A 72,089-nucleotide genomic window follows, 5' to 3' on the forward strand; every position below is an offset into this window, starting at 1 on the left:
CCGGAAAAGGATCAGTTGGGGCCAAACTCCATTCTGGATCAAAAATGACTCGGAATAGAGTTAGATTTTACACAGAAAAGGTCAGATCTGACCCAGAAATGGTCATATTTATTATACCTTATTCTGTGTCATTTTTACCCGAAATGGAGTTTGGCCCCAACTGATCGTTTTCCGGGTCATTCTTACACGGAATTTTTAAGAGTGTACTACTACCACCACCCCACCACCAGAATCAAATCATTAGATCCTCAGATAATGAAAACCGTAAATGGAGAAGCGGCCATGTAATGTAAAGCACCGATTTTGAAATCCAAAGTGGCGGTCCATAGGTAAAAATATGCAATGTATTTTTTATCATTAGAATCTTTGTCCCCCAAAACATACATTTGGACACCAGAATCGAGTCAATAAAAGCATTTGACTTAGAGATAATCACACATGTTGATTTCAAGTGGCGGCCATCTTGAAATCCAATATGGCAGCAATGCAGATTGCTACCATTGGATTCCTTGCCCCCCAAAACATACATTTAGATACCAGAGTCGAGTCAATAGCAGCATTAGACCCAAAGATAATCGAAAATGTAGATTTCAAATGGCGGCCATTTTGAATTCCAATATGGCGGACATGAAGAGATAATTCCGAGGGGCTCAATATCTGAAAATGTTCGCCATATGTCAATGTACATTTGTGCCAAATTTGGTGCTTGTATAAAAGAATACACAATAGGTTAGCTATGCTGCCCCACTAGAATGTTAGAAGTCCATTCAGGGATACCAGAATCCTATGTTTTAATTGTAATATCTGGGGACACAAAGCACAAGACTATTTTTATGGAATTATTTGTAGAAATTGCAAATATGAGGGTCGTGATGAGTATCAATGTAGAAACCCACCATTCTGTATCACCAAAGAATAGGCCATTAATGTAGAAATTTTCGCATGCACCAGGAAACAAGAGGAAAACCCCCAGACACAGAATAAATCAATATGCTAGAACTCCCCACATATATACCAATAGACGGTGCTGTGTTAAAGATAAGAGTGAGAGAAGGGTGAAAGAAACCTCTAACATCAAAGATAAACTGATAATCACTATTGGAAGAACTTTTGTAGGACCTCTCATTGCTGGTAGAGCGTTCAATAAGCCTATTCAAATATTCATTGATACAGGATCTGTATCAGTAAAGTTCAATAAGCCTATTCAAATATTTATTGATACAGGATCTGTATCAGTAAAGTTCAATAAGCCTATTCAAATATTTATTGATACAGGATCTGTATCAATAAAGTTTTAAACCAGTTAAAACCAGGTGTGAAAATGTTGGAACCAATCCATTACTCATTGCAAGGAGTAACTGGAAATCAGTTAAAAACATTAGGTAAGGTTGAGCTAGAAGTTATCTTACATACAAATGAACATTTTCACATTCCAGTGAAAGCTGTAGAAGAATCTGTATTTCCAGGAGATTTATTTATAGGATTTGCAACTATGAGAAAAGAGAAGATGGTCATATGTCCTGCTGACTTAGGGATCTTAGTGAAATCACAGTCAATCCCATTTTCAAATCAACCAGTGACAGGAATCAATGAATCCCTAGACAAGATAACAATTTTACTTTAGATAACGAGGCCGAGCGGTCCAGACCAACAGAAAATAAAGCAACATGTAGTGAACCCAACTCAGATGTTCAGGAAATCCCAGAAATTACTAATTCATCAACTACCAATGAAGCCTTGCAAATTGTGGATGGTGGTGTAATAAAGTCGACGTTATTATACTCCAGAGCAATTAACAGAGTGTATGTGCAGTTGAAAGGAATCTCTGTAAACTCCGAAATAATCACAATCCCAGAATCAATTAGATTAAAATGTTTGAAGTTGAACTCAGGGATTTATAAGTCAAATAAGAACATAGTAGAAATATTAATAATTAACACTATGAATAAAGATATAGTTTTAAGGAAAGGTACACAAATAGGATGTTTTCAGGTGTGTACAAAACCCATTAAGATTTTAAATGAGAGTAGTGAGGAGGTGGAATTACCAATTTCATCAATCTGTTCAGTTCAAGAAGGAATAGAATTAAGAAAGAAATACAAGAGTCAATTAGATTCTACAAATTGCCCTGAGTTGGATGAAAGTTTAGTTGCTTTGCTTGTGAAGCACAATAAAGCAATTGCTTTGCCGGGGGACGCCTTAGGCAAAACAACTGTTTTAAAACATCAGATTAAATTAAAACCAGGAACACAACCTATTTACATACCCGCCTACAGAGTTCCTCACTCTAAATTAGCGGTAGTAGATAAACTGGTCACTGAAATGTTATCGCAGGATATTATTGAACATAGTAAAAGTGAGTGGAACTTTCCTTTGATTTTGGTGCCAAAATCAGATGGTACTATGCGCCCAGTTATTGATTATAGGGAATTGAATAAGCACACCATTCGTGACAGGTTACCATTACCAGTAATCGGTGACATTTTAAGAAGTTTGGGAACTGAGAATAGGTATTTTAGCACAATAGATATCAAATCTGCTTTTTGGCAAATAGAGTTGCATGAAGACTCAAGAGAGTTCACAGCATTTTCTACTCCAACGGGACATTATGAGTTCAAGCGAATGCCATTTGGGTTATGTAATAGTCCATTAACTTACATGAGATTAATGAATACAATTCTAGATGGATTGTTAGGAAACACTGCCAGTGTATTTCTAGATGACATTTTAATAGTTTCTCAGACAGCAGTTGAGCACTTTAAGAAATTAGATTTGATATTCTCAAGACTAGTTGAAGCAGGATTAAAAGTGAAACTTGAAAAATGTAAGTTCTTGCAAGACAGTGTTATTTATTTGGGACATAAGATAGACAGATATGGACTTAGTACAGTGAATTCAAAGGTTGAAGCAGTCAAGAATTTTCCTGTTTCAACCAATGTAGACAAGGTTAGGAGCTTTTTGGGATTGACAGGATATTATAGAAAATTTATTCAACGATATGCTGACATTGCTAATCCATTAAATTCTTTGTTGAGGGAGGACTCAAAGTTCATATGGGGACCTGCACAGCAGCAAGCTTTTGACAAGTTGAAAGATAAACTCACGAGTTCACCTATCTTAATATTTCCTGACTATGAAAAAAAAAAAACATTCTTTGCACCGATGCATCTGGCATAGGATTAGGAGGCATACTGATGCAAGAGAGAAATGGAACTTTGAAACCAATAGCTTACACTTCAAGACTTTGTAATAATACAGAGAGAAACTACTCTATAACAGAAAGAGAAACTTTAGCAGTAATCTATTCTTTAGAAAGTTTTAGAGATATGATACTTGGATATCCAATCAGAGTTTGGACTGATCATACAGCTATTCAGAACTTATTTAAGCATAAGAATCTTAGGGGCAGACTTGCTAGATGGTTTGCGATACTTCAGTGCTATGAAGTTCAATTTGAATATATTCCGGGTAGAAAGAATGTTGCGGCAGATGCACTTTCTAGAAACATTAGTCAACCAATGACTGGGTTGATTAATTTTGTTTGTAGTATAGAGGAGTTAGTAACTTTAGATGAGGAAATGCTAATAAGAGAACAGAGGGATGATAAGACATGTGATTCATTAGTCAAGTATTTGATGAACCCAAGAGGAAATCCTCCAAAACTACCAAAGGATAGAGGAATTTCATTTGACTAATGGACTTTTGCATAGAAAATCAGTTGTAAGCAGGAAGGATATTTCTAGAGGTCCAGTAAATCAGTTGGTAATACCACAAACTCTTGTAAAAGAGATATTGAAGTTACTTCATGATAGTGATTGTAGCTCACATCCAGGAAAGGATAAAACTTATAGACAAGCACAACTTAAATATTTTTGGCCAGGTATGAAGAAGGATATATATAATTATATTGAAAATTGTTTGAAATGTGTTAAGGTGAAAGGAAATACTCCAAAACCTGCTCCTATACTTACCTATCCCATTCCACAGAAACCTTGGGAAAGAGTTCACATTGATACATGGGAGTTACCTATGTCTGAGAGTGGATATATATATATGTATTTGTTGCCATTGATTATTTTTCAAGATTTTGTATTTTACAACCCATTCCAAATAAGAAAGATGAAACTATTGCTTCAGTAATCCATGATCAGATAATCTGTAATTTCACTACACCTAAGATCTTAGTTTCAGATAATGGAACTGAATTTAATAACAAAATCTTGGAAAATTTATGTAGTTTATTTAAGATCAAGAAAGCCAATATCTTAGTGAATCATCCACAAAGTAATGGAATTGTATAAAGGTTAAATAAAAAAAAATATTACATGTCTTAGAAGTATGATAAGTCCTCATAGTATAACTTTGGCTACTTGGATTCCTTGTGTTAAATGTACTCTGAACAACCAAATTAATGTAGCAACAGGGGAAACACCTCATTTTATAATTTTTGGGGAAGACAAAACTCTCCCATATGAAATTTTGACTGCAGACAAGAAACCTATGTATAATATATATGATTATATCTCAAATAGAATAAATACTTTTCAAAGTATTCACCAAAGAGTTAGGCAACATATGCAGGAGTATTCACAAGAGATGAAAAAGCAACAACACAAAATAGCACATAAACTAGAATTGAAAATAGGAGATTTAGTCATGGTCAAACTACATTCAGCCTATAATAAACTTTCAACAAGGTACTCAGGTCCATATAGGGTAATTGATTCTGCAAGTGGAAATCAATATAAACTCATACAATTAGAATCAAGGAAAGAATTGATAGGCCATTTAGATTATATGAAGAAAGTTAGGTTGCAGATCTATGAAGATGATTGCTGTGATACCCTATGTATAAATTTTAATGAACAAGAAGAGTTTTTGAAAAATTGTGTTGAAAAAAAAATAATAATTGGAATGCAGGAGGAGACAATATCTTCTAATTCTAGAGTAGTGAGTTTTGCAAATATGTTTGCAAATTATTTCATATTGCTATCATCTTTGAAAATATGAGGAAACCATTTTCCGGTGAATTCTAATGTTCTTTGAATTATAATTTTATTTGTTTTAGGATATGCTTTATCATTTGCCATTATTATGCCTGAATTATTATTATGCATTTTAGAGGGCTGCTCATTTCTTTGATATATATGTTTGATATGTTTTACTCTACCATTTTACCAGTTTATTAGTAGATTAGCTTCTTATGATGAATTCCAAGTATATACTAGCAAGCCCTGTAAGAGGGTAATAAAAATCATTGGTCGGAACGACCTATGGTAGCTGCCGAGCCCTGTAAGAGGCCGGTAGATAGAGGTAGACATTTGAGTAGATAGAGGGGTAGGTGGAGACGAATGTATATTTTATGACTAAAGGTTTAAAAACAACGGCCGACAGAAATGGCTTAGTCATACTCGCGCTCGCTCGCGCCTTGTATATTGTAAACAATGCTGATGTGGCAAAATTGTAAACGCATAAGCCATTTCCATTACGACATAATGCTTACGTAAATAATTTGGAAGTGGGTAGGAGCAACTTCGCCAACCGTGAAGTAAAGGAATGTAGTTCATTTCGAAGCTTTAAGATTCGTTTAGACAAACACCTAATCAAGATGCTGTAATGACTGCCATTTATTTTATATAATTTGTTTATTTGTTTGTTATTATCTGTCTGTCTATTATTATTTGCTTGATTTTTATTTATTATCAGATATCTGTCAATTTATTATTACTGACTATTCACCAGTGTGTTTATTATTTACCTATACCTATGCATTTATTTATTTGATTTATTATGATTTACATTATTACAATTTTTATTTATTTTTTCATTCATATACATGAAGTTTTTACATGAAGTATATTTTCATATACATGAAGTGTAGATAATGAAAAGAACACATAGTTCGAAATAACAATTACAATTGCCGTATAGAAGCGGTGAACGTTGCAGCCTTGCTGCTCTTTGATCTAAGAATGTGCTTTTACACCTTATTTTTTACAAACCTTTTAAACGAGCGCCATTCCTGCTCTATTGCAGCGTGTGGAACGTTGTGCATGTTAGTGTATGTCATAAGAGTGTTTTTGAACCTTCTCTGTCGGCCTGATTGTATCGTATCCGGTTTTCAGTGGGGATAAAGAAAGGTAAGGTGTAGATGCGAAGGATCAGGGTGGGGGCTCTGGATGAGATAGTATAGTTGAGCGTGGTCAGATTCAGCTTAGTCCTATCGGTTGAGCTGTCTCGTGGTATGGGCACACGGCACAAGAGACCAAAACTTAACTCCTTATATATACAGCCGGCGTACGCTAAAGTAGCAAAGAACCCAGCCTCACTGAAACAGGGCTCGGCAGGGCCTAGGTTGTGCTTTCATGAGGATACAAATGTTTGTAGTACAGGCGTAATATGGACTTAATCTACACAATAGTAATATAAGGCCAAAGGCCAGCTGTTTCTACACAACATAGAAATTCCTTGCCCATCCCATTTCTGCGAAGCTTGGAATCATGATGTCCAAGTAGGGAAGCGGCCGTGAGTGACGTCAGTGGAAGCGATAACCTCCTCGTAGGGGTGACGTTAGTGGTGCGTAGGGCGCAGCAGCTGGTCGTCATTGTCGGTCGTAGCGTGTCGAATAACCAGATCAGAAGCGGCTGGGTGCATTCGATCAAAACTCTCGGGGTCACCAATGTAACATTACGTGAGAGTTACTTGGATTATGGTGACGAGGGAGTGAATGAAGCTCAATTGAGATTCTTGGCTTTATTATGGTTAGTGCGAGTGTCGACCTAGGCTGGGTCGGCGGTTAGGCCCCGAGGAGGACGCCCGACCGCGAGGTCGACCGCGGGCCTTGGGACGAGCACCGCTGAGTTAGAAGTGCTGTAGAGAACTGCCTCCAGAGACCAAAACTTGGCTCCTTATATATACAGCCGGCGTTCGCTAAAGTAGCAAAGAACCCAGCCTCACTGAAACATGGCTCGGCAGGGCCTAGGTTGTGCTTTCATGAGGATACAAATGTTTGTAGTACAGGCGTAATATGGACTTAATCTACACAATAGTATTATAAGGCCGAAGGCCAGCTGTTTCTACACAACATAGAAATTCCTTGCCCATTCCATTTCTGCAGAGATGATACTATAAGCCAAAATGTCGCGTAGACGCACATGTGGTGGACTCTGTACACCACAGGGGAGACCCAGATGTGTGATTGTTGCCGAGAGCACCTCCTGCACCTGATGTTTCTCTTAGACATGAATATTGCTGAGTAAACAATGCTCAAAGCAAGCACATGGGCACTCCTTGCCTAATCGCATCTTGCGTCTCCAGATGGGCACTGGGGAGTACCGGCTGATTTCCCTCCAGGGTTTTGCCGATGCATGTAGAGGGGGGCAACTGATCCTTAAGAGATCGTTTGGGCTTCGATCTTTAAGTCCGTGGCTCCTTGGGAGCACATAAAGGATAGTGACATATAGAAATGAGATGTTTTTAAATTCTAATGTATATAGGAAATCCATTTCTATTCTTCTCATCATTACAGGACAAAGATTTCAATGTTATCACCTATGTTCTTTAGAGCGTATAGAATTTGTAGTCAGGACCATTTAGAGGCTGAATTCTCATTCTCAAGAATATTTGACATACTAGCTTTAATTTTGAAATATCCTAAGTACCTCATAGATAGTTATCTAAAAATGGCTAGAAAGTCTTACTACGAGAAAAAAAAACCCGTAAAAGTTTTAATAATAATAAAAAATACTCGTTCTTCCTTTCCAAAAGATTTTCGTCAGACTACCCCTGAAAATAAGAAAGGGTTCGTATATTCAATTCCATGTAAAGAATGTGTCAAATGCTATATTGGTTAGAATAAACATATATATAGCGTCAGAAGTGAACAAATACCCAACGCGTTATTTGTTCACCTGAGGGATTTCAGCCATTGAGAATGTGCTAGAGAAATTATTAGAAATAAGTCACACTAGAATAGAAATATAATAGAATCCAGTCTGGTCAAGGGTACATTTGTCAACAACTTAAATGCTAATGATTATTCAAACTAGATCTGATCATTAAGATAGTGATGGCCCAGGAACTGAAACTGCACCTCATAAGGAGAGATTTCCCAACGAACTTTCCCGAGTTATTTCACATTTTCATCCCGCCATTGCATATATACAGTACTCTTGTTTCTTTTGTCAATGTATCTTTAAGGTGTCTGAATAGACGAAAGCGCTTGGTACTCAGTCTATTAATTTCCTTTGTAGTTTTCCGTGTACTTAGAATCACGAGTCTATGTGATTTCTCCTGTATGTATATGTGTGTGTGTGTGTGTGTGTGTGTTTACCTAGTTGTATTTTACGGGAAGGGGAGCTACGCTCGTGGTGTCCCGCATTTGTATCTCGCAGTGTCTATTTTGCTCTTAAATTTATCAATTGTTTTTGCACACACTATTTTTTTGTCCAGTTTGTTCCAAGTGTCCACCACTCTATGTGGAAAACTGTTCTTCTTCAGATCTCTTCTATAACTATGTTTTTTGAGTTTCTTGTCCCAATATAACAAGTCCTCTCTATCGAGTAGTTCTGTGCCCTTCATGATTCTATAGATGGTCAGTAAGTCGCCTATCTCTCTTCTTTGCTCCAGAGTCAGTAATTCCAATTTAGCCAGTCTCTCCTCTTATGACAAGTTTGAAAGTGCAGGAGTAATTTTTGTGGCTGCTTTCTGGATTCTTTCGATTTTCTTTATATTCTTTTTGGTACAGGGTGACCACAATGTCGCCGCATACTCTAGTCTAGGCCTTATCAGTGTGACTGATATTTTTTCTAATAATTTCTTCGTCCAAATATGTAAATTCCATTTTTATTGTTCTTAGCAATTTAATGGATTCTCCGACAATTTTGTTTATTTGTTTATCATAGGACAAGTCATTTGAGATAATTACTCACAAATCTTTTTCAGATCCCACTTTCTTTACCTCCTTAGTTCCAATATTATATTGTCCCAATATTCTATTTTTACTTTTTCCAAACTCCATTATGCTACACTTCCCATTTCTGAGTCCACTTCCAAACCTTATTCAGGTCTTCCTGTAGTGATTCGCAATCCGTTTCGGTTTTTACTTTCCTTAACAATTTAGCGTCGTCTGCAAAGAAGCTCATGTAACATTGCACATCACCATCCATGTCATTTACATAAATAGCAAACATTATTGGAACCAATACAGATCCTTGCAAAACTCCACTAATCACCTCCTTTCAACCTGAATATTTTTCTCTGAGTACTACTCTCATCTTTCTACCAATCAGGAGGCCCTCCATCCATGTTAGTATGTTCCCTTGTATCCCTCCTAAATGTTCCATTTTTTTTTAAATAATTTTTATATGGTACCTTGTCGAAAGATTTTTGTAAGTCCAAGAAAGCACAATCAGCCCATCCATTCCTTTCTTGCACTATGTCTATTAGTCTTGAGTAAAAACATATTAAGTTTGTGGTACATGATCTTCCTTATCTGAACCCAAATTGTCTTAGGTTTATTATATTATTTTCTTCCAGGTGTTTTTACCCATCTATGTGTGTGTGTGTGTGTTTGTGTATAATAGAGCATGTGTGTGGTTATGTGCGCGTGTGATTCATCACGATCTTGAATCGGGTGTTAGATTTGTGTTCGACAGTTATTACATTCCCAGATGAGAACTCAGAGATCATATATGGCCCGATGTATGGGCAATGCATACAATGCATTTCTCCTCCGTGTCTCAATTTACCTTTAAAAACCTGTAAAACAGTTTTGGTTCATCCTTGCATTTATCTACTATACCTCTTTCAAAATTGCTTTCTTCCTCCCCTCGAACTCTTGTATAGCCATTCATAGTTTGTTTATAAGATTCTTTTGTTTTATTACTTCTTCTCTTCCTCTATTTCTCCCAAGCCACGTTCCTAGCCTTTATTACAATCTCACACTTTTTGTTAAACCAGTCCTTTGTCTTCTTCTTTCTTTCTATATTCTTTGGGACATGTTTGTTCACTCCTAGGTTGTAAATGTCAAGAGAGATTTCAAATTTCCTCCTTATTCCTGTCTTATTAATGAATTCCTCTCAGTTTGTTTCTTCAAAGTAATCTGTTTTCCTATAATTGAGTCTCCCTTGCCTATGTGATTCATTACTTGGCTGTATTTGCTCATCCTCCAACTGTAACAAATCTAATCTTGTGGGAGTGTCATCTCCTCTTGCCCGTGTCATTTCTTTCACCCACCAGGTCATTGTGTTCTCCATTACAAAGGATTACAAAGGCGGAGGAGCATGCCGACAGGAGACCTTTTGGTCCATAACTAGGTTGGATGCGAAAAATTGTAATAATGATAAAAAATATATATATAATAATATAAATAATAATAAATAAAATAACTAAATAAATGTATAGGTATAGTTCAATAATAAACAAACAGGTGAATAGTCAATGATAATAAATTGACATATAACTGATAATAAATGTGAATCAAGCAAATAATAATAAACAAACAGACAAATGATAACAAAACATATAAACAAACAATATAAAATAAATTACAGTCATTACAGCATCTTGCTTGGGTATCTATCTAAATGATTCTTAAAGCTTCGAACTGAACTACATGCACTGCCTCTGCAGGAAGTTTATTCCATTCATTAACTACATTTCCAAATTAAATCTATTTCCTGACAGTTTGAGACCATTATTTCTTGTCGGATTCTCATTCAGTGTGAAAAATTTGTCACTTTTGATGTCAATTCCCTTTAGAATCTTAAAAATCTGTATCAATTCACCTCTGAGTCTACGCTTTTTTAGGGAAAACATATTCATTACTATACTCACCAGGGTATTTCCTCAGGAGTCTGCTTTGCCAATTTCTTCCCATTCCTCCCAGTTAACCTCACCGCAATTAAAATCCCCAACAAGGACTATGTTGCTACTTTGTTCAATAGTTCTCTTTAGGAAAAGAGCTGTATGTAATACAATTCATTGATATTCAGCTTCATTCCAAGCTCTTGTCTTGGGGGAGGGGTACATATGCCACCATGAAGTCTTTTATTGTGCCCATTAGTACTAATCTTTACGTGAATTGCTTTGTGTGTGTGTGTGTGTGTGTGTGTGTGTGTGTGTGTGCGTGTGTATTCATAAAGTGACATGTGCCTTGTTCGTATATTCACCACAGAATTATCTTACCACCGTAGAATCAATGAAATAGACTAGCATATATTTTCACACACCATCCAAAGTTTTTCATATTCTTTTCAGGTTAGTTGTCTTATGGTAATTAAATTTCTTATAGGTGGAATCGCAAATAATGAAACAAAAACTGGATATCGTGTTAGTATAATTGAGTTTAGGATCAGCAACAAGATTTTGGGGAATAACTAAATTTTTCTGTCGCATTTTGTGGATTTATGTTCTTGGCAAAATCAGATGATTATTTACCCGTGGGTAGTATTGTTTTTCTTTCGTTTCCCACTGAATACAAATTGGATTTTTTTGACGCTAGGGAGAAAATTATCCATAGCCAGGAGACTGACGTGAAGATCTAACTTTCACTAGGAGCTATCAATAGAAAGTCACTGCTGAATGCAGTAGAGGCGCAGCACCTCAAGGATGACTACAACCAGATCTTAGCATCTTCTTCAGTGATGAGACCTGCGTCGAGGGCTTTCCGGACGAAGTCACGTGTAGCAAGTTCAGTGGCACCCGCCGAAGAGTCCACCAGGGGTGCTGTAGGGGAAAAATACGTAGAGTCGTGAATTCATGGTAAGGCAAAGGACAAACTTCCAAGTCTGGTAGGGGAAGAAGGAATAGAAGAGGTATAGTAATGGTCATAGACACAGGAAAAATTATTCTTAGAGTAAGGACACTGATAACTGAATGAAACCCTTTAGCAGGAAAAGTATTAGTATTTCTCTGACGATAATTATGACTTATATCCTTGGGAACTATACCGTGCCGAAGAGGTGGAGTCATTAAAGTGGTAAAGGTGAGATTTAAAGAGGGATACTAGAAAACAAATTGATTAGCATTATTTTCTGCTTGGAAATTAGCGCAGTGTTCTCTATTACGCCATTTGAGTATCTACTGTATAATACGCAATGGAATTGGAAGAACGAAAAAAAAAATCATCATATCACGTTCTCGGGACGCGATTATATATATAACACCATGAGTTTAACTTTAAATGATATAATATTGCTTTAACTTCAATTTTATCTATAAAAAAACTTACGTAAACGATCACGCCATTTTTGCTTACACTGAAAACTACTCCTAACTCAGTTTCGTACCTTTCTTACCTCTGACCTAGCTTCGTACAATTTCTTCCTGTAGTTTGTCCAATCACAGAAGAAGGAAACGTAATTCTGTGATGTGTCACAGTGCTTTCCGAGAATTTCTACTTAATTCTTATTACTATAATATCATCGTATGTGGGGCCGTTCGTGTAATTATTATCATTCTCTTGCAGTCTCATTCATTCTGGTTTGATATCCAACCACAAATAGGCAGGTCTAAGCAAAACATTCATCAAGGTTGCAATGGTTATCAAAGGAGTACTTTAGTTAGACATATGCAATCTGTCGGCCACAAAAATGCAAATGAAATACTTCATGGAAGAGAATGTTTTAAAAAGGTAGTGAATACCCAACAGAAAAAATGTGAAGACAGACTTCTAGCGCAATTCAACACAGCATATTTTATTGTAAAAAAAAAAAAAAAAAAAAAACGCCACAGAATTGCTTTCCTGATTTGAAGACTTTTTATGAAAAATTGAACGATGAAATGGGGACTTCAAAATTTTTCCAGGGGACGTAATTTTTTTTTACATATTTAGTCCTTGGGACTCAAGAATGTAAAAAAACACCGAGAACACTATTAACGTGATTGATCCGTAGGAGTATCACTAGATTCACCAAAACATTGACTGCATAAAAGTTGTCCACTCAGTAACCAATGCGAGGTTTAGCAGGAGACACAAAATGGGTGTTTAGTTCTCTGGTAAGAGAGAAAATAAATAAATAAATAAATAAAACGAAGCTGCGAGTACGGCGATGAACGCAAGGGAAAGATATTTCTCAGGCCAAAAGACATGCTTGCAGCTATAAAGAACCGTCTGGCTTGGCTTTTTTTGAGTTGAAGGGTTGTTGTGGATATTTAACGCTGTCACTGTTCTCCAGCTTGGGAAATAACCTTTATAGGCAGTTAAGTTGTCCTTTTCGTAGTAAGTAGATCTTGGTATGTCTTAATACTTTTCTCGCAGTGTTGTCTCGAGTTCGTTTCCTCCTATTAGGGTGGGTAGGGTGAAGTCTCGGGTGCCTAGGTCATAGTTTGGTTCGATGTGAATAGAATCTGGGGTAACAGAGGATAAAGTGCTCTATAGTTTCTTCAGTTATGCGGCATTGCAGAGAGAAGGGATCAGGAGCCAGCCGTAGTTTCTATAAATATGATCAAGTATTGTGTGGCCTATGCGGGTTACGGCAATGTATAAGGTCCTACGGGGGAACCGGGGCCATAGGTGTGAGGAAAAGTGTTCTGTATAGGCCATAGGGTGGTGTGGGAGAGCTCCCTTTGTAACGATGTGTTCTATTTAACTTTACAATTGTAAGACTTGCTAAATGGCATAGTAGTTCTGCTGGTAGTATGGAATGTCTTTTGGGTATTCGCCAGGCTCGGCATGGAGAGTACTCAGAATATTCTCTGTATATTACGACGGTGGAGGAAGGAGAGGTAATGTGAAAATCGTTGGTGTAAATTTGGAAGTGACTGTGATATTGTAGGGTGATAAGTCCCAACGTAGTTCAGAAAGCTATTGTGCGTTTTATTAAATGGGGGTGTGGAATGTAAGGTGTATCATCGAGAGGAGGTCATACCAAGGTAGGAGGGTTAGGGAAGGGGGTGAGTGAAGTATTGACAAGGGGTGCATGAGAGAAAAACTTGGTCGAGAGTGGATGGGCTAGTAGTGGGTGTGGGTCTTTTGTAACGAAAATGGTTAATGGGTAGCTTCAGAGGTATGTTATGATTCTGTGGAGGGTGGTAACATTGGTGTTAACATAACAAAAGAACATAAGAATGAAGGAGACTATATAAGGCACCTCCGTATCCATCACCACCTGTCATCCCCATCCATAAAGTTGTCTAATCGTTTCTTAAAACAACCTATGTTTCAGCGCTTATTAGATGGTTACTAAGTTTATTCCATTCGTCGACCGCCCTATTAGTAAACCAATTCTTTCCTATTTCCTTTTTAAATCTAAATTTGTCCAGTTTATAAACATTACTACGAATTCTGCCCTGTTATTTTAATATGATGACCTTGTTTGCATTACCCTTGTTAAAGCCTTTGATCCACTTGAACACCTCTATTAGATCACCCCGCACTCTGCGTCTTTCCAGACAGTGTAAGTTAAGGTGCCTAAGCCTCTCTTCGTAAGGTAAACTTCTGAGTCCATGTATCATTTTGGTCATTCTTCTCTGTACTGATTCTAGTGAATTGATGTCCATTCTGTAGGACGGAGACCAAAACTGTACCGCATAGTCAAGGATGGGTCTAACTATCGCTATTCGTTACCGTCCTAGCAGTGAAACCTAATGCTCTGTTAGCTTTATTCCTGGCGCTAATGCACTGCTTTCTGCTTTTAAGGTCCAGACTAACTAGAACTCCCCAAGTCTCTCTCGCACTCAGTTTTCTCTAAAAGCGTGCTATCTAAGCTGCATCTATTTCCGGGGTTGTGTAGCCCTACGTTTAAACACGCTACACTTAGAGATATTGAAGTTCTTTTTCCATTTCACCGGCCATGTGAACAATTTGTTAAGATCATCCTGCAGAATCTCTGTGTCCTATTTTAGTGTCGTTCGCAAACTTACTAACATCACTATTTATCCCGTCGTCTAAGTCGTTTATGTGCATAATGAACAACAAGGAACTCAAAATCGAGCTCTGGAGGACCCCACTAGTAACATTGCCCCACCTAGATTTTACTCCATTTATGGTGACCCGCTGTTTTCTGTTACTAATCCAAGCTCTAATCCATTCTAACACTTTTTCTCATATGTCATGGGCTTTGGTTTTATTTAGTCTCTGGTGTGGCACCTTGTCGAACGCTTTGCTAAAGTCAAGGTTAATAACATCGTAATTATCATTGTTATTTGACGCCTTATATACTTTAATGTAAAAGGATAGAAGATTAGTCACTCATGACTTATCCTTGGAGAAACCATGCTGTGAATCACGAATTAAATTATGTCCTTCGATGTGTTCTCTGAGTCTATTTACTATTATTGATTCAAGCATCTTTCCTATAACCGATGTCAAACTGATTGGCCTGTAGTTGCATATAGACGATCTATCTTCCTTCTTAAAAACAGGAACAACGTTTGCTTGCCTCCAAGCAGTAGGCACAAAACCAGTGTCTACTGATTTATTAAATATTTCAGTCGCAGATTTCAAATTTACACTCCTTTAGCATTCTCGGAAAAATTTCTTCTGGACCCGGGGATTTTGTAGCTTTAAGTCTTTCCATCTGTTTGACTACTTCTACTTTACTAATGCTGATATTAGATAGACTATTTTCTTCATCCCCTCTGAAAAACAGATCGTAGTCAGGTACCTTATCTAGCCTCTCATTAGTAAACACCGATAGAAAATAATTGTGAAACTCCTCACTAATTTTTTCCTCTAATTCTATCATTACATTTTCATTGTTTTTAATTTGTCCTATTCTTTCTTTATTTTTTTTTTGTTCTATATAGGTGAAAGAAACCCTTTGGGTTGGATCTTGCTTGACTAGCAACCTTAATTTCATAATTACGTTTCGCTGTACGTGTATTCTTTTTAACCAGCTTTGCGTGTGTTTCCCCGTTTTTTATTTTTACGTAAAGTCCTCTTTTCATTCCGATCTCATGTTTCAATCTGTCCGTCATCCATTTGGGAGTATTACTATTTTTCCGTATTGACTTCATGAGGATAAATATATTTTGTGCATTTATAATTAAATCAGTTAGATTGCTATACATTTCATCCAAATCGCTGATCTGTCTGTTGAGCCTTCTCCCCAAATGACCTGACCCAAGGTATGCATATTACCCACCGTGACCCGACCCCTGGTCATGACCCGACCCCCGGTCACGCACCGAGACTCGACAAGGTCCGAAACGTCCGCAACGTCCGCATGACATTTCATATTCAATTTCAAATAGGTTTTTTACATTGTCAAAGTTTGCTCTTCTGAAGTCTGGTACTTGGGCGTTATTCGTACTTTTTAATTCTTCCCAAGTAATATCAAATCTTATTTCTTGATGATCGCTAGAGCCTAGATTATCTCCCACTTTTACGTTACTCATTAGGTGCTCATTATTAGTTAAAACTAAGACCAGAGTATTTACTCCCCTCGTAGGATCGGTAATCACTTGTTTTAGGAAATTATACTGCACCACATCTAGGAATTTCTTTGTTTCTATAATTAAAATCTCCCATGATCACAACGTTTCTGTACTGGAACGCTCTGTGAATTTCATGAATTTGGGGATCAGTCTGCTCAATGCTGAGATTAGGAAGTCTGTACAAGACGTCAATAATAACTTTCTTATTCTTGCCTATAATCTTTACCCAAATGGATTCCGTACAGTCCTCTCCCTTGATCGAATTGTTGATAATACAGTTTATTGTATTTCTAACGAAAAGTGCTACACCTCCCCCACTCCTGCCAACCCTATCCTAGTGAAAAAAACTGATATCCTTCTATTTCGATTTCCGGAAGGAAATGTTTATCAGCCATGTTGATCCAGGACTCAGTAATATCTATAATATCGAAGTTCTCTACGCATGCTTTACCTCGCAGCAAATCAATTTTGCTAATTATGCTTCTGCTATTTGTATAGTAAAATTTAAGTTTATCTTCCCTCCACCTGCTTTGGGGATTCTTTTCACAGTCCCTCTCTAAGTTGTTTTCTATTACCTAAACTATATTCCGATACTTCCCCCCCCCTACTCCCACGTAATCTACACGAAAAAACCCTGTAGGATGCCTACTTCTCTCTCAAGGGATTCAACAAGGAGCCGAAATCCTCTGGGCGACAAGTGCACCCCGTCCCTTGTATATAGATGATTCCTACCGTAAAAGCTGTCCCAATTGTCGACAAATGCCCATCCATTGGCCTTATAATGCTTTGCCACCGTGCAATTCATTGCAATAGCCCTGGAATGCCACATGCCTCCAACTCTACGCCTCGGAAGGATTCCACATACAACAGGAACACCTCCCCTATTTCTAATCTTGTCTAGCGCATCCCTGAACCGCGCAAACAATTCCTCACTCCCTAACTTACCTATATAATTGCTCCCGGCACTTAAGCAAACTACAGGGTCCTTACCTTCCCCTACTAAACACTCTTCAATCCTATCTCTAACATCTCCTATCCCCGCGCCGGGGAAGCACACCTGCATCCTATGTTTCCCATCTTTATCGCGGAAAGCTCTGTCTAAGTACCTCACTTGACTGTCTCCTGCAACCAAAATCTTACCTGTGGGCAGGGATGAGGCGTCTGCCCTTCCCTTCTTCTCTTGAATTTCATTTGCTTCTTCCTACAGATTCGCTAGTGCTTGAAACGAGTTCTTGCAAGCGAGTGGGGCTAGTGAGGATTTTTTTTTCCACTATTCCGCATCTTGGTTTTCGTCGTTTTCCATCCAAGCTCATGGCTAGTTTTGTCTTCGTTATTTTGGGCCTTCGAGCGGAGAACTCAATTCTCCTCTTTAAGGCACTTTACAGCATCCTCCAAGGCTTCAATTCTACTAAGTAGAGATTGTACCTCATCGGTGCTGAACACGGTAACACAACCACTCGCCATATCGCTAATTAAAGCAGCTACCCGGATGACTTGACCTGAGTGACGACTACTGCCTGAATGAGTGACGACTACTGCCTGTGTTGTGTTAGGTCTTGGTACATAGGGATTCGGCTGATGATGAACAAAATGCTCCAAGTGCGATGTGTAAGGATGTCTTTTTGTATATTTTTCATTTTTTTGTAATATTGTTGTTTCTATGTTGTATGTTGTTGTTTCTATGTGGTATTTTGCTGAGGATGTAGGCTTAGTAGATTTTTATTATCATGTCTGCTCTCCAGCGGACGCCTGCTTGGCTTTTTATAATGTTTAGGCCTTTTAGGCGTGATATCCTCTTGCTAGTAATTAACCATTCAGCCGGAAGTTTAAGAATATGTACTAGAGCGGAGTAGGACAGGTATGTCCGAAGTTTGGATGATAGATAGTGCTTAAAGATGTCATGAAAAATAGGTATCTAGGGATGAACGCAAACAGAAAACTATATGAAAGGATGATTGTGCCTACTACACCGTATGGCTTTTTATAATGTTTAGGCCTTTTAGGCGTGATATCCTCTTACTAGTAATTAACCATTCAGCCGGAAGTTTAAGAATATGTACTAGAGCGGAGTAGGACAGGTATGTCCGAAGTTTGGATGATAGATAGTGCTTAAAGATGTCATGAAAAATAGGTATCTAGGGATCAACGCAAACAGAAAACTATATGAAAGGATGATTGTGCCTACTATATGAAAATTTAAGGAGGCAGAAAGGAGGAATTCAAATGTTTGAGATGAGGTGTTCAAGAAGTATGGTTGGGGTCACGAGGGGTGGAAAGGGAGCTGGCAGATAAGGTTGATCAAGAAATGCAGGGATGGTCTAGGCACATGTAAAGAATGAATAAGGAAAGGTCAGCAAAGAATGTGGGAGAAAAAGGTAGATGGAGTGAACTTGAGGAAAGACCAAAAATGAAATAGATGGACGGGGTAAAGGTGGGCTTAGGAAAAGGGGAATGTCTATTGAGTAGAGAAGGAGAGTGAAAGACGTGTGAGCGGAATGGTTGTGACTGGATGATAACTGACTTGCCCTGAAGGGATTTCTCCTTGTCTTTAATCAGGAGTGGACAAGGAGGGAGGGTCGCCATGCAACGAAGCGGTGGGGAGTAAATTATCTTTATCTGTCTGGCTTGATGTGGAAGTGCTAAGTCTTGCAGCATTATTTTTGACCCAAGTAGTGGTCAGGGAGTAGGGATGGGCCTTAATCCGCTAAGATAAAAAGGAAAACAAATGGATGTGGGATGTATGAAAGGTGAGGGTATGCCTTGTCTGGCTACCTCACTTGTATTGCTATATAGATAGGTAATGCTGGGATTTTTTTTCTGTGTTTTTTCAGTTATAGATTGATTGATTGATTGATTTTTTGTCTGTGTGCGTGTGTGGGCGTGGACATTTTTTAGACATTAATTGTAAAATCCTATGTGGTGAGCCATCAGTGTTTATGTTTATGTTTGTAGGTATTCTTGAGTTTTCTACATTGTGAGAGCTGTGCTTGTTTGCGCAGGTCATCTCTATACATTGGGAAGGATGTATTTGAGGAACGCGGTGGGTCTGATATTAGGATGCTGAACAGTGATCGGCTGAGGATTGATTTACTTATTTTTTTTTAATTCGGACAGTTTACATTGAAATGAAGAAAATACATCCTGTCAAATAGTTGCATACCCAGTATAGTGGGGTGTCTGTGATACCTATGGCTGATAGTTTGTATAATATGCCTTCGTGAGATCCAGAATCAAAACTTCCTTCTACCTCTATAAAGATAGTGAGCATAATCTCATGTCGTCGTTGTGCCATATATTTGGTGTTTCAGTGAGAAGTGTGCGTCAAGGATACGTCGGCCGTGATGAGATCCGCATTGTTTTTCCGGTAGGTCTTTTATGGATTGTCGCCACCAGTGGAGGTAGTTATGTACTTTGCGACTCATTAGGAAACTAATGATTGCCTACGGAGGTGGTTTAGTCTTTTCATTGTTTTGGGAATGGGATAAAGGTTAATTTTTTCCAAGATTTGCGGTAGATTCCTTTTCGCTAGCTGAGGATGTATATGTTCAGGAATGATCTTCGTATTGGTGTTGAGAGTGGGCAGAGGAATTCGTGTAGGACAAGGTCAAATCAGGTTGGTTTGCGCTGGGATAGAGCTGTTATGGCGATGGAGAGTTCGTGGTTCCTGAATGGGTGGGATGGTTTGAGTGGAGAGGGTATTGTTTTGCGTGTTGGGTTGTAATTACTAAGTTGTTCGTGTTTGGTAGGGGATGTGGATGCTGATTTTGGCTGTCTAGTATGAAGGGAGGAACTTGGTTGTTCTTGTCTTTGTTAAAAGTTTCACTCCATCTTTATGGAGTGGGTAAGGGAAGGATGAGGTGTGGTTTTTCTTAGCAGATAGGAATCTTAAGGTACGTAAGGTGATAGAAAAGGTTAATTGGGTGACGAATTTTGATCTTGATGTGCGTCGTACGGCTCTCAATATAGGCGCGCATTCCGCATTTAGGCATCGGTATTTGAGTATTGGTTAATATTAGGAATAGGACTATGAAGAGAATGTGAGGTATCGGGTTATCAGATGTCATGTGGGGAGAGGCCACTAAAGAAAGCTGTGACGGCTTGAATAATTGTTTTCAATTATTTCTGCAAGATATAAGGAGAAAGTATATTACTTTCTGTGGTTCGTGGTTTGACTGTGTGGGAGTGGGGGAGTGTTTCGTCTAGTGGTTTGAGGGATTGATTGGCGAGATGTGGTTTTGTATGTGCTAGGCGGGGGAGAGGGGGGGAGTGCTCTGGTCTCAAAGTTTGGGTCTGTGGGTTTCCAGTGTATTTGTGTGGGTCTAGTGTGAGTAAGGATGTGAGTTAACCGAGCAATGTGGGTGTTTGGGGGTCTTGGATGTTTCTGTATAGTATTAGGATGGAGGATGCTTAGGAGGTTACTGTCGTTCATTCTATTTACCATCATGTCCCTTTTCTTCTTCTTCTTCTTCTTCTTCTTCTTCTTCTTCTTCTTCTTCTTCTTCTTCTTCTTCTCGTCCTTATCAATGGAGGTTAAGGCTATGTAGCGGCTTGTGGTGGTGAACTGATTATGGTGGCTGTGGGTTTTTGGTTGAGTTAGAGGTATCGGTGTGTTGCATGTGTTAGGGTTGGGGTGTTCTTTGTGATTTATAGATTGTAATGGCTGAGGCCTTGGGTTCCCCATTGGGGCAAAGTAGTTCCCCTAAATACATGTTTGTCTCGTTAAGGAGGCGTTTAATTTTACGGACTGATCGATGTATCTCTTGGACTCTATGGTACAATAGCCAATTATGAAATACTACCCTATTGATTCCGTTTCACATATAACAGCATGGAGCTTTTGTTGCATTTTCCCTTTGTTTTGCATTTATGTTTTCTTACTGCACATTGAGATTTGTAGCTCGTTTTGGCAGGCGCTGGTCTTTTGGCAGGTGTTGGTATCTTGGTAGTAAGTGTAGCATCTTTGGAGTAGAAATGTGTGTTCTGTCAAGGGGTAAGATATGTTGTGAAAGCGAACTCGGGTTGGTAATAGTCTTCGGAATGTTATGCGGATTATCTTGGATGTTCTAGTATTTGTGGGCTTTCAATGAGGTCTTTGGGTGTTACAGGAAGGCCTACTGGGTTTCATAGTCCATATCATTCAGGTATCCTACGGTCGCGTGCTCGACAGCACTGTACTTTTCATTCACATAGTCTGTTAAGTTCTTCCACTGGTCAGTATGTGTATAGCATTTCTGTTTCTTGTATCAAAATTATTAAAGTTTTTCCGTTTTCCCATATATTCTACGTCACCAGTGTGGGATGAATATATATATATATATATATATATATATATATATATATATATATATATATATATATATATATATATATATATATATATATATATATACAAACTGTATCTTTCTCGCAGTAGGCTACAATGGGGGAGTTTTTAATGGATGTTGTGACTGTTGAGTTGTTGAATATTTTAGAATTCGTTGTGATTTTGTGTTTGGTAACTGAGGTTATTGACTAACCTGAGGAATTATGATTACCACTTGGTAATGATGGAGTACTAGTTGTCATCTTTGATACTTTTCCCATGCTGTTTTTTAGGTTTCCTGTTCGTGGCGGTTCCCTGGTACCCATTTGTCCAGTAGTCTTTATGGGACTTGGAACTATGTCGCCTGAGCCTGTTCCGGTATTTCTTAACATGGCTGTTCCGGTATTTCTTAACATGGCGGATGTTTCGTTGGTCTGATTCTGTGTGATTGCGAGGTAGAGAAGAAAGAGGTGTGTTCGTTCTCTCCGGCTTCGTTGACACGAGCGTCTGGCTTATCTACTGTATATAATCGGCTCAAATTGATCGCAGACAAATTTTCTCATTATGTGTGTTGTTTGAGAAAAGATTAACTCATTCAGTTTGGTGACCTGATTTATAGTTTCTATTCTGGTAATCATCAAAGAGTTATATTCACGTTTGGGAAGACTTAAGAAAAATAAGATTTCCAACCAATCGAGACACAACCATTGTTGCAAGCCTACCAGGACAAAATATGTTTGTCATGTCATAATGTTGGGGGGGGGGGGAGGGTTAATTTTTTTATTCAAAGACTTGAACTGAGTGAATCTAACGATAAAAAAGTAACCGTCCATTGTTCATTGAGGGTGGTGACGCCTCTACTGAATAAAATCTCGATGCGGCGACCTATATCGAGGCACATTGTCCAATCAAGACAATTTTTACATTTCAACAATAGAGTATCTCCCTTCATTGAATGAAATGGATAAAAAGGAAATCGATGTGATAGGGCTGACCATTCCCGGATGGGTTTCTTTTCAAATAAATCTTAACAAAAGATGAGCAAACTAATTGGCACAATAAAAAAGTAGGCTATAAAGTGAGGAAGTCCTTACATCCACCATCCACAAACACAAACACACACACACACACACACACACACACACACACACACACACACACACACACACACACACACACACACACACACACACACACACACACACACACACACACACACACACACACGGTGGCGCGGTTGGTAGAGCACTGGACTGTGAAGTACGGGGATGCTCGCAATACCTGGTTCGAATCCTGCCCAGGGCCAAAATTATTTCGGTATCGCTGCGCTTCGGGTCGTTACTCTGATTCTCGTGGGCGGGGAGTTGGGTGTATGTGTGTGCGTGTGAAAGGTCATAGCATTACCCATAGATCGGTCATATGAGCTCTGAGCTCTCTTCCGGGAGGGAAATAGCTGTCGATCACGAGTCCAACATGTGATCCAAAGACCAAAGACCAAGGTGAATACACACACACACACACACACACACACACACACACACACACACACACACACACACACACACACACACACACACACACACACACACACACACACACACAGAGAGACACACACACACAGAGAGACACACACAGACACACACACACACACACACACACACACACACACACACACACACACACACACACACACACACACACACACACACACACACACACACACACACACACACAGAGAGACACACACACACAGAGAGACACACACAGACACACACACACACACACACACACACACACACACACACACACACACACACACACACACACACACACACACACACACACACACACACACACACACACACACACACACACACACACACACACACACACACACACACACACACACACACACACACACACACACACACACCGACCACGAAACTGCGAACACTGTCGTCGCTGGGCCCCAAAGAAGAGGATAACGACGAAAAAGAAAACCTGGTTTGTATTGTAGGGGAGGGGAGAAATCGTGAGTGTCCGTAATGATATCTCCGCAGTGTTAGTTAATTGTATTAAGGAATAATTCGCAAAAATGAAGGAAAATAACGAAAAGTCCGACTCGAAAGGAAACTGCGAAGCAGAGCCATCTGGTAACGACATGACGAACCCCGATGTAAACAAACATTTCATCACGCCGACCACCACTAGGGAGTATCACAAAGATGCTTTTTCTGGATTTAATAAGTATGAAAGCAGGAGTCTAAGTCGTATCTTAGAGATAGAGAGGGAAATGAGCAAGAATAGGATACGGTGGGAGAATGAAATTATGGAATTAAGAAACGAAATTGTTGGATTAATGGACTGCCTAGCGCAAGCAAACGTTGATATCTCCGACCTGAGGAGAACTAACTTGGACCTGAGAAACGACATTAAGGAATTGAAAAAGGAAATAAGAGAGCTGAAGAGTGATAATGAAAAGAAGAGAATTAATGATACTACCAATAGCGAAAACTTAAAAACAGAGGTAAATAACAAAATACAGGAAATAACTGAAAAAATCGAAGAGAACTTAGGTGAGGAAAGTATCCAAAAGATTAAGAAATGGAAGGAAAACATTGAAAATAAAGAAATTGCTTTCAAAGAAATAATCCAACAACAAATGCAGGATAATGCAAAAGACACAATTATCCAAGTAATCAATGAAAAAGCAAATTAGGTCAGAGACAAGTAGATAGGAAAAAATGTATTGGGGCATATGGGCTAAAAGAAAAACATGGTTTCACGAGATTCATCTAAATAAAAAAAAATCAATCGCGCCACTAATTTCAGAATACGGCCAAAAGGGTTACAACCGTCGACCGTGAGCTGTAGGTGTTTTGGTGGCAAATCGGTAACACCGCCAACTACGGTGAAGAAGAAGAACTCGAAGAAGAAGAAGAACTCGAAGAAATCGAAGAAGAGGAAGAACTCGAAGAAGAAGAAGAAGAAGAAGAAGAAGAAGAACTCGAAGAAGAACTCGAAGAAGAGGAAGAAGAAGAACTCGAAGAAGAAGAAGAAGTAGAACTCGAAGAAGAAATCGAAAAACTCGAAGAAGAAGGACTCGAAGAACTCGAAGAACTCGAAAAAGAAGAACTCGAAGAACTCGAAAAAGAAGAACTCGAAGAACTCGAAAAAGAAGAACTCGAAGAACTCGAAAGAGAAGAACTCGAAGAAGAACTCGAAGAAGAAGAACTCGAAGAAGGAGAACTCGAAGAAGAACTCGAAGAACTCGAAGAAGAACTCGAAGAAGAACTGGAAGAAGAACTCGAAGAACTTGAAGAACTCGAAGAAGAAGAAGAACTCGAAGAAGAAGAACTCGAAGAAGAAGAACTCGAAGGACTTGCGAGAACAGCTAGATGTTGACAAGAAATAAAAAGCAATATGATTTTGATATTTTATTTTCCAAAAAAGGGGCGTAGCCCAGGGCGCGCAGCGCCCGCGCCTAAGGCGCAGCGCCGCAGGCCAAGGCCCCCGGCGTAGCCGGGCCGGCGCAACCGGTGGGCTTGTAAGAGAAAAAGAAGAAAAAGAGACGGCAATAGAAATATTAAAAGAAGTTCATGAGGGAGCCCAAGATGCAGGTAAAGACTTTGAAGAAGCATATAGGATCGGTCGCTATTCTAAGGATAGAAATCGACCCCAAAAGATAAAACTGAGATCACAAATGGTAGTAGAAGACATATTTGAAAAAAGTCGGTAACTTGGCAAGGAGTGAAAAATACAGTAAGATATGGATAAAAAAGGAAATGAGTACTGAGGAATTAGAAAAAGAAAAGACAGTAAGAGATGAAGTAAAAAAAAAAAAAAAAAAAAAAAACGCGAAAAGAACGGAGACAGAAAGCAAGGAATTCCATTGGAGAGTAGTCGACATGAGACTGAGGAAATGGTACATCAGAATGGGCGAACCAAAGACAGAAAAAAAAAAAAAAAAATAGAGACAGAAGAAAATTGAAAGTGGCCTATACCAACATCGACGGATTAGTTTCAGGACTAAACGAACTTAATGATTACCTGCTAGAAGAAAAGCCAGATATAATGAGAATTAAGGAGACTAAACTAAGGGGCGTAATACCATCCATCGATGTTGGAAATGGACTATATAATTACTGCAAAGACAAGAAACAGGGAGGAGGAATCATGTTCTTGGCCAAGAAAAACTTGAATGTGACAAAAATAGCGGAGGGTAAAGGTAATGTAGAACTGATCATGATAAAAGTTGAAGACAAGAACATGAAAAGTAGAAACTTTGTGTTGACTTATGTGCCCCCAAAAACGAACGCTTGGAAAAAGAACGAGCATACAAAAATGTTAGAAGATACAAGGCAATCATTAAACGAGATACTAATGGGCGGGGGTAATCTGGTAATTATGGGTGACTTCAATTTAAAAAAAAATTGTTGGGAAAACATGACAGTGCGAGGAGGAGACGACTTGTGGAGTAATGTACAACTAGATATGACCATGGAATACACAATGACTCAGTGGGTCAGTGAAAACACCAGATACAGAAACAACGAAGAGCCGTCGAAACTAGATTAATTTTTACAACAGAACCTGAAATTGTGGATAAAATCCAATATAAAACACCAATTGGAAAGAGTGACCAAATACTCATTGAAATTGAACTAAAGGAAGAAATATACATGGAGAGAAATGAGAAGCATAGGAAAGGAAGACTGATGTACAACAAAATGGACTTTGCAAAACTAAAGAAATTCTTCTAGAATAACTTGGAAAAAAATTACATGGAAGAGACAAAAATGGAAGAGAAATGGAATATCTTGATGGATGATTACAATGAAGGGGTAAATAAGCACGTACCAAGACAGAAGCGAGAGAGAGTGTACATTAAATGCTGGTTCAACAAAAGATGCAGTGAGGCAAAAGACAGAATGGACAGAGCTTGGAAAAGGTGGAGAAAAGATAATAAACCTGGAAAATGACAAGTCTATATAAACTATAGGAATAAGTATGTTAAAGTGAGAAGAGAGGAAAAAAGGAACCATGAAAAGGATATTATAGATAAATGCAAAGAGCAATCCAAACTTTTCTATCGATACGTGAATGGTAAACTTAAAAACAAGCAAGAACTGGTGAAACTACGCCAAGGAAATATAGAATACACAGAAGATTTAGAAATGGCCTAAATAATGAAAAATGAATTTAATTCTGTCTTCACTATAGAGAAAACACAATATTGGAACGAAGGTAATGAAAGGCGATCTCCCCCCATGAGCGACATAACAATAGCACAAAAAGAAATATTAGAACACCTATCAAATCTTGACGTGTGTGTGTGTGTGTGTGTGTGTGTGTGTGTATTGGCTCCAATAATGTTTGTTATTTATGTGAATGACATGGATGAGGATGTGAAATGTTACATGAGCTTCTTTGCTGACGACGCCAAACTGTTAATGAAAGTAAAAAATAAAGAGGTTTGCGAATCACTGCAGGAAGACCTGAATAAAGTATGGAACTGGAGTCAGAAATGGGAGGTGGACTTCAATATTTAGAAGTGTAACATAATGGAGTTTGGAAAAAGCAAAAACAGAATATCAGGACAATATAAAATTGGAACCAAGGAGGTAAAGAAAGAGAGATCCGAAAAATATTTATCTCAAACGACTTGTCCTATGGCAAACAGATAAACAAAATTGTTGGAGAATCCTACAACTTGCTTAGATCAATAAAAGTGGCATTTGCATATTTGGACGAAGAAATTATTTTAAAAAATATTGGTCACATTGATAAGGCCTAGACTAGAATATGCGGCGACATTGTGGTCACCCAGTACCAAAAAGAATATAAAGAAAATAGAAAGAATCCAGGAGAGATTGGCTAAACTAGATTTACCGATTCTGGAGCAAAGAAAAGAGAGTGGTGGCCCACTGACCATCTACAGGATCATGAAAGGCACAGAAATACTTGATAGAGAGGACTTGTTAAAGTGGGACAGGAGAAGCACAAGAGGACATGGAAAAAAAAAAAACATAGCTACAGAAGAGATCTGAAGAAAAACAGTTTTTCACATAGAATGGTGGACACTTGGAACAAAATGGACAAGGAAATAGTGTGCACAAAAACCATTCATGAGTTTAAAAGCAAACTAGACACTGCGAGATACAAAGGCGGGACACCACGAGCGTAGCCCCCCTTCCCGCAAAATACAACTAGGTAAGGTATACACACACACACACACACACACACACACACACACACACACACACACACACACACACACACACACACACACACACACACACACACACACACACACACACACACACACACACACACACACACACACACACACACACACACACACACACACACACACACACACACACACACACACACACACACACACACACACACACACATAAACACAACGATGCCCTGGGAGGCACACAGCACAGGTGGAAACATGTTGATAACTGCACGGTGGGGATCCCTGTGTCCAGCACTGACCTCAACTACGACCCACTGCAGGACACGCTGGGTAAGCTACACACATGGACAGTGCACATCAAAGTCTCCGACAAGAATTAACAATGTTGTATTACACACCTATTCCTTAGCTTACTGTTTTGTTTGTTTGTTTTGTTTTTTGATTGCTTGTAACAACATCTCTTCACTGTCATAGTTTTATAATGTTATAATCTTGTAGGATGTATATTTTCAGCAGTAATGCTGCTATAACCAATAAACCGATGATTATTATTATTATCAAAAGCACAGAAAAACACACACACACACACACACACACACACACACACACACACACACACACACACACACACACACACACACACGACTCGGTGGCGCAGTTGGTAGAACGATGAACTACTAGCATGGTGGTGCGCGTAGTGCTTGGTTCGAATCCTGCCCAGGGCCGAAATTATTTCGGTACAGCTGCGTTCCGGGTCGTTACTCTGACTCTCGTGGGCGGGGAGTTGTGTGTGTGTGTGTGTGTAAGGTCATAGCATTACCCATAGATCGGACCTACGAGCTCTGAGCTCTCTTCCAGGAGGGAAATAGCTGTCGATCACGAGTCCAACACGTGATCCAAAAGACCAAGTGAATACACACGCGCGCGCGCGCGCACCGCAAACACGACTCGTGCCGCAGTAGTAGAGTTCCCGGCTGCCACTATGGTGGTCCGGGTTCGAATTCCGCCCAGGACTAAAATATTTTCAGTATCGCTGCACTTCGGGTCGTTACTCCATCTCTCTTAGGCGGGGAGTTAGGGGTGAGCGTGCGTGTAAAGTCAAAACATTACCCATAGGTGGGTTATACGAGCTCTGAGCTCTCTTTCGGGAGGGAAATAGCTGTCGATCACGAGTCCAACACGTACTCCAAAAGACCGAGGTGAATCAGACACAAACATAAACACACACTTTCATACCCTTTTCTTGTGCGGCACTTTGTCAAATACCTTTTCCATATACAGATGTACATAACTCGCCCATCCCTCTCTCACGTGCACCCTGTCAACCACTCTTGAATAAAAATGTGTAGATTGGTTACTCAATACTTTCGTTTTCCAAGCCCAAATTTATTGCCAACCAAGATTACTTTCCCTCTGAGTGTTTCATACATTTAAGTCAAATTATTTTTTTCATATATTTTATCTATCATAATGGTCAAGGACACTGATGTACAATGTAGCGGTACGTCCTAGTTTTCTCCTTTGAATATTGGTACCACATTTGCAGATTTCTTCTCCAATGGTGCCTTTCTGTCTATCAAAGAACATGCCATCAGTTGATGTTGCTTTATTCACTACCAGTTATCAATTCACTTAGTTCTCTTTGAATTGTCTCTATTTTGTTTATAGTTTTCAAGTAGTGACCACATCACATTAGTATGCATAACCCAGCTTCGTATTGTGCGTGTGTGTGTGTGTGTGTGTGTGTGTGTGATTCACTTTGGTCTTTGGATCACGGGTTGGACTCATGATCGACAGCCATTTCCCTCCCGGAAGAGAGCTCGGAGCTCGTATGACCGATCTATGGGTGATGCTGTGACCTCACACGCACACACACACCCCAACTCCCCGTCCACGAGGGTTGGAGTAACGACTCGAAGCGCAGCGATACTGAAACTATTTCAGCCCTGGGCAGGATTCGAACCCAGACCGCCGTGTGTGTGTGTGTGTGTGTGTGTGTGTGTGTGTGTGTGTGTGTTTGCGTTTACCTAGTTGTATCTTACGAGAAAGGGAGCTATGCTCGTGATGTCCCGTCTCTATATCTCGCAATATCTAAATTGTTCTTAAATTCGTGTATGGTTTTTGCACACTATCATTTCGTCTAGTTTGTTCCACACATCCACCACTCTGTCGGGAAAGCAGTTCTTTTTCAGGTCTCTTCTATAACTGTCCTTTTTGAGTTTCTTTCTATGTCCTCTTGTATTTCTCGCACCCCTTTTATTAAGTCTTCTTTATCAAAGACTTCTGTACCTCTCATGATTCTATATGTGGTCAACAAGTCTCCTCTTTCTTTTCTCTTCTTTGTTCTAGGGTCGGTAACTCTAAAAGTGTTGGGGCCATCTTCGTAGTTGCTCTTTAGATTCTTTCAATTTTACTTAAATTCTTTTTGATACTGGTTGACCATAGTGTCGCTGCGTATTTCAGTCTTGATCATATCAGTGTGACTTTATTTTCCTCACCATTTCTTCGTCCAAGTAAGTAAATGCCACTTTTATTAGTCTTAGCAAGTTGTAGGTTTCTCCAACAATTTTGTTTATCTGTTTATCAGGGGACATGCCTTTTATGATGATTACTCCTAGGTCTTTTTCAAATCCCACTTTCTTTACATACTTTTCACCGATTTTATATTGTCCTGATATCCTGTTTTTATTTTTTTTCCAGACTCTATTATACAACATTTCTTGATGATGAAGTCCACTTCCCATTTCTTACTCCATTCCCAAATTTTGTTCGGATCTCTCTGCAGAGACTCAGTCTATTTCAGTACTCACTTTTTTTTTTTTTTTTCATAATCAGCAAAGAAGTCATTCACATATATATAGCAAACATTATTGGAGCCAGTACCGATCCCTGTGGAACTCCACTAATCACCTCTTCCTAAGTAGAACCTTTATCTCTGAGGACTACTCTCTTTTTTCTTCCATGCAGGGAATCCTCCATCCATTCCAATAGTTTACCTTGTACCCCTCCTATGGTATTCAGTTTTCCCAATAGTTTTCTATGTGACACTTTATCAAAAGCTTTTTGTAGATCTAGGAAAGCACAATCAGTTCATCCGCCCCTTTCCTGTGTTATATCTAATAGTCTTGAGGAAAAGCAGGTCAGATTTGTGCCACATGATCTTCCCTTTCCGAATCCAAACTGCCTCGGTTTTAGTATGTTGTTCTCTCCCAGATGTTTTGTCCATCTGTTTTTTATAATTTTTTCACAAATTCTGGCTACAGTACTTGTAAGGGAAACTGGTCTATGATTTGTTGGGTCTTCCTTGTTACCTCATTTATATATGGGTACGGTGATGGGCTCTTTTTAATCTTCTTTTATTTTTCCTTCCGCGAACAACATATTGTATTGCATATTTTGCCTACCAATTCTTTACACCTCTTTAGTATCCATTTTTCAATTTCATGAAAGCCGTGCTATTTTCTGGCTTGTTATTTGATCCTATTTCAGCTCGTGTTGCTATCATTTCTTCCGTAAGAGGGGATTTCAATTCTCGCCCTTCATCTCTAGTGAAAACCAATTTGAAATGTTTACTCATGACCTCAGCCATTTCTATATCTTCTTTGTATTCCATGTTCCACTGGCGCAGTTTCTTTATTTCATGCATGTTTTTTCAATTTACCATTCACATATCTATAGAATTGTTTTGGATTATTTTTACTTTTTCTGTTATGTCTTTTTCATATCTTCTTTTTTCTTCCCTGCGTATTTTTACATGTTAATTTCTTTCAATTGATATATATTTGCTTAAGTACTGTGTTAGCTATCATCAACTCTCTTTCTAGATATATCTCCACCATCAACTCTCCACTATGATTTTAATCTGGTATTCCAAACTTCCCAAACACTGTAGCTATCGATTAATTCCCTACTGTAGCACTGAGATATTCCAAGGCTACTACACTGATATTCCTCCCAAAACTCTCTAAGCATTTATTTGAATTTATCCAAAAAAGGCTCCCTTTCCTCTACACTCTTCTCACTACCAGGCCCACATGTGCTTACAAAAACCCACGTCCCCCATCCCACCACGCGCTTTCCTATCTCATCATTTACCAGCAGAGCCACCCCTTCCCATCGTTACTCCCGACACCCTCTCCACCACACTTCCAAACTCAAAATCACCCCCTCCCTTTCAATATAGATTCACTCACTGCTAATACATCCCATTTTTTTCTCACAAACATACTGCATATCTCTTCCCTTTAGCAATCATCTGTACTACACCCACGCAAGTTTAATGATCCAAATATAAAGATTTTTTCCAGACCCTTTTACAACATGATTTCTCGTAGGGAATGTTTACACCGAGCAGGATACCTAACCCCATCACTTAGTCACACTTTGCCGCATTTTACGACAAAGGGTTACAAAGGATTACAAAGGCGGAGCATGCCGACAGGAGACCTTTTGGTCCATATCTAGGTCGGATGCGAAAAAATCATAATAATAATAAAATAATAAATAAAAACTATAACAATAACAAACAAATAACAAACAAATAATAACAAATAAAATAAATAAATGCATATGTATAGTTAAATAATAAACAAACAGGTAAATAGTAAATAATCATAAATTGACATATAACTAATAATAAATGAAAATCAAAGACAAATGATAAAACAAAAACAAACAATATAAGATAAATTATAATCATTACAGCATCTTGCTTAGGTGTTTATCTAAATGATTCTTAGAGCTTCGAACTGAACTACATTGCACTACCTGTGCAGGAAGTTTATTCCATTCATTAACTACACGGTTGGCGAAGTCGTTTCTACCTACTTCCAAATTGAATCTATTTGCGGACAGTTTGAGACCATTGTTTCTTGTCTGATTCTCATTCAATGTGAAAATTTGGTCACTTCTGATGTCAATTCCCTTTAGAATTTTAAAGACCTGTATCAAGTCACCTCTGAGTCTACGCTTTTTTAGGGAAAACAGATTCATATGTTTTAGTCGATTTTCGTATGATTTATTTTTTATATTTGGAATCAGTATTGTGGCTCACCGTTGTACTTTTTCCAGTCTGTCAATGTCTTTAATGAGATTCGGTAACCATACGGAAACAGCATATTCCAAATGTGGGACGAACTAACGATTTATATAGCTTGTTAATGAGTGATGGACTTTTGAAATCAAAAGATCGCGCAATCAGTCCTAGAATCTCATTTGCTTTCTCAGAAGCTGAAATACACTGCTTGGATGATTTGAGGTCGTTACTGATAATTACGCCGAGATCTTTTTCACTATTCACTTTTGTTAACGAATTTCCAAATAACTTGTTATCGTACTTACTGTTATTTGTACCTATGTGCATTACCTTGTATTTACTTGTGTTAAATTTCATTAGCCACTTTTCAGACCATTGCTGTAATCTTTCTAAATCTTCTTGAATATCTAATTGGTTAAGTGATCATTTGCCACTCCGCACAGTTTTGTATCACCAGCAAATTTGGAAACAGTAGATTTTAGTCCATGGTCTATATCATTTATATATACCATGAATAGAAGTGGCCCAAGAACGGAACCCTGAGGAACTCCACTTGTAACATTTTTCCATCTAGACGTTTTTCCATTTAAAGCAACTGTCCGTTTTCGATCATTCAACCAATTACTAGTCCAACTTAATAGGCTACCATTTATTCCGTGTAAAACATGGTAACCGAATTTTACCACAGGCGATACAATGGAAAAGAAAATGTATATAAAAAAAAGTGGTACAGGATAGTTTTAAGAGGTAACAGGATAACGGAGTGATAGCCTCAGTACAAAAGTAACATAATTCCTCTAGGAGCAGATTTTTTACTATAACATAAACAAAATTATGTGTAGCTCTAGTCCGTAGGATTGCCCCAAAACGGTCAATAATGCATTGGCTACATGCTACTGTGATATTGATACTGCACTCAACATCTCAGCAAAAGGAGTCAATACCTCATTAGATAAGGAATAAAATCAAATGGAATGAAAGAATATAACATGAAATAAAACACACACACACACACACACACACACACACACACACACACACACACACACACACACACACACACACACACACACACACACACACACACACACACACACACACACACACAGACACACACATATATATATGTATATATATATATATATATATACACATATATATGTATATATATATATATATATATATATATATATATATATATAAGATAGAAGAAAATAAAATAAAATTGGATTAAATAAGATAGAAAATAAAATGAAGTAAAATAAAATAAAACAAAATAGATAAAAATAGATCAAATAAATAGACTATATATATATATATATATATATATATATATATATATATATATATATATATATATATATATATATAAAACGGAGTAGAATGTGTTGAAAGAAATGTCTGTATGGTTTTGTAATTGCCCTTGAATGTGATTTATTCATTCTATACTAGTGTGCATAAGTGTACGCACATGCATTAGCTACTCGACGTCAAATCCTGGTAGTGGTGGCAAGCATTCAACGGACAACCTATTCTGTGATGTGATCCTTGGTCAAATTGGCTTGACTTGAGAGTTCAACCGCCGAGACACCTGCATCTCAAACCGGCAGATTCAACCATACAATATTCCCATACGATAACAGTTAACATAATTCACATTTCTTGTATATAGACATGCATAGAGAGCTGAAATAGATAACGAGTATCCATATTCAGTTTCATAATGTAATAATTTGTAAGCAGACAGACGGAATATGCATATAACTGTAAAGTTTATTACATTATTGGCAACACCTCGACGTCAACCTTTGCAATGTTGATGGTGTACCATTCACGATCGTCGGTAATTTCTTCCTAGACATTAGCTTCAAAGATCAGTCCCCATCCATTCCAGTTACCACCTTCGTAACTGACGTTCATTTTCCTGTTGATATCCTCCTTGGTTTAAAACTGATGAAGCAACATAACATAGTCCTTTACCCTGCTAAAAATTGTATAATTTATGCAAACAATTTCCTTCCTGCATTGCCATCAGTAACTCCTCATAACGTAAATCACATTTATGTGGCCGAACAGGCACAGGCAGTTGCTTGTACTCACTCCTTTCAATTTCACTCCGCTTCATCACACGAGACTGCATCAGCTACTACTACAAACTGTTCCACAACGTTCATTTAAAAGAGTTACCAGTGCTTAACCACTCTAAACCCTCCCAAGGACTCTTCCACATTACTGACAGCTGTGAGCATGCAGTCAAAACGTAAAAGATGCACTAACTCCTCCCGCATGTCCAAATCAGCTAAACTCGGGACTAAACGCCCCTCATAGAGGCATTCAACATCACATCCACTCCAGTATCAGAAGTGTTGTCTACATTCAAACACACTCACGCAGTACTCATCAGCCCCAAAGACAATGTTTCCTCGTGAGTATATAAACATATACCTACGAGTTTTTCAAACCCCAGACACCGATGTAGTCTGTATGTAGAAACTTGCCATGTCAATGGCATTTCCATCCTTTCAGCCATCATCTCAAAATCCAAGAAAGGTCACATTTGTATTTTGATTGCCAATGACACTAACTCACCCCTCCATTTTACAGTTGGTACAGACATTTGCAATTTTGAAGTATATTCCTCACGCATCAAAATCATGGATGACCTACTTCTCAGGTTTGTACCACAACTTCCGGCGTGCCCATGGCACAGGAACCTATTGATTGCATTTCAACCCCATAGATTTCCCTGATGCACAAGCAATAAGTTCAAGCAAACTATTGCCACTGCAGGTGAACCCATCGGAGTTACTAACCTCATTCCGCACCACACACTCCTTTATGAGAACTCCAAACAGCGTTACATTCCCCGTACACAGAATGCCATAAAGTAAACGTATGAATGGGATTTCCCTCTCTTTGTTGTCCCTAAACACGATGTTTTCTTCCGCCCTGTAGTAGACTTCATGAAATTAAATAAACTAACTATACCACCCGATCTCTGTATTATAAGACCTCTTACACTCCGTCGGTGAAAACAACATATTGTTCACAACATTGGAGCTTATGTCGAGATATTTCCAGATTTCCCTTGTTCCAGAGTCTAGACCCCTGACAGCGTTTAGCACCTTACAGGACACTATCACTTCAAACGACTAACCATGGATCTTGTTTCAGCTCCTAAATTATTCACACGTCTTATGCACACAGGCCTTGCATGTCTCATAGGCCAATATACGTTTATGTACCTCGATGATGTAATCGTCGCTTCAAAATCGGTTAGCGAACACTTACACATTCTTAACACTGTTTTCTCACGACTAGCAATGGCAAGCCTCAAGCATAAAAAGTGCTCATTCCTTCAGAAAGGAATACACTTCTTAGGGCACGTCCTTAACTCACAGAGATTTTTAACCTCGTAGGACAAAATTAAGGCAGTCACTGATTTTCCACACCCTACTTCTGTTGACCACATACGTTCATTCATATGTCTATCAGGGTCTTACAGGCAATACATTCAAAGTTACGCTGATATAACAGCACCATTAACTTCACTACTTAAGAAAGACACTCCTTCAACTAGACACCTGACCAAGAGAAAGCCTTTAATGACTTTAAACGAGCCTTAACCACGGCACTTGTCCTTGTTTTTCCAAACCACAAACTCCACAGTCATCATGCAACAATACGACACAAAACACAGGCCAATTGCCTATGCTAGTCACACAATCAACAAACACAAACAAAATTACTCAGTCACAGACATAGAAGCATTAGCTGTAGTATACGCCCTCAAACACTTCAAAGAGATCATCCCTGGTTACGACATACACATCTACACGGACCATCGACCAGTCTTAACCTCTTCAAAGGAAATAATCTATCAGGAAAACTTACTCGCTGGTTCGTGCCCACCTTTCATTTTCTTCAGGGTAAAGTAAACTTAGTAGAAGACGCTCTCAGTTGCCATGTCGCGACCATTACTCAAAATCCGATTTCAGCAACTCTTACGCAAGCGCGCATAACTGCAGCGCAAATATCAGATCCTCTATGGAAACGTGTTATATACTTCCTCGAATCTGCAGACACAACTGATACGGGGAATTTCTCTCAGAATCTGAATTACACGTTAGTTGATGACATACTCTATCCCAAAACAACACTAACGAACAAACATAAACCCAACCGGTCAGTGTTTCAGCTCGTATTCCCTACAGACCTCATTCCTGAAATTCTTAAAGTCCAACATGACTTCCCGATTGCCGCACACACTGGTAAGGAGAAATGCGTATACACAAGTCAGATTGCAATACTTCTGGTTAACCATGAGAAACGATATACACTCCTTCATAGATGCTTGTCACTCTTTGGTGTTACACTAAAGGTCATATCAGCGGCCATGTTCCATCTTAACTTATCCTACCCCTTGCAAACCATTCAACACAGTAGCTATTGACCCACTTATACCCCGCGGAAACCAATACCTTTTTGTGTCCAAAACTCTATGTTCCCATGATTCAACCTTGCAATAATAGTACCATAAGCAGATCGATATCGATATCATCTTTGACTCGGACAAAAGACTTCCATATGACCTTTTTGTTTCAGAATTACCTCCCACCTACATTTCAGTGATTATGTTAATATCAGAGTAGCATATTTCATTTTTTTTTCTTTTTTTTTAAAGAATCCATAATACTCTCACTTTCGCCAAGGACGACATGTCACGCCTGTATAACAAATCAGCGAGAGATTGTACTTTTGAACTTGGAGACATTGTTTACACCCTCAACCACACCCCCACCTCAAAGCTCTCCCCTAAATTCTTTGGACCTTTTCGTATCATTGGACACGAATCAAATAATAAAGTCAAACCACTCAGGTTACATGATCTTACAGCGACCGTATTGTGCAAAGATGATATCAAAAGAGTTCCCCGTGGCCTCAACATAGAGAACATTCCATCATAATTTAGTACTACCCCTACTATAGAGGACCCTCACCAACCCTCTCAAATTCTCCCCTACTACTCTCCTTCGTAGTCGAGCCACTCCTTCATAAGGTTGCACCTTGCCTAGGTGAACGAAAATAATATCTACTTCCAGGACTCGCAGTAATGGTTATAGGATTCGCAGTAATGGTTGTAAGGACTCGCAGTAATGGTTATAAACTGGACAAATTTAGATTTAAAAAGGAAATAGGCAAGAATTGGTTTACTAATAGGGTGATCGACGAATGGAATAAACTTAGTAACCATGTAGTAAGCGTTGAAACTATCAGTTGTTTTAAGAAATTATTAGATAAATTTATGGATGGAGATGACAGATGGTGATGGATACGGAGCTGCCTAGTGTAGTCCTTATGGTCTCTTGCAGTCTCCTTCATTCTTATGTTCTTATGTTCTTAAGATTAAAGTAAATTTTATTTTAAACAGTAGTATTTTCCTGTAATGAAATTGTTCAAATCCATGTACATTTATCTTATATATCAAATTCTTATGTTTTTATTTTCTTTGGGCATTAACCTCGCTGAGGTCAGCGACTGGTAGCTGTGTCAAGCATCTGTTGCAAGAAATGCCTGTATGCCCTAGAGTGCAATTGATTCCTTCTATGTTAGTGTGCATACGCGCACGTGCATACATTAGCTATTCGAAGTCAGATCCTGGTAGTAGTGGCAAGCCTTCAACGGACAACCTATTCTGTGATGTGACCCTCGGTCAAAATTGGCTTGACTTGAGAATTGAACCGCCGAGACACCTGCATCTCAAACCGGTAGGTTCAACAGTTAACGTAATTCATCACTTCTTGTATATAGAGATGTATAGAGAGCTAAAATAAATACTGAGTATCCCTACTCAGTTCCATATTGTAATAATTTGTAAGTAGATAGACAGAATATGTATATAATTGTAAAGTGTATTATATTATTGGCAACCGCCACCATTTTTTCGTCACCCCTCTGGTGAAAACACCAGTGACGGAGGCGACGGAATAAAGAGAAGAACCCAAACAGAGTTTCTCTCCAACGCCTCCAACCAAAATAGAACGAAACACTTGTCTATAAATGAAATAAAATAGAAAAAGAAAAAGGCTGAGGAAATATAAAATGAAAAATGGTAAAGGTAAAGAAGGAAAAGTATTTAGGGAATTTAATCAGGAATGATCGATCGCGAGAAAGGAATAGAAGATAAATAAAAGGAGAGATTTATAATATGTTGAAAAATGTAACAGTGGCCGTTCATTATATGGCATAGTGAATAAAGTGAAAACCTGATTAGTCCCAGACCAGAATGTACAACAGTTGTGTGGTCACCTCAACTATAGTAAAACCTAACAAAAATAGAATACAAAGTGTGTCAGACAAGATGATCCCAAGTCAAAACAACAAGATATATGAGAAAGATTGAGAAAAATGGCTCATCCTAGATTGGAACAGGGGACAGAAACAAAACGATAATGCTATTCCAGGCCAACAGCATAAACAAATTTAAGGAAAATTTTGATTACTGGAGACAGATGGGATTCCATGACCACAGGTCCAATCCCGTATACTACACACACACACACACACACACACACACACACACACACACACACACACACACACACACACACACACACACACACACACACACACACACACACACACACACACACACTTTCGTCGGATGGATGGCGAAGATTGGAGTTCTGAAGAAAAAATGAAATTTTTGTGGATCTCAACGCAACGGAAGTACCTTATTGTATTTACAGGGAAGGGGAAAGCTCGTGGTATGGTGGGAAAGTGAGGAAAAAGGAGAAGGGGAGGGATTACTGAGGGAAATGGAAGAAAATGAGGAAGGGGAGGACTTGGTCCAGGGGGCCAGGCGTCTTGTAAACAAGAGAAGGACCGATGATTTTGGTGAAGGGATTAACAAAAATGTAAAGATTAGAAATATAGATAAGAGCAGCACAATGGAAGGTAAGGATAATAATTTCCAGGGATTTAATGAGGGGGGGGATACCAACCTCCCCCGATTAGCAAGACTAGAGGAAAAACTTGAACAAATGACCGAACATTGGGAGAATAGGTTCGGTAACATAGCAAAGATTGCGCAGAGAGTTGAAAAATTGGAAGAGCTAGAGAAGGTGAACAAAAACTTAACTAATGAAATAGAAGAATTAAAAAGACAGTTAAAAGAAGTAAAAGAGGAGAATGAAGAATTAAAGAGGAATAATAAAGACAACAAAGAGGCCATAGCAAAAGAAGCACAGGGTTGGGAAAAAAATCCAAGAAAACAGTAAAGTTGCATTGACTGACATAATTAAACAGCAAATGAAAGAACAAACTGAAGACTCAGTTATTAAAGTGATGAGACAAAAGGAGAATATAGTAAGAGACTTAGCAGATAAAAAGAAATGTATAATCATATTAGGAATGGAAAAGAAACATAACCTAAATAGAATCACAAGAATCAATGAGGAAAAAGAAAAAGTAATCAGTTTACTAGAATTAGTTCAGGAAGATGAACCTGTAATCATGAAACAAATTGAAGAGATGTATAGACTCGGAAAGTATAGTACAGATAACACCAGACCAATTAAGATTAAATTCATGTCACAAACGACGGCAGAAAATATCTTAGCAAAAACAGGGAAACTAGCAGCAAGTGAACAATATAAAAAGGTATGGATAAAAAGAGAAATGAATAAAGAGGAAAGAGAGGAGGAAAAAATGAAAAGACATGAAGCTTAGTGAAAAAAACGAGAACAGAACGGAGTCAGAAAAAAAAAAATTCTATTGGAGAGTAGTGAATATGAAAGTAAGGAAATACGACATACTAGAGAAAAACAAAAGGGAAACAGAGAATACAATGGAAATGGCAGAAAACTAAGAGTGTCTTACACAAATATAAATGGATTAATAACAGGATTGAATGAGCTGAATGATTATCTCAAGGAAAAAGAACCGGACATAATGGGATTTGTAGAAACGAAATTAAAAGGCCCACTACCACCCAACAGTGTAGGACATGATGCATATAATTATTGGATTAGAAAAAGAGAGACAAAACAAGGGGGTGGAGTTATGTTCCTGACTAAGAAGGATATAAACGTGAGGTGTGTCACATATGGAAAGAATACAGTAGAGATGATTATGATCGAAGTGGAAGACAGAGATAAGAAGAGCAGAAAGTTTGTGATAAATTATGTGCCTCCAAAAACATTCGTGGGAAGAGAGTGAACATAAAAGTATGAAGGAAGATGGAGGAAGAATAGTTATGATGGGCGACTTTAATTGCAAAGAAGTATGCTGGGAAGAGATGACAGTAAAGGGTAGAGATGGCTCATGGGGAAATGTTCTACTCGAGATGATTATTGGCCATACAATGACACAGTGGATGCAGGAGAACACTAGGTATAGAAATGAAGAAGAACCATCGAGATTAGACCTAATAATCATATCTGAACCTAGAATAGTGGAAAAGATTGAATATAAAACACCAATAAGTAAAAGTGACCACATATTGATTGAACTGGAAATAAATGAGGAAAAATACATGAAAAGAATGATATATGAAAAAACAAACTTTGATCAAATAAGAGAATTCTTTCAAAAAGAAAACTGGGAAGGAATATACAAAGAAGAAACAACAGTGGAAGAGAAATGGAATATTTTAACAAAAATTTATAAAAAAAAAAAAAAGGAGTGGAAAAGTATGTCCCAAGACAAAAACAAGAAAAAGAATATGTAAAGTGCTGATACAACAAAAGTTGTAGGGAGTTAAAAGACAAAAGAGATAAAGCTTGGACCAAATGGAAGAAAAATAAAAGACCTGAAAAATGGAAAATATATACTTGTTATAGAAATGAATATGTACAAGCGTGCAGAGAGGAAAAGAGAAAATATGAAAAAGATGTCATAGAAAAATGTAAAGATCAACCAGAATTATTTTACAGATTTGTAAACAACAAACTGGAAAACAAAACAAGATTTGGAGAAATTAAGACAAGGAGGAGTTGAATCCAAAGAGGAAATAGAAATGGCGGAAATTATGAACAAGCATTTTAAATCAGTGTTTACAAGGGAGAACATACAACCTGAAGAGATCGAATGGAAAGAGAAAGTCCCTCCTATGAAAGAAATAAAAGTAACAAAGAATGAAATAATGAAATACTTGAGTAATCTTGATATCAGAAAATCGCATGAATCAGATGAAATAGCAAACTGGATTTTGAAAGAATGCAGGAATGAACTGGCAGACAAAATACATAGCATAATAAACAGTTCCTTGAAAGACGGAAAAGTTCCAGAAGATTGGAAAAAAAGCAAATATAGTACCTATACATAAAGGGGGGAATAAAGAAGACCCTACCAACTATAGACCAGTCTCTCTAACAAGTACAATAGCAAAAATTTGTGAAAGAATTGTCAAAAGTAGATGGGTAAAATATTTAAAAAAAAAAAAACAACGTGCTAAATCCAAGGAAATTATTGATAGAGAGAATCTAATAAAATGGAATGATAGAAATACAAGAGGACACGGAAAGAAAATCAAGAAAGACAGCTATAGAAAAGATCTGAAAAAGAACAGCTTTCCTCACAGAGTAATAGACAGTTGGAACAAGTTAGATGAGAAAGTGGTGTGTGCAAAAACAATACATGAATTTAAAAATAGTTTAGATAAAGTGAAATATGAAGACGGGACACCGCGAGCATAGCTCCCCTTCCCGTAAAGTAAAACTAGGTAAATACAAATAGGTAAAACACACACACACACACACACACACACACACACACACACACACACACACACACACACACACACACACACACACACACACACACACACACACACACACACACACACACACACACACACGAACGCACGCACGCACGCACAGACACACACATACACAAACGCACACACACACACACATACACACACACACACACACACACACACACACACACACACACACACACACACACACACACACACACACACACACACACACACACACACACATACACACACACACACACACACACACGCACGCACACACACACACACACAAACACACACACACACACACACACACACACACACACACACACACACACACACACACACACACACACACACACACACACACACACACACACACACACACACACACAAGCACACACACACACACATACACACACACACACACACACACACACACACACACACACACACACACACACACACACACACACACAGAAGCACACACACACACACACACACACACACACACACACACACACACACACACACACACACACACACACACACACACACACACACACACACACACACACACACAAGTACTATAGCCAATATTTGTGAGAAAATCATCAAAAATAGATGGGTAAAACATCTGGAAGACAACAACATAATAATCCCAAGACACTTTGGGTCCAGACAAGGAAGATGATGCACCACAAACTTAATATGCTTCTACTCAAGACTAATAGACATAGTTCAAGAAAGAAATGGAAGGGCTAATTGTGCCTTCCTAGACTTGCAAAAAGCTTTTGACAAAGTACCACACAGAAAATTACAAAAAAAAAAAAAAAAAAAAAAACTGAAACACATAGGAGGAATACAAGGGAACCTACTAAAATGGATGGAGGGCTTCCTGACTGGTAGAAAGATGAGAGTAATGCTCAGAGAAAAATATTCAGATTGGAAAGAGGTGATCAGTGGAGTACCGCAAGGATCTGTATTGGCACCAATAATGTTTGCTATTTATGTGAATGACATGGATGAGGATGTGAAATGTTACATGAGCTTCTTTGCAGACGACGCCAAACTGTTAAGGAAAGTAGAAACTGATAAGGACTGTGAAGCACTGCAGGAAGACCTGAATAAGGTATGGAACTGGAGTCAGAAATGGGAAGTGGACTTTAATACTAGGAAGTGTAGCATAATGGAGTTTGGAAAAAGCAAAAACAGAATATCAGGAAAATATAGAATTGGAACCAAGGAGGTAAAGATGGAGAGATCCGAAAAAATATTTTGGGGTAATTATGACAAACGACTTGTCCTATGACAAACAGATTAACAAAATTGTCGGGGAGGCATACAACTTGCTAAGATCATTAAAAGTGGCATTTGCATATTTGGACGAAGACATGATAAGAAAATATTGGTTACATTGATAAGGCCTAGACTAGAATATGCGGCATTGCGGTCACCCAGTACCAAAAAGAATATAAAGAAAATAGAAAGAATCCAGAGAGCTGCAACAAAAATGGGACCTGCACTTGCAAACCTATCATATGAGGTGAGATTGGCTAAACTGGAGTTACCGACGCTGGAGCAAAGAAGAGAGAGAGGTGACCTACTGACCATCTACAGAATCATGAAAGACACAGAGATACTCAATAGAGGGGGTTTACTAAATTGGGGCAAGAGAAACACAAGAGGACATGGAAAAAAAAAACATAGCTACAGAAGAGAACTAAAGAAAAACAGTTTTCCACATAGAGTAGTGGACACTTGGAACAAACTGGACAAAGAAATAGTGTGCGCAAAAACCATTCATGAGTTTAAAAGCAAACTAGACACTGCGAGATACAAAGGCGGGACATCACAAGCATAGCTCCCCTTCCCGCAAAATACAACTAGGTAAATACAACTAGGTAAATGCACACACACACACACACACACACACACACACACACACACACACACACACACACACACACACACACACACACACACACACACACACACACACACACACACACACACACACACACACACACACACACACACACACACACAAAATCACACCACACACAGAGCAGAATTGCTACCTTCTATCTAATAGGTAACACCAAGGTAATGTAATGACAGTGAACCATGCAGAAGGACAGGACTGATCAGAACTCACAACGTCCAGTGAAAGTGGCCCATCCCTGACACTGCACTTTGCCTCGATACCTCAGGCCAATGCCTTTCTGATTCGGAGTGATAGTCAAAGTACAGTCGTGTCCAAGTAGCTCCATGGATTCGCTCCGCCACAGGATGCTTAAAAAAAAAAAAAAAAAAAAAAAATATGTATATATATATATATAAATAAATAAATATATATATATAGATGTGTGTGTGTGTGTGTGTGTATATATTACAAAGGATTACAAAGGCGGAGCATGCCGACAGGAGACCTTTTGGTCCATATCTAGGTCGGATGCGAAAAAATCGTAATAATAAATTAATAAATAAAAACTATAATTATGTGAATAACAAATAAAATACATAGATAAATGCATAGGTATAGTTAAATAATAAACAAACAGGTAGATAGTAAATAATCATAAATTAACATATAACTAATAATAAATGAAAATCAAACAGACAAATAATGACAAAACAAAAACAAATAGTATAAAATAAATTATAATCATTAAAGCATCTTGCTTAGGTGTTTATCTAAATGATTCTTAAAGCTTCGAACTGAACTACATTGCACTACCTGTGCAGGAAGTTTATTCCATTCATTAACTACACGGTTGGCAAAGTTGTTTCTACCTACTTCCAAATTGAATCTATTTCCGGACAGTTTGAGACCATTGTTTCTTGTCTGATTCTCATTCAATGTGAGAATTTTATCACTTTTGATATTGTCAATTCCCTTTAAAATCTCAAAGACCTGTATCAAGTCACCTCTGAGTCTACGTTTTTTTTAGGGAAAACAGATTCATGTGTTTTAGTCGATTTTCGTATGATTTATTTTTTATATTTGGAATCAGTTTTGTGGCTCGCCGTTGTACTTTTTCCAGTCTGTCAATGTCTTTAATGAGATTCGGTGACCATACAGAAACAGCATATTCCAAATGTGGACGAACTAACGATTTATATTGCTTGTTAAGGAGTGATGGACTTTTGAAATCAAAAGATCGCGCAATCAGTCCCAGAATCTTATTTGCTTTCTCAGAGGCTGAAATACACTGCTTGGATGATTTGAGGTCATCGTATTTCTGAATGTAGGAAGAAACCTCGCTTCACTACTTATTCAAAACCAGTGCTTAATTAAAATAATTCCCCTTTAACAATTAGCCCAAAGCCTGCAGCTAGACCCTCGCAGCCTAGTAAGATTAACAATTCTAGTGAAACCAAACCTAACTTCACATGCCCAACTGAGACGGAGTCTTTAACTACAGTCCTTTTGCAAGTTTTGCCCTCACTTCCATGACTTAACTCCCGTTTTTGAACCATTAGTTATGAAGGGACATATATCTAATGATTCCAGTGAAAAATCAATACCCAACTCTGTCCTCAGAGACACAGGGGCCATGCAAATTCTCATATTAGTTGACACTTTGCCTGATCCCTAAGTCATGTGTGAATCAAAATGTCATTATAGGTACAGTAGTGGGCATCGAAAAACTTCCCCTGCACAAAATGTACCTTTGTACTGATATCATTGGTCAAGAAATTTTGAAATGTTGTGTGCTTCTTAAATGAGACTAGTTAATGTTCATGTTTTTTTATGCACTGAAACCAAACTCCTACTTAAAAAATGTTTATTGGCAATAGGTTTCAAGATACGTGGTATGAGTCTTTGATTGTTTTATTATAACGTACAGTATGTGTCATTATGTTTTGAATTCTAATCTCCTGCCAATGTCCAGCAATAGTCTGCAAGCATTGTTATGCTCCATTTACCCTGCTACCGCTTTCCCATGGTTGAAATATCTTTGGTGAAGCCTTTCACTATGTTTGCCAATAAGTGCCTCACACCCAATTTGATGGTATTTTTTTTAAATGCGAGTCCAAAAATTGGATTTTAAATGACATATTACATCCTATGTTTTTGTAAGCCTTGATGAGGTTTTCCACCAAATCTTCATATTTCCCTTTCCTTCTGTTTCCGAGAAATCCCTTCTCTACTAACTCGAATGCGTAAACCACCATTTACTCATTTAAAACAACAATGAATTTTATAAGTCAGTATCTCCCACTAGCAACATGACACATTATCATATCTTTTCCTTACAACTGTGTATGCCAAACCACACCGTCACGACTTCAACCCAAGGTACGAGAACGTACCTGAAGAGGTCGGGGAGGCAATGTATCCATATCACTAACAATATCGATAGGTCACACACCATGACACGTAATCCACATGCATGCAAGGAGGTACCCGTCTTTACCAATACCTCCCATCTTGGTGACTACACAATTTCTTAATCAAAGCATCTGATTCGGAGAATGCAAACATATCACAACAACAAGCCATCACGCCACCTTCCAGCAAGGAACAAACACAAGTGTCTAATATCACCAAACAGTTAATTAACCTTTCTTTACACCTAGCCAAACTACATTATCGTAATTTCAGTATATACACCATGTCTAGCCACATCCATAAATAATATTACTAAACTTATTACTATGCAACTAACACACAAATATTATATATTTTATCACAGACACATTTTCCATGTAACAACCTACACCAAATAGGCTTGGATCAGCGAAAGGAAGACAGAGAATTAAGTTTATATATACATATACATATACATATACATACATACATACATATATATATATATATATATATATATATATATATATATATATATATGTATGTATATGTTTCTGAAGCACAGGTTCTCGCGAAGACTATTTTGGTTAAAGTCAACTGCGCTGATAGATTTGACTATCTTCAAATAAAGGTTCTTCAGTTTATAAAAGGATGTCTTTTCTCCATGATTCAGATTATGAACGAAATCATCCATAGTATTAATAAAAAGGAACGCGCTGATGTGCGCCGACAATTGTTATTCTTGAAACTGTAACAGTGTGAAACTGTTGAACAATGACACCGAAAACTTAAAAATTTTCGCCTCACCTGGAGGCTTCTTCAAGGTGAGAGGACTTCATGTTGAATCAAGGAGGTTTACTATTCGTGGAGTCGTGGAGAAGATTGAAGCAAGCATCTGGGTGTAGGCCTTATATAGGTGGTCTAAGTTTCAGGCTGGTCAGCCCAGGTGGAGTGCTGAATGCTGATTGGTCGCTGGATTCTTCCTCTGATCCCTGCCTGAGTGAGCCTAGCACGCAGCTCTGATGACCCGGCTCTGGTGACCCTTAGATCAGGGAACTGGGTCAACATGTCCTGTGACTAGGAGACAATCCAGAGCTTATTCCCTTCGCCCAAGGTCACGAGCGACACCGCCCGGCCAATCAACAGCCAGCATTCCGCCAGAGCCGGGTCACCAGAGCTGCGTGCTAGGCTCGCTCAGGCCGGGATCAGAGGAAGAATCCAGCGACCAATCAACATTCAGCACTCCGCCTGGGCCGACAAGCCTGAAACTTAGACCACCTATATAAGGCCTATACCCAGATGCTTGCTTCAACGGGATAAATGAAGCTTTCACCACCACGATCCTCGCAGCAGCACGACACTCCATCCCCCTGGTCAAACCAGGAAACGGAAGAAGGGGCCACCCATGGTTGACGGATGCATGCCTAAAAGCCGTGCAAGAAAAGAGAAGGAACTACCATCGGTACCTGAAAGAAGGGACAAAAGATGCCTTCGTCTCCACGAAGAAAGCCAACGCAGAGTGCAAGAGGACCATTGCCGAAGCAAAGCTGGACTTCTGGAGAAAGAGTGAAGAGGACAGGACGGACCTTACGGCTGCTTGGAATAGACTTTAAACACTTGAAATGCGTTACAACCCCCCTAGCAGGAACCTCACTGATCCTGACGGAGGGATATTACGCACAGCAGAAGAAAAGGCGGAGGGTTTCTTAAAACACTTCGCCAGAGCCAGCACAACAAGAAGTCTCCCCGAAAACCAGAGAAGGGACAGCATGGAAAAGGAAGCCCACATGGACCTCTCCACCCCTAAGGGCAAGGACACCGATCTTACCCTACACGAGCTACGGTGGGCCCTGAGGGCAACCAGCGGAAACAAGAAGTCCCCCGGCGCCGACCAGGTTACATACTCACTCCTAAGGAACTTACCTCCCTGCATACAAGAAGCCCTCCTCGCCCTCTTCAACAAGTGCTGGAAAGAAGGTACTGTCCCCATGGCATGGAGGCACGCTGTCGCTGTCGTAATCCCCATCCCCAAAGGAGGCAAAGCCAGCACCAAGATCGGAAACCACAGGCCAGTAGCCCTTACCTCACATATAGGTAAGGTCTACGAGAGGATCCTCCTTACCAGACTAAAAAAGCACGTGGACTTCAAGGGAGCCCTCCCCAAACTCTAGGCGGGGTTTAGGAAAGGAAGAAGCGTTGTGGATCACGTCGTGCGACTCTTTGAGCATATCAGAAGAGCTCAGAGAAAAAAGAGGATCCTACACATCTGTTTTTGGATATAGCAAAGGCTTTCGACACGGTCTGGCACGCAAAACTCCTCTTCAAGATGAAGGCCATAGGCGTGTCTCCAGCTATGTACAACTTCATCCGGTCCTTCCTCTTCAATCGGTCTATTGAGGTGAGGAGAGAGGGTGTCCTGAATAGAAGGACGCAGGTCGACATGGGTGTCCCCCAAGACTCAGTCGTGTCCCCCCTTCTATTCACACTCCTCCTAGCGGACGTGGGCAAAGGAGTACGGGGTGATACGGTCGTCACCGCATACGCAGACGACATAGCCCTCTGGAGGAAGTCCAGGCACCGGCGGCCCAAAAAGAACTCGGCTCAGCACAAGGCGGAACTCCGAAGGTTTCAAGAGCAAGTAGACATCGTGGTGGCCCAACTCAACAGCCTAGGGTTCACACTCTCGGCAAAGAAGACTGTCTACATGCCAGTGCACCTGGCAGGTTACAACAGCGGCACATATCCAGGCTGGAACCGAATAAATATATGCGGTACGCCAGTTGAACCAGCGAAATCCGTCCGCTACTTAGAAGTAACGTTCCAGAGAAACAGCCAATGGACTCTCCACATCCAGCAAGCCACCCTCAATGCTCAGAGAGCTTTAAACCTAGTTCGAGCGATCCGAAAGGAACCCTGGGGGCAACACTGGGAAACTCTTATTCCCATCGTCCAAAGCCTCGTTCGCACAAGGCTCCTTTTCGCGGCCTCAGTACTGCACGACCTACCCAGACAGAAGCTACTTTGCATGGTAAGGGTAGAATGCCAAGCCCTACGTGTGGCACTCGGCCTTCCGAAGTCAGTACTATACGAACAAATATACAACGAAGCTGGCATACTACCTCTCTGGGCCCGGATCAGGAGGGATGCCTACCGGTACCTCTTCGGTTCAGCAAGGGTACTCAATTCCACGGACGAGGAACTCTGTGAAGGATGGATCTCGGCACCACACGGCGAGCCCAACCAGGGCCTGCCAGGTTCTGTTAAAGACCTGTGTCTACGAGCTGGACTTCAACCCAGCGATCGCCGCCTCATCGCCCAGTGCCAAGTAGACCCCTTTCCCCCCTGGGACCTCCTCCCGCCAGAGGTAAAGACGGACATACGAGGACTAGGAAAAAAAGCAAACCCCCACCTGCTGATCGCTCACAACAGGGAACTACTAGCGAAGGAATTCGCAGAAGATTTCCGGATATACACCGATGGATCGGTTATGGAAGACGGCCGTACGGGCACAGGCGTCTACCTGGAATCCACAGGAAAGACCATAGCCAGGAAAATAACGCCCACCACCATCCTTACAGCCGAGCTACTTGCCATACGAGAAGAACTCCGGGAAATCATCGCCCCCCCCCCCACCTCCATGGGTCACAATCCTGACGGACTCTCGCTCGAGCCTAGAAGTGCTTCTAAGTGGCTACTGCGCCTCCAGACAAGAACTTAGTGAAGAAATCCTTCGACTTTCGACCGAAATAGCGAAACTCGGCACTAGCCTCCTGTTCCAATGGGTACCCGCCCAGGTAGGACTCGAGGGAAATGAGAAAGCCGACAAAGGGCCATGCTCGTCCCACACTCGACTGGTGATGCCTATAAGAAGATCGAAGCCGCTGCATGGGAACTATGGAGAGAGGAGTATGTGAATTTTGCAGCTAGCCGAGGATGGCGCACCACAACCGGCACTGAACCCACCCACAAAATTCTACCTGCACTGCCTCCGCATACCTTGGCCATGGCATCCAGAATCCGGGTAAACCACTGGCGAACCCAGCACACGGATACAGCATACACATGCGGCAAGGAGCTAGCCCCTTTCAACCACTGCCTCTTTACCTGCCCCGCCCTGGGGCACCACTTCCAGCACCTCAGGGACCTTCTCGGGGATCCAACTACAGCCCTGTACCGTCTCCGGGCAGGTAGCAATACGGACGCCGGACAGGGGCACCTAGCCCTTGCAGCAAAATTCACCTGCTCCTCCCCAGGAGGGTCCCTGTTGTAACTCTGCTACAAAACACCCCCGCCTCTAAGAAACCCCTCTCAATGGAATCCATGCTACACCCACCTACACCATACCCTAATCATTAACCCAGGCAAGCTACAAGACACATTTTAATTAAAAGATAGTCCCTTAATCGGCGGAGGCCGCTGGGACTCAATACAAACTAAAAGAAAGAAAGAAAGAAAGAAAAAAAAAAAAGCTTGCTTCAATCTTCTCCACGACTCCACGAATAGTAAACCTCCTTGATTTACCATGAGGTCCTCTCACCTTGAAGAAGCCTCCAGGTGAGACGAAAATTGTTTAGTTTTCGGTGTCATTGTTCAACAGTTTCACACTGTTACATTTTCAAGAATAACAATTGTCGGCACATATCAGCGCGTTTCTTTTGATTAACACTATGGATGATTTCGTTCATAATCTGAACCATGGAGAAAAGACACCCTTTTATAAACTGAAGAACCTTCATTTGAAGATAGTCAAATCTATCAGCGCAGTTGACTTCAACCAAAATATATGTATGTGTGTGTGTGTGTGTGTGTGTGTGTGTGTGTGTGTGTGTGTGTGTGTGTGTGTGTGTGTGTGTGTGTGTGTGTGTGTGTGTGTGTGTGTGTGTGTGTGTGTGTGTGTGTGTGTGTGGATATGAGTGTGGGTGTGTGTGGGTGTGGGTAGGTGTTTGTATCTTATACTTTTTATACTTTCTATCCTTCTCGATATTTTCTTCTATACTTAGGTATCTTTTCATTTTATCAGGGAGCGCGTTGCTTCACTCTCCGAGTAACCTCCCATGCAGTCGCCCTTCCCACTCCAAACAACACTCGATAGGTTCGAGCAACTTGCCCCAGCCATGAATTCTGTGGGCGTCCCCTTTGACAACCGTGTAAGCAGGATCAGCATCAGGGAAATGTGCCACATACGTGCCGGAGTTGACATTCGCGATTTATGCTAGTAACTGGCATAGACTGGGTCTCGAATATTGAGTCTCTGGTCTGATACGAAGTCATTTCAGCGATACATCATGATTCTCTAAAGCACTTAGTTCCAAAGACATCGAGTCACCTCTTGAAGTCAGTATTCAATGCCCATGTCTTATAACCGTACAGTAAGACAGGGAGCAGAAGTGGCTTGAAGATTAGAATCTTAGCCCTCCTGCAATGCCAATCCTTTGAAAATGACGGCTGGAAGAGGTGCAACAAACAACTTCTCCCAGTCAGAGCACGATGCTTGATGACGTTTATCTCTTATTGTGTTAGTCAGACATAGGCATACCAACCACACATGTCATCACTAGCCCATTCTCTTTTCGAGTGCAGTGAAGCACATAAATGTATTCAGCCAAAATGCTATGTGGACGTTTTTATTGAGTTTCACATGTAGATATTTCAATTGCGGTCACATAAATTTAGTGTCCCGTATTTCTAATTCTCTAATCTGACAACCCTAGTAATGTGGTGATTCTATTTATTCGTAAGAATCTTTTTATGCACTCAGAGTAAACACCAACCCTTTGGTAAGATAGGTTTCAATCTAAAACAGGATATAAGATAATATCTTCCGTATCTATTCGTACTGTTCTATTTTGGCTGCCACCAGTCTATTTTATTCATCTCATTTAATAGAACTTTTGTGTTATTTGCTGCCAAGCTATTCCTTTTCTCTTTACGAGACCCCTTCGGTAGCAAAGGGAATCTTCAACTTATCTGTACCGGGTGGTATTTCTTTCGGGCTGCCGTCAGGCTACTTTAATCTGCGTGACCTTTGGTAGCAAAGAAGTCCCACTGAAAAAAGAAAAAAGAAAAAAAACTTACTCGGAAAGACTTGTGACGATCTTCGAGGCAAGCTCGTCCAGAAGTCCAGCACGCGTAAATGGCGCCATCAAGAAGAGGGAGAGGGAGAGGAGGACGAGAAGGCGCGTAGACGTGACACAGTGTTCCATTGAGGTGGTCGGGTAGTCCTAGGGAAATATGCAAGGAATTATTTGATATGCACAAATACATTACATCAAACCGATTTTAGTAACAAAACAGATCATGTCACTTACTTTCGGTGGGCGAGGTAAATGCACATTTGCAACGTAGAGGTCTTGTATTGGTGGGTGAGAATGGAAGGACATGGGAAGTCAATTAGTTTTTTATTTCCAGATGACACTAGCTTGTGCCTGATTCTGACAGATTGAAGCAGCTGGCAATTGAGTTTGGAAAAGGATGTGAGAGAAGCAAGTTACGATTAAATGTGAATAATAGTTAAGTAATGGGATGTACAAGGGAAGATGAAAGTGTCAGCTTGAGCGTGAGTGTGAAGGATGAGAGGCTGAAAGCAGAGCGATTATTATATCTGAGGTCGTTTGTAGCAGTGAATGAAAGAGTAAACAGGGCGTGCAGAGGTCTGGTGATGTCTGGGGCCAACTCCTTGACTGTATGCCCCGAAGATTCAAGTATAAGGCCTAGTACTGAGAAATATTATGAGAAAGGAAGATATTTCAAATATGTAAAGTTTACATATTTGAAACAGAATAAACACTATCCGATTTAGATATAAATCAACCAAATTTACTAATCTCATTTATCAAAATTATCTGATTGGATCCACCCCACCCCCTAATTTGCATGCCACTCCCCAACACCTCTGCACGCCTTTGGGAGTGAATGTAGAGAGTAAATGATGAGTAGAATAAAAAATCTTGTGAAAAAAGGTACTTGGGGACGAATGCTAAACAAGGTTATATGAAGGAGTAATTGTATCCTAGGTGCTATAAAAAGTAGACTTACAATAGAAGGAAGGCAGAGAGGAGTAGATATTTTTACATGAAATGTCTAAAACTAAATGTGTTTGTTCTGAAGTGTTTAAGAAGTAAAGTGGGAGTAACACGGATGAATAGCTTGAGAAATGTAGAGATCAGGTGGAGTGGGAGTTAACTGTGTGTAGATTGATTTTTCGTATTTCTTAAGTTATTCTCCTATTATTATCTGAGTGGCGGTTTTGAAATTTGTTTTGGAGAAATATTTATTAGTGATATTGCATTACTGTTCCTGTGATAGTATTTTTCCTTAGTTAACTCAAAGTGCTTCATTGGAAGAGGGTGGGTTCAATTTTTATTTTTTTTTATCATCTATTGCATTTTTTTCCAATTTTATGATGCTTTTGTTTAGTTGTAGTATATATTCATTAATTCTTGTACTTATCTATTTACTCAACTATATATTTATTAATTTTTCTTCTCCTTTTCCCTTATTTACTTTTTTATTTTGTGGCTACCTCCGGTGTGTAGTTAGGATTGTATTCTTTCTGTAACCTCTTGGAATGTAACTATTCTTGGTCTTCTAAATAGTGTTATATAGACACTATGAGTATCCTATATATGTGATGTATGAAAATAATTATTATTTTGGGTGAAAAAGACGTCCGGTAATCAACAAACGAGAATGGAGCGTTACGTTTTGAACGTCACGCGTAGATAGATACCCAAATGTTTTGGGTTAGCGTCTTATATTCTATTGGATATGCATTATTATTTTGTATATTATCCTGTAATCATGTCAAACCGAATTAGTATTTGTTTAGTCTGTCTTGGTCAATCAGGTTCAAACTCCATAGACGCTGGTTCTATGGATCAATCAGGGGTGATTTTGTACAGGAGGAAGGTATACTTCAGGCGCGTTGTAAATGAGTGAAAATTAGGCAGTCCTTTAGGATGGAGTGGAGATATTACGGCTGCGAATTAAGACCTTTCCTCCCCCTGTTTATATTTTTAACTCAGCTAGTAATTAATTTAGATTATGTGAGAAGTCTATGGCAGTGACGCAGGAAGCCTAGACAGTGGATCTCTTGGCAATTATTTCTCTTTTACCCCCGTTAAAAATTGTGTTAAGAACTTGGAATCATGGTTAAAATTTATTATTCAGTTATATGTCCTTGGTTATAATTATCTGTTATTCTTATTAACTTTAATGAATAATGTTAAACGTTCTAGGTGTTTCATTTTTCTCAATTTTCGTGATAACGCAAAATTGAGTGGCGGCCTCTCATTTGATACTATGAACAGATTACCCCAAAGACATAGCATCTTGTGAATCATTCATATCATCTTGAAATATTTTTATGTTACAAGTCAGAAGTATTCGTAACTATATTGTCAAAATGACACTGATGATAATGGTAATGGTACATATATACATATACCAAGCGCTTTTCCCCCTTACAAGGGAGATAACCAAATTCAAAGGCACAAATCCACTCCTACCCAATTCATCCCCACATACTCCACTCCCATTCGCCACCCCTCCTTCTTTTCTTGGCTCCTCCTGTATGCCGGGTCATCTCTGCATCTCACCCACTGCCCTGGGTCAGAAGCAATGCAGCAAGACACAGCACATCCACAGCAAGGCCGCTTCATCTAATCGGCGACCCCCCCCCCCTCTCCGTCCCCTCATGCAGAAAAAGAGAAGACGGAGAGAAGTCCCTTCGGGCTGCGTCAAAACATCATTCACACATACTCCCTCCCCCCCCATACCCCACCCATTCCCTTCCATGCGTCACATTAGCATCCATACACAACCACTCTCCACTCACTCCTATCTTCTGTCAACTCCCTTCCTTCCTCAACAGACATTCACTTCCTTCCCAATGCCCCTTTTACCCCATCCATCCATCTCATCTTTAGTCGCCTGCCCATGTTTACTTCCTCCACCTCTGCCTTCCACACCTCTCTTAATAATCTTTCTTCAATTATTCTTTCCATGTGTCTAAACCATCCCAATACTCTTTCATCAACACTATCTCCCAACTCCCTTTCCACCCCCGCTCTCCTACTGACCTCCTCGTTTCTCACCCCTACCATACTTCTCAGGCATTTCATCTCAAGTAAATTTAAAATCTTCCTCTCTTATGTCCCATGTTTGTGCCCCATACAATGCTGTTGGCACAGTCTCCTCATAGCATCCATTCCCAGATGTCTATTTCTCATTACTCTTTTTAATCACTAAAGGCATTTACTTGCTTCTCACAATCTACAGTCTACCTCCACCTCCACTCCTCCCTTTCCCGCCACATTTACCGCCAAGTATCTAAGGCTATCCACTTCCTCCAGTCTCTCTCCCTTAATACTTACTTCCAATTTGCTGCCATCCTCTCCCCTAGTACATCTCATCACTTTACTTTTACCCACATTTATCTTCAACTTCCTTCTTTTGCATACCTTCCCAAACTTCGTTACTAACTTCATTAGCCTCTCCTCTAATCCTGCCACAGGCAGTGTCGTCAGCAAACAACAACTGGCTTATCTCCCATTTCTCTCTATTTTCTTTAACCATCTCCAATCCCCGGGCAATTACCATTGCATTTATCTCTCACACCACCCCATCCATGTATAAATTGAACAGCCAGGGTGACATGACACATACTTGGTGAAGTCCCACCTTTACTTCAAACCACGCACTCTCTCCATTTCTAATTCTAACACAGGCTTTACTACTCTCATAAAAACTCTTGGCTGATCTTAACATCTCTCCTCCTATCCTATATATCTGCAATACCTCCCATAGTGCCTTCCTGTCTACCCTGCCGTAAGCCTTTTCCAAATCCATAAAGTCCCCACCTAAAAAAAAAAAATTACCTTTTCTTAAAGCTTTCTCAAATATCTGCCGTATCGCAAAAATCTGATGCACACAACCCCTACCTGTCTTAAACCCATATTGTTCCTCACCAATTTTCCCTCAAATCGTCTTCTAATCCTCTCAAATAAAACCCTCCCATAAGCCTTCCCCACTTTAATCAACAAACTTATCCCTCTAAAACTATTCACACTTGCCCCCTTTTCCCTTGTAAAATGAAACTGTACAGGCACTCCTCCACTCCTCCAGCACTTTGGGACAAACATTAAACAACCTCACCAGCCAGTACATCACCACTGTACCTCCCTTTTTTAGACACTCCGCATGACACCCATCTAACCCAGGTGCCTTACCTGCTCTCATAATTTTAATAACTACTTTCACCATGGTAATAATGGTGATGATAATAGTAATGACGGTAACTATGGCAATGACAATAATGATAATGGCAGTGATAACAATGTTGGTAATGGTACTAAAGATGATGATAATTATAATAACGGAGGCAATGGCGACAATAATAATGATAGTTGTGAAGACGATAATAATTCTAAAGATGATGATGATGATGATGATGATGATGATGATGATGATAATGATTACAGTTATGTTGCTTAAGCTAATGACGATAATATTAATGACATTGTCGATAACAATGATTACGATGATGACAGTGATGATAATGTTGGTAACGATGATTATAATTATAAAGAAAAGTATAATGATGATGACGATACTGCTAATGGCAACATTTACCATGAATATAACGATGACCATGACGATAACTATTATGATAATAATGATGATATCACTAATGAAGATAATGAGATTAACGAATATAATGACGACGATGATGGTAATTATGACATTGACAAAAACAGTGATAATAGCGATGATAGTGAGGATGATAATTATGAGAATAGTAAAGCTGCTGCTGCTTTTGTTAATGTTGCTCATGGTGATAATGAATATAATGATGATTATATTAATGGTGCAGTTATCACGTTAATGAAAATGGTAATGATAATAGTGAAAATGACGTTAAGATGAAAATGATATTCAAGATGATACTGATTATAATTACGATGATACTAACGCCAATGTTGACTATGATTCTGATGATCATGGTAATGATGATGGCAATTATGAAAATGATAATAATGATTTTGATGACGAGTGTGACAAAATTAAATTAGTAATGATGATCATAACCATGATCGTAATAACTATGATACATATGATAAGGCTGCTTATGTTTATAACGAAAATAATTATGGTAAAAACATAATGATGACGATGGTAATGATGGTAATGACCATACTAACGGTGATAATGATTAAACCCTGTTCCATACTACACTGTCAGGGTGTGATGATAATGATAGAAATTACAATGACACCGATAATATTGATGATAATGGAGATGACAAAGATGACGACTAAGACGACGACGACTAAGACGACGACGATGATGACGACGATGATGATGACGACGATGACAATGATGATAAATATGTGTGCGAGAAAAATTTGTCTCACTTTTTCGTTCCCTCTTGGTTTTAGAGGGTATGTATAACCTATCATTACAAAAGCATTGCATATTTAAAAATTATTAAGAAAACAACACTGTTACAAATAATAGTAAACTTGTACAAATAATGATAAACAAATACGTGAATGAAAATAACTGGCCACTGAGGAGGAGGTATGCCACGAAGTTGAATAGAATAGTCTGCCGGCAGCCTGAATGAAAAGAGGAAAGTGTAAATAGAACCCGCTTGAGGTCATCGGGCACTAGGCGTAACAGTTCAAGTAAAGAGGCAAATCTCATTCGCGCACAAAGCACTTCAGTATTGCAGTGTAAAGAGAAACAAATTATCGAAAAGAGTTCGATACAAATAAATCTATGGAGATAAAAAAAAATTCTTACTTTGTATATGAAGTAGCGTTTGCTGCACCCTGTCCAGCCCGCAACTCAAGGCCCATTGTAACTCTAGTTGTAACCAGTCTTATATGCACTAAGATTGCAGAGTACTAATTTCTTACCCAATAAATTTACCTATTCCCCGTCCATTGTTCTAAATTAACGATAGGTGGTGCATGCATACTACACAGTGTTACACATTTATAGAATTCATTTGTTCACAACGACGTTTAATAAAGTTGTAGAGAAGGGGTGTCCCAGTTAATGAGAACAGTGGCAACCTAGACCGGAGTTCCCGGGCTACGTGGATCGAGGAAAAACGTGGGGAATACCTGTTCACAAAACATCCGTCACCTCAGAATTCAATTGTTTATAACCGAGCGAGGACAACTTCACTACTGCATAACACACAATTCTATACACATCCAAATGTTATATATTTAATTACTATGGTGAAATAGTTATATTCTTCCTTGTATCACTATTTCAACATACTGTCGTACTTTACATATTTCCCTCCGGTTGTGCATGGATAAATAATATAATCAATTTATATAAGTAGCCAATGCAATAACCGTCAACCTTTTCCCAATGCTATCACACACACACACACACACACACACACACACACACACACACACACACACACACACACACACACACACACACACACACACACACACACACACACACACACACAGCTGTCTCGACAGAGACTGCAGCAGATCCGAGGTGAATACACACACACACACACACACACACACACACACACACACACACACACACACACACACACACACACACACACACACACACACACACACACACACACACACACACACACACACACACACACACACACACACACACACACACACGAATCCAACACATGATCAAAGACGTGAATACATACAGATATACACACACACACACACACACACACACACACACACACACACACACACATATATATATATATATATATATATATATACACATATATATATATATATATATATATATATATATATATATATATATATATATATGGGAAAGGTGGAGGGGGAAACACGGGTCTTTATCTGAATATCGAGTTTATTCCTGACCGGTTTCGCTTACAATAGCTTCTTCAGAGGAGTGTTACTCTGGGTCGAAGTTGGCGGTGTATATAGTGAGTCAGGCCCACGTTCCCTCCTTGCGGAGTGGTTGGTGGCTGGTTCCAGTACATGTCAAACAGCATCGGTACAATATATATACAGGAATGCACGGCGGAGTATGCAGTTAAAAGACGCCCAGGACAACTCCGACATAACACGGTGACAAAATATCACGGTGACATTTATTTTCATATATATATATATATTTCCATTTTTCAAAAACTCGTATATTTATTCTTATTATAATTTTATTGATTATGTATCGATGCTAATTATTATGTTGTGTTATAATGTGATATACTATGATATGATTTGGTATGGTATATTATATTATATATCATATTGTGTATTGTGTCATAGATCGTGTTATGTTGTATTATTATTATATTACTATTATTGTATTATATTATACTGTATATATATTGTACCGATGCTGTTTGACATGTTGTACTGGAACCAGCCACCAACCACTCCGCAAGGAGGGAACGTGGGCCTGACTCACTATATACACCGCCAACTTCGACCCAGAGTAACACTCCTCTGAAGAAGCTATTGTAAGCGAAACCAGTCAGGAATAAACTCGATATTCAGATAAAGACCCGTGTTTCCCCCTCCACCTTTCCCATAATTTGTCCCAATGTCTCTCTCTCTCTCTCTCTCTCTCTCTCTATATATATATATATATATATATATATATATATATATACGAGAAATTCGCTATGGACAGCGACATTAATCAGATAATTTTATGACCGTCGCGCAAGGCGGCAGTCATGAGGGCCTCTTGTCGTCATGTACAGCGCAGGTTCGAATCCTTGCGCGACGGTCATAAAATTATCTGATATATATATACATATATATATATATAGATATGTCTATATATATATACATATATATATACATATACATATATATATATACATATATATATATATATATATATGCGTGCGTGTGTGTATACATATGTATATATATATATATATATATATATATATATATATATTTGCATACATGGATGGGTGGTGAGATAAACGCAGGGAACCGTTTAGGGATTTATTCTGACGTTTCGTCCTTACCAAGACTTTTTCAGAGTATATACACATTCAAACTCTGAAGAAGTCCTGGTAAGGACGAAACGTCAGAATAGATCCCTAAACGGTTCCCTGTGTTTATCTCCACCCATCCACTCATCTGTCTTACATATTTCAACATATATATATATATATATATATATATATATATGTATATACACACACATATATATATATATATATACTCATATATGTGTATATATATATATATATACTCATATGTGTATATATATATATATATATATATATATATATATATATATATATATATATATATCAGTGGCGACTCCGGCCGTCAGGCTAGTCGGGCTTAGCCCGAGTATTATATTTTCTAAAATGAACATGTAATTACAGCCATTTAGCTCGGGCTCCATTTATTCCGCCTGGCCACAGTTTATATATTTTCGTTCAGCGTCTGGGATTCGTCTACTCTAGGTGGGCTGTGTCAGAATATAAATATTGCTCCTATATATGAGCAGACGTTATCTCGCCCTCGTTCAAACGCGCCTGACTCGTCACCCAATGATAGTCGAGCTGCTTCTCGGCTCGGCTAATCAGAGCATTTCCGGATCCTGCCTCCGCCGCACGGGCTCAGAGCTTACAGCCTTGTTGTTATCTATAATTGTAGGAATTTAAAAGTAATTCAAATTCAATGTTTCCTTGAAACAATAGATTTCTACAGAGCTTAGGATTTAAATTCCAATGTATGAAAGATCTCAATTCTACAATATTCTTAAAGGAACGGAAAACTGTCCAGTAACTCGGGCTAATACAAATTAGCTTGGTAAGCTGTGTAGACTAACTGGCATCTCTTGAGTTGATGATGCGCTCGGGCTCAGAGCTTACCGGCCTAAGTTGTTATCTATAATTGTAAGAATTAAAAGTAATTCAAATTCAATGTTTCCTTGAAACAATAGATTTCTACAGAGCTTAGGATTTAAATTCCAATGTATGAAAGATTTAAATTATACAATATTCTTAAAGGAACGGAAAACTGTCCAGTCACTCGGGCTAATACGTATTAGCTTGGTAGAGGTAAAAGTCTACGGTGTGCATTAATTTTCTTACCTTCATTTATTCATGTGGCTTAGGCGAAATCTCTGATGAGCCCGAGTGACGTTGATGACCTGGAGTCGCCTCTGATACACACACACACACACACACACACACACACACACACACACACACACACACACACACACACACACACACACACACACACACACACACACACACACACACATATATATATATATATATATACATATATATACATATATATATATACATGTATATATATAATGTATATATATATATATATACATATATATACATATATATATATACATATATATATGTATATATATATATATATATATATAATATGTATTTATACAGAAAAACCACTAGGAAAATAACAGAAAAGAGACCGAGCGCTTTCGTCTATTCAGACGAAAGCGCTCGGTCTCCTTTCTCTCATTTTCCTAGTGGTTTTTCTGCATATTAGAGTCACGCGTTCAAGTGATTTCTTCAGTACACACACACACACACACACACACACACACACACACACACACACACACACACACACACACACACACACACACACACACACACACACACACACACACACACACACACACACATATACACACACGCGCGCGCGCGCGCACACACACACACACATACACACACACACACACACACACACACACACACACACACACACACACACACACACACACACACACACACACACACACCGACTCGGTGGCATAGGTGGTAGAGCGCTGAACTGGGAAGCAGAAATGCTCCCAGCACCCAGTTCGAATCCTGCCCAGGGCCGAAATTATTTCGGTATCGCTGTGCCTCGGGTCGTTACTCTGACTCTCGTGGGCGGGGAGTTGGGTGTGTGTGTGTGTGTGCAAGGTCATAGCATTACCCATAGATCGGACCTACGAGCTCTGAGCTCTCTTCCAGGAGGGAAATAGCTGTCGATCACGAGTCCAACACGTGATCCAAAGACCAAGTGAATACACACACACACACACACACACACACACACACACACACACACACACACACACACACACACACACACACACACACACACACACACACACATTCACACACACACAGATGCACATATTCCTTTTCATATTTCGTTATTTTCGTATGTGAAATATAAGGAGTGCAAGAATAGAATATTTGCTAAAATGTACAATTTTGAATCAATTTAGGTGGTTTAGACAATAATTCTATTTTTCATTTCAAGGTTTATATAATATTACAATGCCATTTATGCAACGAAAATGTGGCAAATATTGTGTTGAACTAAGCTTTGGATTTTCATTTTAATGAATAAATAAATATTTTCTGATTTTGCTGTATACAAGACAGTACTGCCAAATCATGTGTACCATGAATATATGGCGAATACAAATATTATCGAATAATAACGCCTAGAAATGTAGTTGTAAGAAATGAAATTCAGATTAATTGGGTTGTTCTAGATACTCAATGAGCGAGGGATTTCCCGTAATTGAATTAAATAATTTGGAGAAACCTAGAATAAATATTCAAAATAATGCAACACGTATGCAAGTTAATAGTTTGGGGGAAACTAGAAAAATTATCAATCTACTGGTTATCCCCACCTTCCCTTGATGTCCCCCTCCCCCTCCTACTCCTTTCTTTCCGTCTTCTCCACACATGAACTCACATACATACACGGGAGACTACGAGCATAGCTCCCCTTCCCGTAGGATGCAATTAGGTAAATACATACGGATTCACACATGCACGCATACACACGCGGGAGCATAGTCGTACATGCACACACATTCACGAGCACACGTACACGCACATGAAGACGTACACATACACGCGCGTGGGTTTGCACACATACACGTTTGCGCGCGTGCACACACACACACACACACACACACACACACACACACACACACACACACACACATACACACACACACACACACACACGACTCGGTGGCGCGGTTGGTAGAGTCTCCGACTGTCACTCCGGCGGTCCGGGATCGAATCCTGCCCTGGGCTGAAATAATTTCAGTATCGCTGCGCTTCAAGTTGTTACTCCAACTCTCGTGGGGGGTGGGAGTTGGGGGTGCGTGTGCGTGTAAAGTCACAGCATTACCCATAGATCGGTCATACGAGCTCTGAGCTCTCCTCCGGGAGGGAAATAGCTGTCAATCACGAGTCCAACCCGTGATCCAAAAGACCAAGGTGAATCACACACACACACACACACACACACACACACACACACACACACACACACACACACACACACACACACACACACACACACACACACACACACACACACACACACACGGCCGGGAACTCTAAGTGTTCCCGGCCGCCAATACGGAGGTCCGGGTTCGAATCCCGTCCAGAGCTAAAAATAATTTCAGTATAGCTATGTTGCGAGTCGTTACTCAAATTTTCGTGGACGGGGATTTGGGATGTGTGTGCGTGTAGAGTCAGAGCATTACCCATAGATCGGTCATATATGAGTTCTGAGTTCTCTTCCTGAGGGAAATAGCTGTCGATCATGAATCCAACACATGATCCAAGACCATGGTGAATCACAAACACATGTTGGACAACCCCTAGAGCTTCTAGACAGCGTAATCTACCTATCTACTCTTCATCTATCGGCTCTCTCATCAGAACGTGTGCACATATGCACATGCATATCGCAGCACCAGAAATCAGAGCGACATGGCAGTCTTGACCTCACGGAACAAGAGGGTCAAGCAGCGCGGTCAAGTCCTATTGTTCTCATTATCAAGGTCAGGACCTCAAACGCGCACAGCTGTCACCAACCCTGATGCCTGCCAACCAATGATATTGCCACTCAATAATAAATATTCCTTAAGGCTATTTTTCATCTGTCCAAACTCGGACACATTGTACAAATATTTTACAGCAATGTATAATCTTTCTCCTTGTTTGTAAATCAATGTAAGCCTATTTAAATCTCTAGTCTCGCTGGAAACAGCGTTTATGTAAATAATTTTCTCGTCGGCAACCTTGCCACGATCCATCTATATAAGGAAATGGTCTCTTAGCCTCCCAAACCAGCGGCACCTGTGCTCCTCTTCCGGGACCGGAAGCAAACCCCGGCCCCCGTGAAGACACCCGCCCTCCCGTCGAAGATCAGTCGAACGGCCACCCTCCCCCCTCCTCCACACCTGCCACTGCCCCGCAGGTGACCCAGGAAGCCAATGCGGCGGGCGACGACCCGCCACGCCCCTCGTACGCCTCTGTGGCTGCTGCATCCACAGAAGGTAAATGGCAGGTCGTTCTGAACCGCCGTAAACGCCCCATCAAACCCAAACACGAAGTGGGACCCGCCAAGTTTCCGGTACTCATCAAGCCGGATGCAAACCCCGCACGATTTCACAAGCTGGGATCCTGGCGACAGGCGCAGCTTGTCAAGAACGCTGTAGGGCCAGTCGACGGCATCCGCCAGACACCGTCAGGCGAATGGCTCATCAGTTGCTTAACTGAGAGCCAGCAAGGCCGTCTGCTACGCACCGAGGTCCTCAAATCCGACTACATCGATCCAATCGGAATCATCACGAGAATTCCCAAGACCATCGTCGTAGGGGTTATCAAAGGCGTCCCCCTCGAGGAAGGCGCTGAAAAGTTACTAAGAGCTGATTTGGAGGCCCAGGGCCTCCCAGTCGACGAGATCAAAAGGCTCTCCACAAGGGATGGATCGGCTACCGGCTCAGTGAGAGTGGCCTTCCTCACGGACGCCCTCCCCTCCACCGTGAAGCTAGGGTACACACTACACCAAGTGGTCCCCTACATTGCCCCCGTGCGGAGGTGCACCAGATGCCAATTGCTGGGGCACTCCAAAAAGGAATGCCGCCGCAAAGCCCCCCGGTGCGCCAAATGCGGAAAAGGCCACTCTACGCAGGAATGCAAGGATCAGCAACTCTTCTGCGTAAACTGCTGCGGAAACCACTCTGCGGCTCATCCCAGATGCCCAGAAGTGGCAATAAGAAGAATAGCGCATGAGCTAAAAAATCAGCGCTACACCCCCTTCTCCGCGGCCCTGATCATCGCCAGGGAACGCTGGGACTCCCACCTAAAGGAAGAGTGGGCAAGGGACCGTGATTTTGCTGTACCGCCTAAACCCACCCAGACAGCAAACTCACACCCACCCACCCAAACCCCCGCCCCCGCAGTAACCACTACAATTCGGGGGGGACACTCCCCCACCGGACACACGGAACGAATTTCCCCCTCCGAACAGATAGCAGGGGCACCCCAAGTCACTCCTGTCACTGGGACCGAGGGGCGAAAGAAGGTTAAAGCAAAGAAACGGAAGCCCAAGACTGCCAAGCCCAAAGATCGGGGGACAGGTTCACCTAGCACCCCCCCCCCATCACGGACGAGGACGACAGCACCCCCATGGATGAAGTCGACAACCCCGCCCACCACCCCAGATGCACCATCTGCAGCCAGCACCATCACAAACCTGAAGGCTACTGTCGAGTCCCTACAAAGGGACCTAGCCCGTTCCAGCCCCCAAGCAGCCAAACTCCTGGATGGAATCTTCGTGATCCTCAGCTCAATTATCGAAATCTCCAAAAATGGCTGTGCTTAAAATCTTACAGTGGAATTGCAGGGCGATCAACACCGCCCGGGACCTCCTAGTGCAGCACCTGGCGGGGAACTCCTATCAGGTACTGGCACTACAATCTCTCCACACCCAACCCTACAAATTACCAATCCTGCCAGGGTTTCACTTCCCTCCTTTCTCCGTGACAGACGACACCGGCAAGGTGCGCACCGCCACATACGTCTCCAAAGGACTGGCTGCCCGCCCCGGCTCGTTTTCGGGCCCTCCCTTGGAAGAGGGCTATGGGGGTGTAACCTCCGCCACCGTACAAGGAGACCGATCGATACACATCCTAAACTACTACAATCCAGTTACGACGTGCCATTTCGAGTGGCTGGGTGCCCTCCCTGATGACTGGATTGTGGTGGGCGACTAAATCGGCGGGACGCCCTCTGGGAAGACGGATACCCCCACTCCTACCCGGAAATAACCTCCCAACTGGACGCAGCCGACGTTGTCCTCCTTAATGATGGTGGACCCACTAGACTGCCTGACAACCCAAATTATAGTACCTCCGCCATAGACCTCTCCTTCGTGTCCCCCAACATCGCGGGAATCACCGAATGGGCGGTCCTGGACGACCCATTATCCTCCGACCACCTCCCCATCACTATCACCGTATCCCTCACCCCCACAATCTCCCCTCCACCTTCCCATGAAAAATTCAACCTGGGAAAAGCGGACTGGATTGCCTACCAAGCCCGTCTAGTCGACGCCCACTTCACACCCGACCTCACCCGCCCGGTAGAGGAATTAAACTCCCTCCTTACCGACACTGTGCTCGCGGCGGCCCGGGCGGCTATTCCTGTGACTGCCACCAGCCAGGGAAGGCGTGGCCATCCCTGGTGGACGGGCGAGTGCAAGGAAGCTATCGAACGAAAGAAACTGGCCTACCAACGATACATGAGAGAAGGCTCGGAGGTTGCCTATACTGCAATGAAACAGACCAAAGCTACGTGTAAGAAGACCATAGCCAAGGCTAAATTAAATTATTGGAAGAACACCAAGGAGGATACACTAGATCTCACGGAAGCGTGGAAGAGGTTCAAAGTGATAAAGAGCCAATACAACCCCCCCTCCCCCGACGGCGACCTCAAGACCCCCGACGGAAGGGTGCTGCACACGGCCAAGGATAAGGCGGCAAGCTTCCTGAATCACTTTACAAACGCCAGCTCCTCTACCAGCCTTCCCGCTGACAAGCGAAATTTCAGGGCGGCCCAAGAAGACCAAATGGACCTCCCCCCCAAAGGGGAGGACACAAACCTCACTCTCTTCGAGCTGAGGTGGGCCCTAAGGGTCACAAAAGCTACCAAGTCCCCAGGGGCGGATCAAATCACGTACCCTCTACTGCGGCATCTTCCCCCCTCCTACCAAGGAGCCCTACTGGCGAACTACAACAAATGCTGGAGGGAAGGGGTGGTGCCAACGGCATGGAAACATGCAATTGTGGTCCCCATCCCCAAGGCGGGCAAGAAGAGGAACCTAGTGGAAAACTACAGGCCCGTGGCCCTTACCTCCCACGTATGAAAGGTCTACGAGAGGATTGTCCTAAACCGCCTTAGCCACCATGTGGAAGCAAACGGTCTCCTCCCGAAGCTTTAAGTAGGTTTTAGGAAGGGGAGAAGTGTCATCGATCATGTCCTGAAACTCTCCGAGCACATCCGGAGAGCCCAAAGGCAAAGAAGAGTCCTTCACACGTGCTTCCTGGACATTTCAAAGGCCTTCGATTCCGTTTGGCACGCCAAACTCCTCTGGAAACTGAAATCCACTGGGGTCTCCCCAGCAATATTTGGTTTTACGAAGTCATTCCTCTCTGACAGAACCATAGCAGTTCGGTGGAGAGGGACGCCTAGCCCACAAGCCAAAATCGACATGGGGGTCCCCCAAGGCTCCGTCGTTGCCCCCCTCCTCTTCACTTTGCTACTAGCGGGAGTGGGGAAGTGGGTACGAAGCGACACAGTCGTCACAGCCTACGCGGATGACATAGCCCTCTGGAGGAAGTCGAAGTACCGACGGCCACAACAGAGCTCGGCGAACCACCAGGCGGAAGTAAAGACATTCCAAAAACAGGTGGACGTAGTCGTGTACCACCTCTCAAATCTTGGCTTTACCCTCTCTGCGACCAAGACGATATACATGCCCGTCCACGGCATAGGCTTAAACCGAAGACAGCACCCGGAGTGGAACCAAGTCACGGTCTGCGGCATGGCTGTAAAACCCTCAGCCTCCGTCCGCTACCTCGGGGTCATCCTCCAATGCGACGGACGATGGAACAAACACCTGCAACAAGTCTGCCTCAGTGCCCGACGGGCCCTCAATCTCATCAGGGCCATCCGTCGGGAGAAATGGGGCCAACGCAGGGAAACTCTGATTCCTATCATTTAGATAAATACCTAAGTAAGATGCTGTAATGATTATAATTTATGTTATATTATTTGTTTTTGTTTTGTTATAATTTGTCTGTCTGATTTTCATTTATTATTAGTTATATGTCAATTTATAATCATTTACTATTTACCTGTTTGTTTGTTATTCAACTATACCTATGCATTTATTTATGTATTTTATTTGTTATTTTTACATTATTATAGTTTTAATTTATTATTATTATTATTATTATCATTATTATTATTATTATTTTTTTTTTTTTTGCATCCGACCTAGATATGGATCAAAAGGTCTCCTGTCGGCATGCTCCGCCTTTGTAATCCTTTATACAAAACCTAGTGCGCTCCCTCCTCGTCTTCGGCGCCCCTGCCCTCCACGACCTCCCCAAGACGGCTGTGGAAAAAATGGCACGGGTGGAGTGCCACGCGCTCCGCCTGGGGCTAGGCATATCACAGGGTGTACCTCAAGCCCAAGTGTATAGTGAAGCCGGCCTCCTACCACTGTGGCACCCCCTAAAGAGGGACGCGAGAGTACCAAACTCCACCGACGAGGAGATGTATGAGACATGGAACTCAGCCTCCACTCCCGTACCCATCCATGGCCTTCCCGTCTCAGTGAGGGAACTCTGCAAGACGGCCAAAATATAACCTGGCGAGCGCCGTCAAATAGCCCAATGCCAAGTAGACCCTTTCCCCCCGTGGGCCCTTACTCCCCCTGAGGAGGTAGAGCTAGACCTCCCAGGACTTAGCCGCCGAGACGACCCCCACATGCTAGCAGTATGTACAAGGGAGATGATTACTGTAAAGTACCCCCATGATTTTCTGACATACACGGACGGATCGGTACTAAGCGACGGCCGCACAGGAGCAGGTATCTACTTGCAGGACACCAAGGAAACCTTCTCTTTGAAGTTTCCCCCCACCACCATCCTCACGGCCGAGCTCATTGCCATCCGTGAGGCAATGCGAAAAATTATCACCCTACCTCATCCGCCTAAGCAAGCAACGGTGTTCTCGGACTCGAAATCCAGTCTGGCAGCCATCCAAAATGCAAGCTGTCCGTCACGGCCCGACATCCTTAAAGACGTACTGAGCCTCTCAACCGAGGCCGACAAACTGGGCGTCCTCCTCCGATTGCAATGGATCCCCTCGCATGTGGGCCTCCACGGTAATGAGATGGCAGACAATGCTGCCAAGCTAGGTGCTTCATCACCTGAAGACGGCGTCATCCCACTCCAGCCCACAGCAAATGACATCTTCCGAAGGATTGACCTTGCTGCCTGGGACCTTTGGAAGCTGGAATACCACTCCACCGCTGTTGCCCGAGGATGGCCCCTGAAGACCAGCCTCGGACCGACCCCGCCCACCTTCTCCTCCCTACCTCCGCACATTGTAGCGACAATTAGCAGGATACGAGTAAATCACTGGCGCACCAGATATACTACTTCACGCTGCACCTGTGGCGCGGAAATCTCCTTCCAGCACTGCCTCCTCACGTGTCCCGTGATGGAAGCCCATTTCCGGCCACTACGCACAACCTTCGGCAACCACACTACGGCTCTCGACCGCCTCAGGGCAGACGACTCACCCAATGCTGACCTCCTTGCCCTCGCGGCCATACTTGCCTACTCCTCCCCAGTTGGAGGACTGATATAAGCACTCACCCACACCCAGTCACGCATCTGCGTACATACAACTCAGGTATACGCCCACACATTCGAGTGTTACACGCAAATTACACTCCCCGATAACAACACGCATTCTCCTCAACCCACTCAGAAACTAAAAACCAGTCCCTAAATCGGCTAGCTCCGCTGGGACTTAATACAAAACACATACATAGGAGAGCGAGTTTTATATACAATAAATTCAGAAGAGCACGGCGTTTATCTTGGCCCCCAGCCGCTCGCAAAGAAGCTTCAGCTACCATCACCTTATATATGTTGTCTTTGCAACCCAAAGTCCAACATATCTGGTGATCATCGGTGGGATCCACATAAAAAAAAAAAAAAAAAAAAAAAAAAAAAAAAAAAAAAACATCTGGAGGACTATCCTGCAACAAGAGGCTGTGAACTCAACCCAGCGCAACCAGACAAAAGCCCTCAACTTCGCTGTGAGCCCAACACAGCGAAATCGGACAAAAGCCCACAAGCCATCACGCCAGTCTCTAACTAAAGCAACATAGCCCTAACTCCAGCACCACAGCCGTCGGACAAAATCTACCAACTCGCCCAGCGAACCAGCAGCCGGAGTCAACACAACCCCAGTGCCATCCGGCAACGAGACAAAGTCCATCTACTTCGCTGTGAGCCCAACCCAGTGCAATTGGACAGAATCTCACAACGAAGGACACCGTCAAGTTCCTCGACCCACCTATGCTCCACCTACGCATATCGCTCTACGCAAGAACACTATTCTCAAACGGAAGTATCGCTCCCCACTTCTGCAATTCAGTTCAACACATATGAACTATTGAAAAGTCCACAACGCACTACTCATACCTATCTCCACTCGCCTATACTTATTCTCTCTATATATTTCAGATAATCTGCACCATCGCACCAATTCCATCGGTCTATTCACCCACCTCTAGGAGACCACTTCACCGTCGCATCATATTTATCGGTCTGTAAGTAGATGTCTCAATTTTTAGGGCTAAGCTTAATTCCGTCAGTAGCGTGAGTGAGTTCCCAAAGTGAAGGCATTTATGTGATTTTTTTCTTCATATTTTTTAAGCCTTATTTTTCAAGTGATTTTTTCCATTCTAAAGTACGAAAGGTGCATGACAAATTCACAAATAAAAATCTCACTCTTACAACACACGTTCCAAGATGGCAACCCCCAACGAAAATAACACAGATTCCACAGTCAACCAATCAGAAATACAACGCTCTGCTACAAATTTACTCACACTCATTAAGCACGACCATACTCTTCCGAAATTTGACGATGCCAACGTAGCTATTCACACTCTG

At 40.6% G+C, this 72,089-nt stretch overlaps 1 protein-coding gene across 2 annotated transcripts; it reads right to left on the reverse strand.

Moving 5' to 3' along the window:
• Window positions 1–11,321: 11,321 nt before the first annotated feature.
• Window positions 11,322–59,006, reverse strand: LOC143040579 (anti-lipopolysaccharide factor-like). Of its 2 annotated transcripts, none has more exons than XM_076211658.1 (4): window positions 58,812–59,006; window positions 53,082–53,227; window positions 44,847–44,983; window positions 11,322–11,727 (listed from the first exon to the last, which is right to left on the reverse strand). In XM_076211658.1, the coding sequence occupies exons 2-4, from the start codon at window positions 53,207–53,209 to the stop codon at window positions 11,615–11,617; spliced, it is 378 nt and encodes a 125-aa protein (XP_076067773.1). In that variant the 5' UTR covers window positions 53,210–53,227; window positions 58,812–59,006; the 3' UTR covers window positions 11,322–11,614. The 2 variants fall into 2 exon arrangements, with proteins under 2 accessions (XP_076067773.1, XP_076067772.1); XM_076211657.1 differs by lacking the exon at window positions 58,812–59,006 and adding an exon at window positions 53,315–53,401.
• Between the last annotated feature and the right edge of the window lie 13,083 nt (window positions 59,007–72,089).

Source organism: Oratosquilla oratoria, chromosome 29, assembly GCF_046742065.1.
Source record: "Oratosquilla oratoria isolate Oo_2021 chromosome 29, ASM4674206v1, whole genome shotgun sequence".
Lineage (NCBI taxonomy): Eukaryota > Metazoa > Arthropoda > Malacostraca > Stomatopoda > Squillidae > Oratosquilla > Oratosquilla oratoria.

Bases quoted from the DNA above. Each gene is read 5' to 3' on its own strand.
- LOC143040579 (XM_076211657.1), bottom strand. From the start codon at position 53,386: ATGTCCTTCCATTCTCACCCACCAATACAAGACCTCTACGTTGCAAAT. The intron at 53,228-53,314 runs GTAAGTGACATG...ATATTTCCCTAG, and splicing joins ATTTACCTCGCCCACCGAAA to GACTACCCGACCACCTCAAT. The intron at 44,984-53,081 runs GTAAGTTTTTTT...TTTTTTTTTAAG, and splicing joins ATCGTCACAAGTCTTTCCGA to CATCCTGTGGCGGAGCGAAT.